The 72089-nt window shown below is 41.2% G+C and overlaps 1 long non-coding RNA gene across 1 annotated transcript; it reads right to left on the bottom strand.

Moving 5' to 3' along the window:
- Positions 1-37962: 37962 nt before the first annotated feature.
- LOC117509118 lies at positions 37963-51464 on the bottom strand. The gene is made up of 2 exons (XR_004560251.1): positions 51338-51464; positions 37963-38047 (listed from the first exon to the last, which is right to left on the bottom strand). It is a non-coding gene; the product is annotated as an uncharacterized LOC117509118 (long non-coding RNA).
- Between the last annotated feature and the right edge of the window lie 20625 nt (positions 51465-72089).

Raw genomic sequence — 72089 nt, 5'->3', positions numbered from 1 at the left:
TTCAGTTTTATCTGAGTTTAAAAGCAGGAAATTAGAGGTCATCCATGTCTTTATGTCTGTAAGACGATCCTGCAGTTTAGCTAATTGGTTGGTTTCCTCTGGCTTCATGGATAGAAAAGCTGGTATCATCTGCGTAACAATGAAAATTTAAGCAATACCGTCTAATAATACTGCCTAAGGGAAGCATGTATAAAGTGAATAAAATTGGTCCTAGCACAGAACCTTGTGGAACTCCATAATTAACCTTAGTCTGTGAAGAAGATTCCCCATTTACATGAACAAATTGTAATCTATTAGATAATATGATTCAAACCACTGCAGCGCAGTGCCTTTAATACCTATGGCATGCTCTAATCTCTGTAATAAAATTTTATGGTCAACAGTATCAAAAGCAGCACTGAGGTCTAACAGAACAAGCACAGAGATGAGTCCACTGTCTGAGGCCATAAGAAGATCATTTGTAACCTTCACTAATGCTGTTTCTGTACTATGATGAATTCTAAAACCTGACTGAAACTCTTCAAATAGACCATTCCTCTGCAGATGATCAGTTAGCTGTTTTACAACTACCCTTTCACAAGAATTTTTGATCTTGGCAGTGACATTCATGTCTCTGGGTCCTACTCAGCCTTTGAGGTTAAGAGGCACCTGGTAAGATCTTATAGAGTCATGAGGTTGCTGGATAGAGGTGTTTGGTGATACCAATATGTCTGTAGGAGAATGAAGGTTCACATCTTTAAGGGTCCGGGCCTACCCGTTTAACTGTATGGTTATGAGACTTGGACACTAACCACTGACCTAAGATGATCCTCTTCAGAGGATCCTTGAGCACCACTGGAATGACTGTGTGTCAAACAAGCAGTTATGTAGACTAAGATGAGGAGTATCTGTTGCATTGTGAGTGAGCATGAGCTTATGGATCCAGCATGCAGGTGCCTGAGTGTTGAGGACCCCAGAGGCTGGAGAAGGCCAAGTGAACACCTGGCTGGAAGATAAATAATGATTATTTTAAAGATGTGGGGATGGACCAGTTGTCAGGCTGGGTAGTTGCCATCCAGTTCCACGGTGTCATAGGTGTGGCAAAAACATTATTACGAAATTTTACTTCATGATAGAGTGTGTTACAAAAATGGAGGATCTCAATTGTCTACATCATTGAAAGCACTGTAAGAGCATCGACTGATTCCACAAAGATCAGAGAATCATCTGTTAAGTCAGCATCAGTAAGTCTTTCTTCACCAGTTCTGATCACAGTCCATGCAGGCCTTGGACAATGTATGAGCCAAGGCTAGGGTGACCAGATGTCCCACTTTGTGCCCCAAATTGAGATGGTTTCTAGTTTTATTGACAGTTAGGCTTCAATTTTGAAATGCGTACTTCAAAACTGAAGCCTGATTGTCAAGATTACCAGTTTTCACTGGGTTTAAGTCAGAGAGCCTGCCCCCACTCTGCACAGCACTCACGGTACCTGTGTATAGACTGGCTATAGGCCTAAGGAAGTAAATTGAGGGAAAAGCCATTATTAACAGATTAGATAGTGCAAATCTAATGTTATCTTCAACATCAGGGATTCCTAATATGTGTTCCTAGTGAGATTAAAATAATCCACAGGTGCTTATGAAGCTATTCCACAGGCAGAAATGGAAGTAAATCAATTATTTTCAAATACTGACAAAGAAGACATCCTGGAGGGGAAGACGTGACTCATTATCATTTCCCAATTTCTCAACTTCCCAGCGAAAGCAATTCCTACTGCTTTAAAGCTAGTATTGTTTTTCCGAAAAAATATACAAATAAATAAAACTGTCACGCTGTTCTTTTTCTACTTTTTAAAATTTCACCAGTTTTATCATAATGAAACTAGTCAGTGGGTTGTCTGGTGGATCCTCCTAAACCCCCCAACTGAGTCTCATTTGCCTTCACAGATTTAGAATAATGGAAACGCTTGTTCTCCAGAGAGGGAACATAACCAAAGACTGGTAAGAAAAAAAGTGAAAAACAAGCAGAAGCAAAACAGAAAAACATCATCAGGAATTGTCTGTGTTGTTTTGCAATTGGAGAGTTCAAAATTCTCATCAGTCCTCCTCAGTCAGCTCCAGGGTTTGGATGACTTACACAAAGATCATGGTAACAGCAACTCAAAGCAAAAGTGGGCTTCTTAGCTGTCAGATAAAAGACAATATAAAAACACATGGGATCAAAATGTGAATTCTTGTGTCGAGTGGGTGTGCATATGTGCATGAATGCCATGATGCACTTACACCACAATCAAAAACATGCTTATTTAGGGTCTGCTCCTTCCTCTGCCCCAACCAAGGCAGCATCTCTACATCTGGAGTTGGTCCCCGGGTGCCAGACTATGGCTGCCCACTGCTCCTAGTGGTTGGATAGTGTCTAACTGTAATGAGGATGGGTTAAATGTATGTATATTATATAACGGTTGAGTGGATCCTTGTCATTTGATTGGGGGTTTATATGTCACCTGACATGGATGCACTGCATTTAGCGTGCAAATTTGGTTCCATTTACCATGCAAATTGGTTCCATATATTTTGTACCATTGCACGCTGTAAACTCCGCCCATGCACACACTAGTGAGGGCGGTGTTTAGCTAAACATGGCGGAGTTTGTTTTGCTGACGAACAACGATTTGACCAAGCTCATTGATGGTACTAATTCTTCTAACACACACACACACACACACACACAACAAATTCACAATGATGTAAGCCATCTGGAGGCATGAAGAGCTGTTAGGATGGATAGGATGAAAAGCTGGACAAATTTCTGATGTGATTTTTTTTGCTGGAGTGAGGAAGTTTTTTTGTGTGGTTTTTTTTTTTGGAAGTACACAAAGTCAGTGCACGGCATCACGGACTACACTGTCAGAATTATTTTTGGACTCCTATTTAAAGTTTGTGTTGGACTGTTGATGTTGTGATGCACGTCAAAATGTAAGTCCCTTTTCTGTTGTTTATAAATTAATGTAATATGAAATGACAAGGATCTATTTTAGCTGTAATATAAAACAAATAATGAATGTTTTTACATTCTTTCAATGAAACAAATATTTAATTCAGTGAAAGATGGAACATTCCATCATGCAAACTCCACACAGAAAGGCCACAAGTGGGAATTGAACCCATGACCTTCTTGTTGTGAGGCAACAGTGCTAACGACTAAGCCACTGTGCTGCCCCCATAAACATTTATTATTTGTATAATGTACAATGACAATAAAAGCTCTAATTCCTCTTCATGACATCTAATGTGGAGAGTGCTGCTGAGGAATATGTATGACCTGGAAAATGAAAAATGTTCTTCAAGCTGAGTGTGCCGATGTGCTGCAAATGATGATCCATCTGGCAAAGATTTAATCAGCTCTCTGACTGATGTTCTAACAGTGAAATCTACGTTATTGCCATCAAGCTGAATGAAAACACTTAACAGGTTTGTTTTTGCTCTGCAGCAGTGTGAAAACATAGACTGTGTGTTTATATATATATATATAATATATATATATATATATATATATATATGTGTGTGGTGTGTGTGAGTATATAGTATGTATGTATGTATATGGTCAAAAGAAAGTTATTTTCCTAGATGTAATGACAACTGTTGGCACAAGTAGCCATTTTCATAAATCCTGAGATGAAACCCACTGTGAAGACGGTCTAGTCGCCCTCATGTAATAATATCATTTGTGAGCTGGAAAATACTGCAATGCATACTTGTGCTAGAGGAAATTAGTGGTTTAAAGATTATTAATAATGGGTATATAGGTAAAAAGTATTTGGTCATTGACAATATTTGTAATTTTGTCTCTGTGCACCACCGCAATGGAGATGAAAAACAATTACGCCATGCTGACTTTCAGCTTTAATTCAAGGAGTTTAACAACAACTCCATTTTTTCAGAGCTCATAACTGACTGGACAGAATTGTTAACACAAATGATCATGTTCTCCTTTAGACAAGTCAGGGCATGGACACATGAACATTTCCAAGTCACTGAATATGTCTTACACTTCATTTACATCGATGTTTAAGAAATGCAAACAGTATGGTAGCTGACCAATGTAAACCCTACGTACCACCCCCGGATCTGCATTCTCAGGATGTAGGACTACTTTTGTCCCTAGGGTGAATGAAAAGTCTATGAGCCACAGAGCCTTCTCTTATCGTGCACCTGTTTTGTGGAATGATCTCCCTGTGGAGATAAAACAGTCTGATTCTGTGGAGACTTTCAAAGCTAGACTTAAGACACAGTTAGGTGAATTGGAAACTTTTAATTGCCCAGGTCTCCCTTGCAAAAGAGGTCTTGATCTCAATGGGACTAACCTGGTTAAATAAAGGATAAATCTATTCTCCCTCTCGTATGGCTATCATACTGGCATAGTATAGGACTATGCTTCGTATCCTTTTAAATTAATTTTATTCACACAGGTCACAGTGTCAGCTTTATCTAAATTTTGGATCTGTGAGTGAAGTTTAGGGTTAGCGGCTGGAGATCACCTTAGTAATTTCTGTTGATGAATTATACCTTAGGTGTTTTTTACGGCCAACTGATTCTGCTCTTTTTCTCTCTGTCTGAGGTATGAACAACAGACGGATCTGAACTGAAGAGCCTAGACAGACTGTGAGGTGGAAGACCTGAGGTGGGTGCTGCATGCTGCGGTCTTCATGTGAAAGTGACCCTGTTGAGGGGACAGGCCCACAGACGGCGTGGATGACCCCTGCCTGTGTGGACTTCTCATCGTCTTTATATTATTATGTTATTTGTTTTTCTATTTTCTGTTTCTTCAGTTTTGTAAAAACTTTGTAATTGTTAGAATGGCCTAAGCAGAGGGTCACCCCTTTGAGTCTAGTCTGCTTGAGGTTTCTTCCTCAGATCATCAGAGGGAGTTTTTCTTTACCACTGACACCTGTCTGCTCGCTCTAGTAAGGTTAGACCTTACTTGTGTGAAGCATTTTGAGAAAGATTTGTTGTGATTTGGCGATGTATAAATTTAATTTAACCTTTATTTAACCAGGTTAGTCCCATTGAGATTGAGACCTCTTTTGCAAGGGAGACCTGGACAATTATAAAGTTTCCAATTCACCTAACCTGCATGTCTTTAAATATGAGAGGAAACCAAAGCCCCCAGAGAGAACCCACGCAAACACGGGGAGAACATGCAAACTCCACACAGAAAGGCCACAGGTAGGAATTGAACCCATGAGCTTCTTGCTGTGAGGCATTTTTTGTACACTGTCAGCTCTGGACAGGTTTACCACACAGTACTGTTCCTGTTTCTTAATGATTGATGTAAACGAAATCCAGAATATTTTCAGTAGCTTGGAAACGGGGAAGCCGGGACACAGTGGATCAGAAATGTTGTTTTGTGGCAGCATAAACACATTATGCACAGGTTTAGGTCATTCTACTGTGGATTTAATACAACAATTGTTTATAAGGCTGCATTATTTCTCCCCAAGTGTAATTTACAGGTGTGTAAAATTTTAAAATTATTGATTCACTGTGCCCCGGACACTAATTCACGGGGCACAGCGAATCAACTTAGAATATAATGAAAAAACACGATTATAAAGATTTCTTCAAAATTATTAAATATATGCGGATGCATATACAAACTATAATCCAGCAAACCAGCTATGTAATGTGTGAGTGTCTTATATAGTGATATACGTCCTTTAGAAACTATTATAAATACAACTGTCATCATTTCTGTTCAAACGTGAAAACAGTTCGTTTGCACCCAGCAACCTGTACGGCAGGGAAGCTACCTCCACCTCTCGTTGGGGAAAAAGTCTGCAATCACTCACAAAAATCACAAAGGTTACTGTCAAGCAGTCAGCTGAGATTATTACCTTCCAGGTAGAACGATATCTCGGCGATGAGGGAGATGCCGTCCTGCTGATATACCCCAGTGATAATTGCCGTCAGCTGTCTCAGGTGATGGTGAGCTGTTACCGAGGCTGCTCCTGTGGGGCGCGGCGCCCTCTGGTGGTGGGGGCCAGCAGTACCTCCTCTTCAGCGGCCCACACAACATAACCATGGACTTGATCAGCTGGTCTCTGAACGCTATTGACACCATTTTTTTTCTACAAGATCAGGGCCGGGGGACCCTGCGTGCTCAGATGGAATCTACCCTGCGGCTATGTTCTCGATGCCTGGGAGACCTGGCAAATCGCATGCTTTGCGGCATTCTCTGTGAAGGATGTTGAGGGTTTATTTATATTTGGTTTCATAGTAGGAGGGCTGGTACTTATTGGCTTATGTGCTGCCCTGACCTACCTGAAAATTGGCAAGATGGCTGCCGCCAAAACCACGACCCCTCACTTGTCCGTCATGATTAATTTGGGCAAGGCGATGCATTCTTAGACTGTGTTAACCCTTGAACTCAGACCCAAATTGAATAACATCTCGGAGTAAATGCGCACCTTGCAGTGGAAGACTTCAGAGACTGGGGAATATTCATAATTGGGATCTGGATTGTTCATGTGAGACTGTAAAAGTGTTTTTCACTGCTCAACACAAACACGGCAGGCTTATCAGCCTCTGAAGGACAAAATTCCCCATTGATTTCCTCCAGAAGAATCTCTACGGCCTGACTCAGGACAGAAACTGACTCACACATGGACAGAGACTGAAAGCATGCCCCCCCCCCCCCCCGCCCCTATCACACACCCCATCCTGGCCACTGCTCACACCACCCCTTTTCCCCTCCAGGGGCTGCGCAGTTTTAGCTGCGGCAGGTCCCCATTCCCGCCAAGCTGGAGGCGGCGCGACATGTTGCTGCGGCTACCACACACCACATCGCCTCAATTCAGAAAACAGACTGTTTCAAGTTTAGTGCACATAAACAATGTCAAATGTAGATGTGTTGTCTTAATTCTGATGTGTGCCATTATTATTGTAAACAAGTAATAATTGTGGATTAATTGATGTATCTTGTCTGTGGCAATTTGAGTGTGGACGTAATCTCGTTCTTATTGCACTTGTAATGACAATGACAATAAATCTCATCCATCCATCCAAATTGTGGAAGCATTAGGATTTCGGCAATGCATTCAAGACTCGACGCACATTAGTGGAAATACCAAATTTGGTTCTTGCACGTGGTATTGCTGTCATGTCTCTTACATCAGTGGTCTCTGATTACTCACTTATTAAGTTTACAGTTTTGCTGCCGTGTTTAGTGGAACAACAACTTATACGTGTATCACTACGGCGATGCATCACTCCTCAACTAAGACTGAACTTAGACTGCCTGATGTCTCAGCTTCATATTTAGCAAATATCCAGTCAGTAGACAGTCTTGTGGATAGTTTAAACTCAGTGATCAAAACTGCACTTGACATGATTGCACCACCTGTGTTAAAACCGCGTTCCCCCAAAACAGTCACCTTGTTTCAATGATTACCTGCGTGACCTCAAGCATAAGGCTAGAGGTTTAGAATGGAAATGGCGTAGTTCAAAATTAGAAGTATTCCACCTTGCGTGGCATGATGCTGTCTTAGACTACGAGGTCTGTTAGAAAAGTATCCAACCTTTTTATTTTTTGCAAAAACCATATGGATTTGAATCACGTGTGATTGCATCAGCCAAGCTTGAACCTTCGTGCGCATGCGTGAGTTTTTTCACGCCTGTCGGTTGCGTCATTCAACTGTGAGCAGGCTTTGTGTGAGCAGTGGTCCACTCCTCTCGTCGGATTTTTATTGCGAATAAATGTCTGAACAATTTGGAGCTTTGCTGCATCAAATGTTTCCAGAAACTGTGAGAGACCTCCAGGTGGACACCATTTGGAAAATTCAGATGGCTTTCAGGGATGATTTTATGGGGATTACACAGATTAAGGAGTGCTCCAGCCAGTTTAAAGACCGCCCACAGCGTCTGAAGCGAGGCGCACTCCAAGCGCCGATTGACAGGCTGACACCCCGCTGAAACAACCAGATCATTTCCAACGTGAAGGCTTTGTTGATCCGGGACGTCGTCTGACTTCCACAAAAATGGCAGAAGACGTGGACATCAAGACTTTTTTGGCACATTCCACTATTACAGGAGTTTTTTTCATGAAAAGAAGCGGAGGGATGCCACCGTGCCGCTCATGGCGCGGGACAAAAGCACCTCCATGTTGGTCTCACAGGACAGCTTTCAGATGGCTTTCAGACGGCTTTCGGTGGCTTTTCAGTCGTGTGACTATCCGAGAAATTGTGCATGAGCTGGACATGCCAGAACATATCCTGTGAGGCTTCATCACGGCGTTGCTTTGCACCATGCGGCTCCACCGCGACACGCGGAATTCCTCCGCACGTCTGTCTCAATGTGCCAAAAAAGTGCAGATGTCCATGTCTTCCGCAATTCCTGTGGAAGTCAGACGACGTCCCGGATCAACACAGCGTCCAGTGTGGAAATGAACGGCACATTTCACTGTTACAGGAGTTTTTGTCATGGAAAGAGGAGCTACAGAGCGGACCTACTACTTTGATTTGATCAACACAAACAAGCATAACTCAAAGTTCTTATTCGACGCAGTGGCAACACTTATGCATGGACAACCACCTGTAGTTCGCTCTCCTTTTACAGCACAAGATTTCCTGGATTACTTTGAGAAGAAAATAGAAGATATTAGGTTAAACATATCCCAGCATGCCTCAACCCAGCCACGACACCCTGCTATTGAGGTGGGCGCCATTTCTGAGGCATTACCTAGATTTGAGAATTTGAGAGTATCTCTCTCGGCATGCTGACAAAACTCGTAATGTCAACAAAAAGCACACCCTGTTTATTTGCTCCTATACCAACAAACTGTTTAAGGACCTGTGGTCCTCTTGGGCCGACTTTGCAGAAAATTATTAATCTTTCTTTAACTTCTGGATCTGTTCCTAAATGTTTCAAATCTGCAATGAATAACCATTACTTAAGAAACATAATCTTTACCCTAGTGACTATCGGCCATATTTAAATCAGACAATCCTACATGCATTTCAAATTACAGACCAATAACTATACTTTCAAGATATCAAAATTACTAGAAAAACTTTGTATAATCAACTTAGCTTCCTGGAGAAAAACCACCTGCTTAGTGGCTTTCAGTATGGTTTTCGGTCCAAACGTTCCACTACGTCTGCTCTTCTATTGTTCACTGAACACATACATTCTGCTTTAAACAAAGGACAGGTTACAGGTGCAGTTTTTAGATTTCCGTAAAGCATTTGATACAGTAAATCTCATTTTATTAAGTAAACTTCAATCCTTTAAGTTGTCCCAAAGTGTGCTTGACATGATTACATCCTATTTGAGTGGCAGGTCTCAAATAGTCAAAATCGGTCAAAGTAAATCTTATCCTCTTAATTACAATATCGGAGTGCCACAAGGGAGTACTGCTGCTTCTATATTAATGATCTTCCACTTATATGCAACTATTCTAATGTTTTATTGTATGCAGATGACACTGTACTCTTTTACTCCATTCAAACCCCAATCTTGTAAATACTAAATTGTCATCTGATCTTAAAATACTCCAAAATTGGCTAATGGATCATCATCTTAGTACATGAAAACTGAATGTATGTATTTTCATTCCCCCAGGAAGCAACTTCAAATGTGCAACACAATCATGTTATCTGAATACAAACTGCACGTAACAACCTATAAATATCTTGGTGTACTCTTGGATTCACATCTTAATTATAAAGAGCATGTCAACTCTTTGACCAAGAAACTGCAACAAAAACTGTATGTCTACAATAAAATCAGACCATATTTGACAACCACTGTTTCTCACATGTACCTCATGCCGTAGTCCTCTCCTCTCTCTCTTACTGTCTGCCTATATGGTCTCTCACCACAAATGATGTTCTTGATCCTGTGGCTCGACTGTACAACAGAACTTTCAAAATACACTGTCAACTTCCAGGCTGGACCCACCATTGTATAGCCCTGTCCAGATCAAATGCTCTGACTTTCAACAACTATATAAGCAGTACTGCTATTAGATTTTATTTTCAGTTAAAAAACTTCAGCCTCCCACCAACTCTGTTGGCTCCAGTACCGACTACAAACTCTCAAAGGAGCACCAGATCAACATCGGCAGAACAGCTCCAAGTCCCTTCTTTTAAAAACACTTATGGACAAAGATCATTCTTCTACATCTACACTAAGGTGTGGAATGATATCCCTCTGGGCACTAGCTCTATCAGCTCAGAGATACTATTTAAAAAAACAGAGACGATTTAATGAATAGTTACTTGTGTAACCACTGATCTACCTCTCTTACTTGACTGATCATTTTATGATTGTATGCTGTACATGTTAGGTGACCAAATGATTGAATGAAATGTTGTGTTTCAGTTTGTGCGTAAAACAGGAACCTGCTGTAAAACAGTGTTACTGAGTCAGGCCTGGGGTAATGTGCAATTGTGCTTTTAACCTTTTCCTGTATAAATAAATGAAATGATATCAGCTTTATCATTCTGCTCTAAAATTCTGGAAAAAGTGGTGTCACGGCAGCTCGTGGACTACCTTACTGAGAATAATCTCTTTGAGCCACTACAGTCTGCTAGTGAGGGTTTTTATGTGCTGCGAGGTGGGGTATATAGCATCCGGGTTGTCCGTCCGTTTGTCCTTCCGTCTGTTCATCTGTCCGTCCGTCTGTCTGGCCACAATTCCACTGGTGACCTACTTTTCAAGGTCACCAGTGGTCACAACTGTCAAATCCTTCACCGCAACATAGCTTCGCACCTATTGCTCGCAGAAAGTTCATATTTGGTGGGTACATGCCTTGGGGGAGTCCTTTGCATGGGTTTGAAGGCCAGTGACCTTGACCTACTTTTGAAGGTCACCATTGGTCACAACTCTCATATCCTTTGCCGCAACATAGCTCAGCACCTACTGCTCACAGAAACTTCATATTTGATGGCTACATGCCTTGGAGAAGTACTTTGCATGGGTTTGAAGGTTGCTGCCTTGACCTACTTTTCAAGGTCACCAATGGTCACGACTGTCAAATCCTTCACCTGAAATTTTTTCGCTGCAATGTACCTCGGCACCTATTGCTTGCAAAAACTTCATATTTGGTGGGTACATGCCTTGGAGGAGTACTTCGCATGGGTTTGAAGGCCGGTGACTTTGACCTACTTTTAAAAAATTACCAATAGTTAGTTGCATTTGTTCGAAGGCTACTGACTTTTTAGGGTCACTGTTGGCCACATCCTCTAAATAAATATAATGTCAATCTCCAATTTTTCCACTGTGTAGCCCAGTTTACATCAAACACATGAGGGTTCAACCAAATACCTACTCCACACATGTACATATTACTGCACTTTACATGGAAAATAGTACTGCACGCAAGGTATTTCGTGACGAATGTCTCTAGTTTCTGCTGTTTTTCAACTTGAACCTTCCAGATCCAGAGTGTATGTTTTATTAAGCCTCTGCATCTCTTTAATAGTGTCTAGTCCAACCTCACCCCGATCATTTTTGGAATCACGTTTTCTGGAATTAGGCTACAGAGAGCTGAATGATCCTTTGTTTTCAATTTATATACGAGGTCTATTAGAAAAGAAACCGACCTTTTTATTTTTTTCAAAAACTATATGGATTTGAATCACGTGTGATTACATCAGACAAGCTTGAACCCTCGTGGGCATGTGTGAGTTTTTCATGCCTGTCGGTTGCGTCATTCGCCTGTGGGCAGGCTTTGAGTGAGCACTGGTCCACCCCTCCCGTCAGAATTCCTTTGTCTGAGAACTTCCTGAGAAACTGGCGCTTTGCTTGATCAAAATTTTTTCAGAAACTGTAAGGCACATCCAAGTGGACACCATTCGAGAAATTCAGACGGTTTTCGGTGAAAGTTTTAACGGCTGATGAGAGATTAAGGAGTGTTACTATCGCTTTAAGGACAGCCACCATCATCAGCCTGTTTTGAGCTGAAAACTTCCAAATTTAAGCCTCTGTTGACCCAGGATGTCGTGAGAGCGCAGAGAAGTTTCAGAAGAGGTCGGGATCAGCAGTTTATCTGGACATTCCACTGTTAAAGGAAATTTTGTAATGAAAGATGTGTGGACGGATTCGCGCGTCGGCACCCAGCCGCTCATCGCGCGGAGCCACAGCAAAACACCTCCGGACAGGACAAGTTTGAACATGCCCAGCTGTTAAACAATTTCTCGGATACTCACTCGACTGAAAGCCATCGAAAACCACCTGAATCTTACTAATGGTTATCAACACGGAGCCAACAGACAGGCGTGAAAAAACTCACACATGCGCACGAGGGTTCAAGCTTGTCTGATGCAATCACACTGATTCAAATCCATATAGTTTTTGAAAAAATAATAAGGTCGGATACTTTTCTAATAGACCTCGTGTATATATATACATATACATACATATACATACATATATACATATACACACACACACATACATATATACATATACACACACATACATACACACACACACATATACACACACACACACACACATATATATGTACATATATATTATAGGCGGAACTCCTCCGCACGTCTGTCTCAATGTGCCGAAAAGTGCTGATATCCACGCCTTCTGCCTTTTGTGAAAGTCAGACGACTTCCCGGATCAACATAGCCTTCACGTTGGAAATGATCTGGTTGTTTCAGCGGGGTTTGAGCCTGTCAAACGGCGCTCGGAGCGCGGCGTGCTCAGCAGTTGTGGGCGGTCTTTAAACCGTCTGGATCACTCCTTAATCTGTGTAATCTCCATAAAATCGTCCCTGAAAGCCATATTCATTTTCCGAACGGTGTCCACCTGGAGGTCTCTCACAGTTTCTGGAAAAAAATTGATGCAGCAAAGCTCCAAATCATTCAGACATTTATTCACAATAAAAAAACGACGAGAGGGGTGGACCAGTGCTCACACAAAGCCTGCTCACAGGCGAATGAAGCAACCGAGAGGCGTGAAAAAACTCACGCATGCGCACGAAGGTCGGATACCTTTCTAAAAGACCTCATATATATATATATATATATATATAATATAATGCTATACTTTCGCTCTCCTGAAATGTTAAAGAGGAGAACTGCAGGGTTTTCTTTAAAAAAAAAAAAAACTGGCAACATTTCGATGTGGCAACGATTCCTGTGCACAGTCCTGATCGTTACCTGCACGATCAATCAGTCCGTGCGCACAGTTCATCCAGGCTGGGAAAAGACAAGAGGAGAGCTGTCTGGAACATAGCACCAAGACGTGCAGGCCATGGCTTTTTTCGCGGGCCTCCTTCGTCAGTGGAAAACTGTCTGCTGTGACGCAGGTGGTGACACGCACAGAGGCTGCCCACACCGCTTCCTGCCTGCGTGCCTCCTCCTCCGATTACTTTTGCTTATACCTATTAACATGCTTTACACAAATTTCAGATATATCATTACTAGTAGTCTATTAGGATGATTTTTCACAAGCTTGGCTTTTGTGGTGCCCCCAGGCAGCATGGTGCCCTACGCGCAGTGCATAATTTGTGTGTGCGGATCGATGGCACTTCATGAGCTGAATGAACCTTTAATGTTTTCAACATTTTTTTAAATCATTTAACCTCATACAGCAACACATCCAGGTACAGGTGCTATCACAATAAATAAAATAGTTAATCTATCAAATTTACATAAATGTACAATTTATGATGATTTTTTAATTAATTTAAAGCCTGATTTATGGAGCTGCACAGCTGTAGTAACACTTTTAATGTTCTCCGTCTCTGGATTATGCTTTACTGGACTAATCTGATCCTCAACAAGCTTTTCTTTCTACAATCATCACCTCCAAATCAAAGGTAAGATGAACAATTTCCTCTTTTATTGACTTCATGCTGTAAGGTTGCAGACTTTCTGATCCATTTGTAATCGCACTGTAAAAACTGTTATAATATGATGGCAGATGAAGGATTGAAAGCAGAAATGTGTGTCTGATTTAACAGGTGCACATCAGGCTTCAGGTCCCAGTCTGAACATGGTTTGAAAAAACTAAACGGTTGGACTTTTAATCACAGAAATGACTCCGGTCCTACTTTCCTCACATCGGCGAGTGTCAGAGCTGAACTTTAATTTGTACCTCTGCACATCTAGACTGCTCTGGGTTTTTAATGGAAATCATTGCAATTGGATGGGACATTTATCCAATGTGAGTGAGATGTATGTAACGGATTAGTTACAGTCAGGAGGCGCCGAACATCTACGGGAATCCTGAATTGGGAAGTGCGCCTCATTTAATGACCGGGTCAAAATTTCCACAAAATTTTTTTTCTGCCAGATGTATTTGATCCATTATCAAAATGTAAACAGCGTGCCGTAGCCTGACATGCGCCTCAGGCTGCAGGCTGCAGGTCCAAGTCTGAGCAGGGTGTGAAAAAATAAACAGTCGGTCTTTTAATCACGGAAATGACTCCGGTCCCACATGCAAGGGGTTTAATGGAAATACATTGTGATCGGACGGGACATGTTATCCAATGTGAGTGAAAAATCTGTTATACAAAATCCTTTATATACAGTGTTCATTACATGGAAAACAATTAAAAAAAAACTTTGGGACTTTTTTTCCGGTGGCTGCAAATATCTGGTTTATATAACACTATTTTAGGTGAGTTTTATTGTACATGGAACTGAACAATAAATTTACCTCTCAAAGCTTTGATGATAATGCCACCTTCCATCACACACACAGCTGACTTTATTTTCCCAAATTCTTCTTCTGTTCAGTCCTGAGGGGAATCTGTACATCTTGAAGCCCTTGTTGTGTCTATTTGTGCCTCCAAATGCACAACAACTCAGCATTTTCAGCGAATTAATTTAGGATTTAGGATTTACATGCAGACAGATTAACAGTGAACGCTACTTTGAACCCAAGATGGCACCATGAGTCATGTGACTGATTTTTTTTGACTCGTCATGTCACCACTCTCTCAATTAAGGCACACTAACATACACCACACTCAGAATGATACAATGCAGTTCCCTAGGTAAATAGAATGGTCTGCACTTTAAAGTCAAATATTCCTCATCTTCAAAACAGAACTGTGAAATAACTTGGCAGTCAGTGCAGCAGGATTGCTTTACCATAATACGAGCTCGTAGCTGTTTCCCCTTTCTTCATTGCATCACAGTCAACAACCCTGAACATGGTGTAGCCTGCCGGTGTTATGGGCTCATTTGGTGTATTCTCACCAAGCCGTGTTTCACATTTATTTGAAACGATGGTAATTGCTTAATACAGTTATTTATTTCGGTCTTGAAACGATTTCTGTTGACAGTGACCCGGAGAGGATGCCAGACTCCATTAATGCTCTACACCCAAACAGTTGGTGGCATAATACACCGTGTCATTTGCAAGCCACCAATAAACTCAACATAAGAAGAACAAAACCTGGTAGGCTCACTTCCAGCACCACGTCCTGTGTTCGTCCTGTGTTGCCTCTGCAATGCATCTCATTGGATTTATTTCTTTCAAACGGCTTACAGTCATTTGACACAGGTGATCCAACTTTAACTTTGTGTTCATCCTTATTGTCTGGCAAAATCGCTCTTTGCACGCTTGTTTTCTGCATTACTGGACAGTCGCCTCTGCGCTTCTTCGGCATACTGCATAATGCTCATCTTAGTGCAAATGATTGCACCAGTGCATACACAGTTCATCTGATCCATTATAACAAGATGTTAAATCTATCATAAACATACTTTTAGAGCTGCTTATCAAATCAAATCAATTTTATTTATATAGCACCAAATCACAACAAACAGTTGCCCCAAGGCGCTTAATATTGTAAGGCAAAGCCATACAATAATTACGGAAAAACCCCAACGGTCAAAACGACCCCCTGTGAGCAAGCACTTGGCGACAGTGGGAAGAAAAACTCCCTTTAACAGGAAGAAACCTCCAGCAGAACCAGGCTCAGGGAGGGGCAGTCTTCTGCTGGGACTGGTTGGGGCTGAGTGAGAGACCAGGAAAAAGACATGCTTGGAGGGGAGCAGAGATCAATCACTAATGATTAATGCAGAGTGGTGCATACAGAGCAAAAAGAGAAGAAGCACTCAGTGCATCAGGGACCCCCAGCAGTCTACGTTTATAGCAGCGTAACTAAGGGATGGTTCAGGGTCCACCTGATCCAGCCCTAACTATAAGCTTAGCAAAAAGGAAAGTTTTAAAGCCTAATCTTAAAAGTAGAGAGGGTGTCTGTCTCCCTGATCCGAATTGGGAGCTGGTTCCAGAGGAGAGGAGCCTGAAAGCTGAAGGCTCTGCCTCCCATTCTACTCTTACAAACCCTAGAACTACAAGTAAGCCTGCAGTCTGAGAGTGAAGCGCTCTATTGAGTGATGTGGTACTATGAGGTCCTAAGATAAGATGGGATCTGATTATTCAAAACCTTGTAAGTAAGAAGAAGATTTTAATTCTATTTTAGAATTAACAGGAAGCCAATGAAGAGAGGGCAATATGGTGAGATATGCTCTCTCCTTCTAGAGCTCTCCTAGCTTATAAAGAAGGAATGAACATGCAACTGTTTTACCAAACCATTGCAAGATAAACATTACAAATAATTACATTTTAGGATGTTCCAAATACCTTCTCCACCTCATTGAGCACATGAGATACAGGAAAAATGTCCCAGTGTAACAGTCCTCTGTTAGTCCACAGGGTACTCTCTGTTACAAGTTGTCCATGACTATCACCGCTCTTTTCCCCTCCACAGACTTGAACTCACCTGTCCCATCTGCCTTGGCACAAATCATGCGTTGCCAGAGGACCTGGGTGCGGGCGCGGTGGACTCTGCATAAGACCTCATCTGCTTATAAGACTGCGGCCGAACGTGACCGTACCCCGGGCCCACCGTATACACCAGGTCAGAGATTGTGGCTTTTGGTGCCGGATCTCCCTCTCCGTGGAACCATTCGCAAGCTGGCTCCCAAGTTTGTTGGTCCATTTCCTGTCTCCAAGGTCATCAATCCGGCGGCAGTTCATCTGCAGCTGCCTTGATCTCTTTGTGTACATCCATCCTTACATGTCAGTCGTATTAAGCCAGCCAGGTCCAGTCCTCTTTGCCCTCCGGTCAAGCTCCCACCCGCCCGACTTGTGGAGGGAGGTCTTGTCGCTGATCCAGGACTTTCATGCTTCCCATTCCGGGGTGCCTGAGCCATCAGATCGGCATTTATTCTTCTGAACATTTCTGTCCTGTTTTCGACTACCCGTGTTTTTGACATGCCTGCCTGTTTTCGACATTGTCTCTGCCTAATGCTTCGGATCCTGCTGCTTATCTTGGTCTGCCTACCTGTGTACCGAATGCTGCCTGAACTTTCATTAAACCCTGTTTTACTGATATCTGAATCCTGCATTTGTGTCCACCCACATCGTTTCAGTAGGCCTGACAAAATCCTCCTGCTCACAAACAAGCCTTATATTGTATATTATACTGTATATATCATCATCATCATCTTCAACCGCTATTTCGGTCGCGGGGGCAACAGCTCCAGCAGGGGACCCAGACTTCCCTTTCCCATACCACATTGACCACCTCTGACTGGGGGATCCCGAGGCGTTCCCAGGCCAGTGAGGAGATATAATCTCTCCACCTAGTCCTGGGTCTTCCCCGGGGTCTCCTCCCAGATGGACGTGCCTGCAACACCTCCCATGGGAGGCGGCCAAGGGGCATCCTTACCAGATGCCCGAACCACCTCAGCTGGCTCCTTTCAGTGCGAAGGAGCAGTGACTCTAGTCCGAGCTCACCACAGATGACAGAACTTCTCACCTTATCTCTAAGGGAGCCACCAGCCACCATCCTGAGGAAGCCCATTTCGGCCGCTTGTACCCGCAGTCTAGTTCTTTCGTCATGACCCAACACTCATGACCATAGGTGAGAGTATATATATTCTATCTTATTTTTAGATAAATAGAAGCTCCATATGATAATACTGAAATGCAATAAATGTGTTATTTGGTGGGTTTAACATAAACTTTGTGAGCAAAATATATTGAAGCAATTGTTTTTGCTGGATTTCACTACATCTTGAAGTGTATTAAAAAATCCACTGCCATAAAAGTAAAAAAAGTATGAGTCACATTGACAGAGACAATTTTAAAAATAATAATAATAAAATAATGAAAAACTACTCTGCAAACACTGAGGGTTATTAAATTTTCTTTGCACCATTTTCTTATTGCTATTTGCTGCCATTTATCTTTGAATCCTGCAGTTAATATTTGCAGGAGTCTTTTCTGCAGGCTTTCTACACTAGCAACATGCACTTGTCTACATCAGTTTTCTTTCAGTCCTCACCAATTGAGTTTTTGCAGTGTTTGGTGCTGACAAATCTTATGTTACTCATTTTGGGAGCATCGTGTCCTATAATGAGTGGTACATCTATTGAATTGCTAGCACCATAGTTTAAAATGGTCAAAACCTGTAGGGCCGTTCAAGTGTCAGCTCAACATCACACATATCACAACAGTAGCTTTTAAGAGCGATGGAGCCATAACTGGTAGGATAAAGGCAGTCTGAACATGATTTGATGGGGCTACTGAGGTGTCCGTGTGGTTCTTCTGAGGGCGGCTTTCCTGTGAAGATGTTTCCTTTGACACCTCACACATTTGGTTATGTGCCAGTGTGTAAAAGCTGTCCTTTTCTTATTTACTGAATTGAGCAGTAACAATGATTTTGCACCATTTTCACAGTTTTCCACCTCTCTCTACAACTGTAGAAGCTAAACAAATCAAAATAATGCTGCCCTTGTTTCCTTGAGGGGAAAATAAATAGGTTTCAAGACAGCTTGAGTGCTGTTCTGGGTGCAAGTAAAGGTGTGTTTGTGTGAGCTCCTGTGAATGTGTGTCAATGTAGAAGAGCTAAAGGATAAGAATGTGGGAGGGGGCGCTGGTTATGAGGATTTGAGGGAGAGAGGTTATGTGGGTCCCTTTATTTCTCCCTCTTTTGTCACTCTCACTCACTGCTAAATGAGAGAACACCGTCTCTCTGAGTCAGTATCACTGTAGGCTACGATACATGCTGCTGCAATGCATTCCTCTAACTGCAAATACATGGTGTGAAGGAAAAGATGACAGAAGCCAACCAAACTGCATTTGATCAACTGAAGAGTCGTTGCACAGGAATGCTCCCAGTATTTCATATTTTATAAGAAGCACAGGTAAGTCTGCATGGAATTACTTTTTGCATTTGCATGTATAACAAATGTACAGTCCATCTAAGTATTATGTTTTTGCATCTTATTACCTTTTCAGTGTTAGAGATACCACCTGTTGAAAATAATGTTGCATCTGTGAAAAATAAACTTAACATAACCACAATTACAAAACTAAGAGAAATGTGCATGAAATTAGGCTGAATTCCACTTGGCAGTATTTGTCTGATCTAATAGGTGTGTGGAAAGTCACACCTTGAAATGTAAGTTTTCACATCAGAAGTAGCATCAGAAAGAAGTGTTCAGTGGTAAATGCCCAGTTGTTTGTGATTTGTGCCATATGCAACATGTTATGGCTCTTTAACAGTTAATGTTTTTAGATTTGCACAAAGCTGCAAGCTGTACATGTACTGTGCATTTGAGAAACACACAACACTGTTGTAGCAGATAAGACATGCATATAAGCAGCTGCAATGGTGCAGCACAAACTGCAATAAAAGCAAAGTCCATTGAATATATTATCAATTTATAATAAAATTTTGCAATCTTGGCAACATGAATGAATTTGCATAGACCTGAGAATATTCTTGTTTGCATTTTCTTCTTTCAAAAAAAAAAAAAAGTCACCTTTATCACAGCCATTTCCCTGGCTCTCCTCTTGTCTGTCAATCACTCTGACATTTAAAGAAAGCGGGGTGGTGGGGGTGGGGGGTGGGGTCCAGAATTGGCATTTTCTTTACAAAAAAGAAAAAAACAACCTTTTTTAACAAGGATTTTTCATGTCTTACCGAAGGACTGTAATGATTTTGGCACAAAATGATGTTCTCTGATTGCACCTGTCAGAGACACATTTGTGTGCATGCTCCCAGTATGAAACGAGGTGACAATGCGCCATGCCAAACCCCAACAATTAATAGTCCTGCACCACTGCATTTACAGGGCATCAAGTTAGAAATTCAAACGCTGAAGTCATACAAAAAGGAAAGCCTGTCATCAAGGACAAAAGAAAATCACAGCTTGTCACTGTTTGCTGGGATTTATACATAGCACACCACTGCCCTTCTACATCAACTCCCCTCCCCCCCAAAAAAACCCACGTTTGGCAGGCTGGTATGCAGCCCACCACCCTAAAGCCACTCACCTAAAAAAAAAAAACCCTCGAAAGACTGAATGTTCAACACCTTGAATTAGAAAATGAGCTGGCATGTGGCTGCACAAGGGACGAGATAGAGAGCAGCTCTGACCCGACTTTAATGAAAAACCCACCAGGAGATAACAACATTCAGTCAGTATTCAACCAATCACACGAAGGATCGGGATCAAACATTATCACTGCAGAGAGAAATTGTCAGTGTTAATGTCACCGTACATCAGCATCGGTTTCACACACCAATCTCAACATGTTCTACATAATCATGAATTATGGGTTTTGTTTAAAGCTACAGCATGTAGAAAGTAAAGACATTTATTAAGAGAAATGGAAAACAGTATTTATAGCCATCTGTTCATTAGTGTTTAATTACCTGCAAAAACAACTCAATGTCTTTTCGTAAGCTTAGAATGAGTCCTTTACATATGGGGGGTGCAATCATGGAGGCCGCCATGTTGCACTGCTATGTTGATACTGTAGCCCAAAAGGGACATACTTACTACGTCTTCTGCAATGTGCAGCACAACCAGAATAACAGCAAACAGTAGTTGCTCCCCTGTACATTGTCTACTGGTGCAGGCTAATAACTTTGAGAACCCCACCCCCCCTTTTGTGAATTGTAGGCTGACTAGAGATGGCAACGTAATCTGCAACATCACCACTAGATGACATTAAATCGTACACACTGTAGCTTGTAACCATACTGTACACACAGTGCAGTGCAACTACACCTGGAATGGCACTGGGAGTTTTGCTTGTAATCATTGGATTTTTTAAATTATTATTAATTAATTCATTTATTTATTTTTACAAGCGTTGGACTCTGTTGGACTTAAAATTCCTGTAAACAAATTGGTGCCCTTGATTTAGATGCTTTTGTTTGTGAGGAAACATTTACTGACCTTGGCTTCGCAGATGATGCTGTGATCTTTGTGGAATCGATGGATATCCTGATTCCAGCAGTCAGGGAGCTGAGTGAGGAATTAGAGTGTCTGGGTTTGTGACGGTGATGAATCAAGACTAAGATCCATGACTTCCTGGACTCAGCCATAAGAAGTGTATCCATATGAAAGTGTTGAACTTGTACAGACATTCAATGATCTTCAGTCAATCAATCAATTTTATTTATATAGCGCCAAATTACAACAAACAGTTGCCTCAAGGCGCTTTATATTGTAAGGCAAGGCCATACAATAATTACGTAAAACCCCAACGGTCAAAACGACCCCCTGTGAGCAAGCACTTGGCTACAGTGGGAAGGAAAAACTCCCTTTTAACAGGAAGAAACCTCCAGCAGAACCAGGCTCAGGGAGGGGCAGTCTTCTGCTGGGACTGGTTGGGGCTGAGGGAGAGAACCAGGAAAAAGACATGCTGTGGAGGGGAGCAGAGATCAATCACTAATGATTAAATGCAGAGTGGTGCATACAGAGCAAAAAGAGAAAGAAACACTCAGTGCATCATGGGAACCCCCCAGCAGTCTAAGTCTATAGCAGCATAACTAAGGGATGGCTCAGGGTCACCTGATCCAGCCCAAGCTTTAGCAAAAAGGAAAGTTTTAAGCCTAATCTTAAAAGTAGAGAGGGCGTCTGTCTCCCTGATCTGAATTGGGAGCTGGTTCCACAGGAGAGGAGCCTGAAAGCTGAAGGCTCTGCCTCCCATTCTACTCTTACAAACCCTAGGAACTACAAGTAAGCCTGCAGTCTGAGAGCGAAGTGCTCTATTGGGGTGATATGGTACTATGAGGTCCCTAAGATAAGATGGGACCTGATTATTCAAAACCTTATAAGTAAGAAGAAGAATTTTAAATTCTATTCTAGAATTAACAGGAAGCCAATGAAGAGAGGCCAATATGGGGGAGATATGCTCTCTCCTTCTAGTCCCTGCTACCACTCTAGCTGCAGCATTTTGAATTAACTGAAGACTTTTCAGGGAACTTTTAGGACAACCTGATAATAATGAATTACAATAGTCCAGCCTAGAGGAAATAAATGCATGAATTAGTTTTCAGCATCACTCTGAGACAAGACCTTTCTAATTTTAGAGATATTGTGCAAATGCAAAAAACCAGTCCTACATATTTGTTTAATATGTGCATTGAATGACATATCCTGATCAAAAATGACTCCAAGATTTCTCACAGTATTACTAGAGGTCAGGGTAATGCCATCCAGAGTAAGGATCTGGTTAGACACCATGTTTCTAAGATTTGTGGGGCCAAGTACAATAACTTCAGTTTTATCTGAGTTTAAAAGCAGGAAATTAGAGGTCATCCATGTCTTTATGTCTGTAAGACAATCCTGCAGTTTAGCTAATTGGTGTGTGTCCTCTGGCTTCATGGATAGATAAAGCTGGGTATCATCTGCGTAACAATGAAAATTTAAGCAATACCGTCTAATAATACTGCCTAAGGGAAGCATGTATAAAGTGAATAAAATTGGTCCTAGCACAGAACCTTGTGGAACTCCATAATTAACCTTAGTCTGTGAAGAAGATTCCCCATTTACATGAACAAATTGTAATCTATTAGATAAATATGATTCAAACCACTGCAGCGCAGTGCCTTTAATACCTATGGCATGCTCTAATCTCTGTAATAAAATTTTATGGTCAACAGTATCAAAAGCAGCACTGAGGTCTAACAGAACAAGCACAGAGATGAGTCCACTGTCTGAGGCCATAAGAAGATCATTTGTAACCTTCACTAATGCTGTTTCTGTACTATGATGAATTCTAAAACCTGACTGAAACTCTTCAAATAGACCATTCCTCTGCAGATGATCAGTTAGCTGTTTTACAACTACCCTTTCAAGAATTTTTGATCTTGGCAGTGACATTCATGTCTCTGGGTCCTACTCAGCCTTTGAGGTTAAGAGGCACCTGGTAAGATCTTATAGAGTCATGAGGTTGCTGGATAGAGGTGTTTGGTGATACCAATATGTCTGTAGGAGAATGAAGGTTCACATCTTTAAGGGTCCGGGCCTACCCGTTTAACTGTATGGTTATGAGACTTGGACACTAACCACTGACCTAAGATGATCCTCTTCAGAGGATCCTTGAGCACCACTGGAATGACTGTGTGTCAAACAAGCAGTTATGTAGACTAAGATGAGGAGTATCTGTTGCATTGTGAGTGAGCATGAGCTTATGGATCCAGCATGCAGGTGCCTGAGTGTTGAGGACCCCAGAGGCTGGAGAAGGCCAAGTGAACACCTGGCTGCAGAAGATAAATAATGATTATTTTAAAGATGTGGGGATGGACCAGTTGTCAGGCTGGGTAGTTGCCATCCAGTTCCACGGTGTCATAGGTGTGGCAAAAACATTATTACGAAATTTTACTTCATGATAGAGTGTGTTACAAAAATGGAGGATCTCAATTGTCTACATCATTGAAAGCACTGTAAGAGCATCGACTGATTCCACAAAGATCAGAGAATCATCTGTTAAGTCAGCATCAGTAAGTCTTTCTTCACCAGTTCTGATCACAGTCCATGCAGGCCTTGGACAATGTATGAGCCAAGGCTAGGGTGACCAGATGTCCCACTTTGTGCCCCAAATTGAGATGGTTTCTAGTTTTATTGACAGTTAGGCTTCAATTTTGAAATGCGTACTTCAAAACTGAAGCCTGATTGTCAAGATTACCAGTTTTCACTGGGTTTAAGTCAGAGAGCCTGCCCCCACTCTGCACAGCACTCACGGTACCTGTGTATAGACTGGCTATAGGCCTAAGGAAGTAAATTGAGGGAAAAGCCATTATTAACAGATTAGATAGTGCAAATCTAATGTTATCTTCAACATCAGGGATTCCTAATATGTGTTCCTAGTGAGATTAAAATAATCCACAGGTGCTTATGAAGCTATTCCACAGGCAGAAATGGAAGTAAATCAATTATTTTCAAATACTGACAAAGAAGACATCCTGGAGGGGAAGACGTGACTCATTATCATTTCCCAATTTCTCAACTTCCCAGCGAAAGCAATTCCTACTGCTTTAAAGCTAGTATTGTTTTTCCGAAAAAATATACAAATAAATAAAACTGTCACGCTGTTCTTTTTCTACTTTTTAAAATTTCACCAGTTTTATCATAATTATGAAACTAGTCAGTCGGGTTGTCTGGTGGATCCTCCTAAACCCCCCAACTGAGTCTCATTTGCCTTCACAGATTTAGAATAATGGAAACGCTTGTTCTCCAGAGAGGGAACATAACCAAAGACTGGTAAGAAAAAAAGTGAAAAACAAGCAGAAGCAAAACAGAAAAACATCATCAGGAATTGTCTGTGTTGTTTTGCAATTGGAGAGTTCAAAATTCTCATCAGTCCTCCTCAGTCAGCTCCAGGGTTTGGATGACTTACACAAAGATCATGGTAACAGCAACTCAAAGCAAAAGTGGGCTTCTTAGCTGTCAGATAAAAGACAATATAAAAACACATGGGATCAAAATGTGAATTTCTTGTGTCGAGTGGGTGTGCATATGTGCATGAATGCCATGATGCACTTACACCACAATCAAAAACATGCTTATTTAGGGTCTGCTCCTTCCTCTGCCCCAACCAAGGCAGCATCTCTACATCTGGAGTTGGTCCCCGGGTGCCAGACTATGGCTGCCCACTGCTCCTAGTGGTTGGATAGTGTCTAACTGTAATGAGGATGGGTTAAATGTATGTATATTTATATAACGGTTGAGTGGATCCTTGTCATTTGATTGGGGGTTTATATGTCACCTGACATGGATGCACTGCATTTAGCGTGCAAATTTGGTTCCATTTACCATGCAAATTGGTTCCATATATTTTGTACCATTGCACGCTGTAAACTCCGCCCATGCACACACTAGTGAGGGCGGTGTTTAGCTAAACATGGCGGAGTTTGTTTTGCTGACGAACAACGATTTGACCAAGCTCATTGATGGTACTAATTCTTCTAACACACACACACACACACACACACAACAAATTCACAATGATGTAAGCCATCTGGAGGCATGAAGAGCTGTTAGGATGGATAGGATGAAAAGCTGGACAAATTTCTGATGTGATTTTTTTTGCTGGAGTGAGGAAGTTTTTTTGTGTGGTATTTTTTTTTTTGGAAGTACACAAAGTCAGTGCACGGCATCACGGACTACACTGTCAGAATTATTTTTGGACTCCTATTTAAAGTTTGTGTTGGACTGTTGATGTTGTGATGCACGTCAAAATGTAAGTCCCTTTTCTGTTGTTTATAAATTAATGTAATATGAAATGACAAGGATCTATTTTAGCTGTAATATAAAACAAATAATGAATGTTTTTACATTCTTTCAATGAAACAAATATTTAATTCAGTGAAAGATGGAACATTCCATCATGCAAACTCCACACAGAAAGGCCACAAGTGGGAATTGAACCCATGACCTTCTTGTTGTGAGGCAACAGTGCTAACGACTAAGCCACTGTGCTGCCCCCATAAACATTTATTATTTGTATAATGTACAATGACAATAAAAGCTCTAATTCCTCTTCATGACATCTAATGTGGAGAGTGCTGCTGAGGAATATGTATGACCTGGAAAATGAAAAATGTTCTTCAAGCTGAGTGTGCCGATGTGCTGCAAATGATGATCCATCTGGCAAAGATTTAATCAGCTCTCTGACTGATGTTCTAACAGTGAAATCTACGTTATTGCCATCAAGCTGAATGAAAACACTTAACAGGTTTGTTTTTGCTCTGCAGCAGTGTGAAAACATAGACTGTGTGTATATATATATATATATATATATATATATATATATATATATATATGTGTGTGTGTGTGTGAGTATATATGTATGTATGTATGTATATGGTCAAAAGAAAGTTATTTTCCTAGATGTAATGACAACTGTTGGCACAAGTAGCCATTTTCATAAATCCTGAGATGAAACCCACTGTGAAGACGGTCTAGTCGCCCTCATGTAATAATATCATTTGTGAGCTGGAAAATACTGCAATGCATACTTGTGCTAGAGGAAATTAGTGGTTTAAAGATTATTAATAATGGGTATATAGGTAAAAAGTATTTGGTCATTGACAATATTTGTAATTTTGTCTCTGTGCACCACCGCAATGGAGATGAAAAACAATTACGCCATGCTGACTTTCATCTTTAATTCAAGGAGTTTAACAACAACTCCATTTTTTCAGAGCTCATAACTGACTGGACAGAATTGTTAACACAAATGATCATGTTCTCCTTTAGACAAGTCAGGGCATGGACACATGAACATTTCCAAGTCACTGAATATGTCTTACACTTCATTTACATCGATGTTTAAGAAATGCAAACAGTATGGTAGCTGACCAATGTAAACCCTACGTACCACCCCCGGATCTGCATTCTCAGGATGTAGGACTACTTTTGTCCCTAGGGTGAATGAAAAGTCTATGAGCCACAGAGCCTTCTCTTATCGTGCACCTGTTTTGTGGAATGATCTCCCTGTGGAGATAAAACAGTCTGATTCTGTGGAGACTTTCAAAGCTAGACTTAAGACACAGTTAGGTGAATTGGAAACTTTATAATTGCCCAGGTCTCCCTTGCAAAAGAGGTCTTGATCTCAATGGGACTAACCTGGTTAAATAAAGGATAAATCTATTCTCCCTCTCGTATGGCTATCATACTGGCATAGTATAGGACTATGCTTCGTATCCTTTTAAATTAATTTTATTCACACAGGTCACAGTGTCAGCTTTATCTAAATTTTGGATCTGTGAGTGAAGTTTAGGGTTAGCGGCTGGAGATCACCTTAGTAATTTCTGTTGATGAATTATACCTTAGGTGTAGTTTTTACGGCCAACTGATTCTGCTCTTTTTCTCTCTGTCTGAGGTATGAACAACAGACGGATCTGAACTGAAGAGCCTAGACAGACTGTGAGGTGGAAGACCTGAGGTGGGTGCTGCATGCTGCGGTCTTCATGTGAAAGTGACCCTGTTGAGGGGACAGGCCCACAGACGGCGTGGATGACCCCTGCCTGTGTGGACTTCTCATCGTCTTTATATTATTATGTTATTTGTTTTTCTATTTTCTGTTTCTTCAGTTTTGTAAAAACTTTGTAATTGTTAGAATGGCCTAAGCAGAGGGTCACCCCTTTGAGTCTAGTCTGCTTGAGGTTTCTTCCTCAGATCATCAGAGGGAGTTTTTCTTTACCACTGACACCTGTCTGCTCGCTCTAGTAAGGTTAGACCTTACTTGTGTGAAGCATTTTGAGAAAGATTTGTTGTGATTTGGCGATGTATAAATTTAATTTAACCTTTATTTAACCAGGTTAGTCCCATTGAGATTGAGACCTCTTTTGCAAGGGAGACCTGGACAATTATAAAGTTTCCAATTCACCTAACCTGCATGTCTTTAAATATGAGAGGAAACCAAAGCCCCCAGAGAGAACCCACGCAAACACGGGGAGAACATGCAAACTCCACACAGAAAGGCCACAGGTAGGAATTGAACCCATGAGCTTCTTGCTGTGAGGCATTTTTTGTACACTGTCAGCTCTGGACAGGTTTACCACACAGTACTGTTCCTGTTTCTTAATGATTGATGTAAACGAAATCCAGAATATTTTCAGTAGCTTGGAAACGGGGAAGCCGGGACACAGTGGATCAGAAATGTTGTTTTGTGGCAGCATAAACACATTATGCACAGGTTTAGGTCATTCTACTGTGGATTTAATACAACAATTGTTTATAAGGCTGCATTATTTATTTCTCCCCAAGTGTAATTTACAGGTGTGTAAAATTTTAAAATTATTGATTCACTGTGCCCCGGACACTAATTCACGGGGCACAGCGAATCAACTTAGAATATAATGAAAAAACACGATTATAAAGATTTCTTCAAAATTATTAAATATATGCGGATGCATATACAAACTATAATCCAGCAAACCAGCTATGTAATGTGTGAGTGTCTTATATAGTGATATACGTCCTTTAGAAACTATTATAAATACAACTGTCATCATTTCTGTTCAAACGTGAAAACAGTTTATATACACAAATTATAGAAATAATTCAAGGAAAAATACATGTATAAGCTTTAACAAGTAATATTTGTCATCCACTTGATACTGGGGCTTAGTAAATCACTTTCTAGACTGATTCACTGTACCCCAGGTGCATGTGACACACCAGCCCTGTCTCACGTTTTTTTTTTTGTTGTTGTTGTTGTTTTGTGCTCCCGTCACGAAATGAGACAAATTTTGAAAATCATCATCTATTTTGGCATTCCCGCTCCTGCCCGCTCCCGTTCATTTTTATTCCCGTCCCATCCCAGTCATGGGATTGATAAAATTTGGGAATCCCGCAGGAATCACGTGACCCACGGGAATTCCCAAAAAATGTCATCCTCTATATTTGCTCATTTTGAAATGGATGCCTGCAACACGTTTCAAAAAAGTTGGGGTGGGACAACAAAAGACTGGGAAAGTTGATGAATGTTCAAAGAACACCTAATTGGAAACAGGTGAGTATCATGATTCAGCCATTCACAAGCAAAGACAGGGCGAGAATAACCACTTTGTAAACAACTGCATGAAAAAATAGTCCAACAGTTTAAGAAAAATGTTTCTCAATGATCAGTTGCAAGGAATTTAGGGATTCCATCATCTACAGTCAATAATATAATCAGAAGATTCAGAGAATCTGGAGAACTTTCTACACGTAAGCGGCAAGGCCGAAAACCAACAGTGAATGCCCGGGATCTTCGATCCCTCAGGTGGCACTGCATTAAAAACCGAGATCATTATGTAAAGGATCTTACCGCGTGGGCTCAGCAACACTTCAGAAAACCATTGTCAGTTAACACAGTTCGTTGCTACATCTACAAGTGCAAGTTAAAACTCTACCATGCAAAGTGAAAGCCATACATCAACAACATCCAGAAACGCCGCCACCTGCTCTGGGCCCGAGTTCATTTGAAATGGACAGATGCAAAGTGGAAAAGTGTGCTGTGGTCTGATGAGTCCACATTTCAAATTGTTTTTGGAAATCATGGATGTTGTGTCCTCCAGACAAAAGAGGAAAAAGACCATTCAGATTGTTACCAGTGCAAAGTTCAAAAGCCAGCATCTGTGATAGTATGGGGGTGTGTTCAATCAATCAATCAATCAACTTTTTTCTTGTATAGCGCCAAATCACAACAAACAGTTGCCCCAAGGCGCTCCACATTGCAAGGCAAGGCCATACAATAATTATGAAACACAGTCTATGTCTAAAGCAACATAACCAAGGGATGGTCCAGGGTCACCCGATCCAGCCCTAACTATAAGCCTTAGCGAAAAGGAAAGTTTTAAGCCTAATCTTAAAAGTAGAGAGGGTATCTGTCTCCCTGATCTGAATTGGGAGCTGGTTCCACAGGAGAGGAGCCTGAAAGCTGAAGGCTCTGCCTCCCATTCTACTCTTACAAACCCTAGGAACTACAAGTAAGCCCGCAGTCTGAGAGCGAAGCGCTCTAATGGGGTAATATGGTACTATGAGGTCCCTAAGATAAGATGGGACCTGATTATTCAAAACCTTATAAGTAAGAAGAAGAATTTTAAATTCTATTCTAGCATTAACAGGAAGCCAATGAAGGGAGGCCAACACGGGTGAGATATGCTCTCTCCTGCTAGTCCCCGTCAGTACTCTAGCTGCAGCATTCTGAACCAACTGAAGGCTTTTTAGGGAACTTTTAGGACAACCTGATAATAATGAATTACAATAGTCCAGCCTAGAGGAAACAAATGCATGAATTAGTTTTTCAGCATCACTCTGAGACAAGACCTTTCTGATTTTAGAGATATTGCGTAAATGCAAAAAGGCAGTCCTACATATTTGTTTAATATGCGCTTTGAATGACATATCCTGATCAAAAATAACTCCAAGATTTCTCACAGTATTACTAGAGATCAGGGAAATGCCATCCAGAGTAACGATCTGGTTAGACACCATGCTTCTAAGATTTGTGGGGCCAAGTACAATAACTTCAGTTTTATCTGAGTTTAAAAGCAGGAAATTAGAGGTCATCCATGTCTTTATGTCTGTAAGACAATCCTGCAGTTTAGCTAATTGGTGCGTATCCTCTGGCTTCATGGATAGATAAAGCTGGGTATCATCTGCGTAACAATGAAAATTTAAGCAATACCGTCTAATAATACTGCCCAAGGGAAGCATGTATAAAGTGAATAAAATTGGTCCTAGCACAGAACCTTGTGGAACTCCATAATTAACTTTAGTCTGTGAAGAAGATTCCCCATTTACATGAACAAACTGTAATCTATTAGACAAATATGATTCAAACCACCGCAGCGCAATGCCTTTAATACCTATGACATGCTCTAATCTCTGTAATAAAATTTTATGGTCAACAGTATCAAAAGCAGCACTGAGGTCCAACAGAACAAGCACAGAGATAAGTCCACTGTCCGAAGCCATAAGAAGATCATTTGTAACCTTCACTAATGCTGTTTCTGTACTATGATGAATTCTAAAACCTGACTGAAACTCTTCAAATAGACCATTCCTCTGCAGGTGATCAGTTAGCTGTTTTACAACTACCCTCTCAAGAATCTTTGAGAGAAAAGGAAGGTTGGAGATTGGCCTATAATTAGCTAAGATAGCTGGGTCAAGTGATGGCTTTTTAAGTAATGGTTTAATTACTGCCACCTTAAAGGCCTGTGGTACATAACCAACTAACAAAGATAGATTGATCATATTTAAGATTGAAGCATTAAATAATGGTAGGACTTCCTTGAGCAGCCTGGCAGGAATGGGGTCTAATAAGCATGTTGATGGTTTGGATGAAGTAACTAATGAAAATAACTCAGACAGAACAATCGGAGAGAAAGAGTCTAACCAAATACCGGCATCACTGAAAGCAGCCAAAGATAACGATACATCTTTGGGATGGTTATGAGTATTTTTTTCTCTAATAGTCAAAATTTTGTTAGCAAAGAAAGTCATGAAGTCATTACTAGTTAAAGTTAATGGAATACTCAGCTCAATAGAGCTCTGACTCTTTGTCAGCCTGGCTACAGTGCTGAAAAGAAACCTGGGGTTGTTCTTATTTTCTTCAATTAGTGATGAGTAGAAAGATGTCCTAGCTTCACGAAGGGCTTTCTTATAGAGCAACAAACTCTTTTTCCAGGCTAAGTGAAGATCTTCTAAATTAGTGAGACGCCATTTCCTCTCCAACTTACGGGTTATCTGCTTTAAGCTACGAGTTTGTGAGTTATACCACGGAGTCAGACACTTCTGATTTAAAGCTCTCTTTTTCAGAGGAGCTACAGCATCCAAAGTTGTCTTCAATGAGGATGTAAAACTATTGACAAGATACTCTAACTCCCTTACAGAGTTTAGGTAGCTACTCTGCTCTGTGTTGGTATATGACATTAGAGAACATAAAGAAGGAATCATATCCTTAAACCTAGTTACAGCGCTTTCTGAAAGACTTCTAGTGTAATGAAACTTATTCCCCACTGCAGGGTAGTCCATCAGGGTAAATGTAAATGTTATTAAAAAATGATCAGACAAAAGGGAGTTTTCAGGGAATACTGTTAAGTCTTCTATTTCCATACCATAAGTCAGAACAAGATCTAAAATATGATTAAAGTGGTGGGTGGACTCATTTACTTTTTGAGCAAAGCCGATAGAGTCTAATAATAGATTAAATGAAGTGTTGAGGCTGTCATTCTCAGCATCTGTGTGGATGTTAAAATCGCCCACTATAATTATCTTATCTGAGCTAAGCACTAAGTCAGACAAAAGGTCTGAAAATTCACAGAGAAACTCACAGTAACGACCAGGTGGACGATAGATAATAACAAATAAAACTGGTTTTTGGGACTTCCAATTTGGATGGACAAGACTAAGATACAAGCTTTCAAATGAATTAAAGCTCTGTCTAGGTTTTTGATTAATTAATAAGCTGGAATGGAAGATTGCTGCTAATCCTCCGCCCCGGCCCGTGCTACGAGCATTCTGACAGTTAGTGTGACTCGGGGGTGTTGAATCATTTAAACTAACATATTCATCCTGCTGTAACCAAGTTTCTGTTAGGCAGAATAAATCAATACGTTGATCAATTATTATATCATTTACCAACAGGGACTTAGAAGAAAGAGACCTAATGTTAGTGCCCATGTCATGGGCAACTTACACATCTGTGATGGCACCATCAATGCTGAAAGGTACATCCAGGTTTTGGAGCAACAAATGCTGCCATCCAAGCAACGTCTTTTTCAGGGACGTCCCTGCTTATTTCAGTAAGACAACGCCAAGCCACATTCTGCACGTGTTACAACAGCGTGGCTTCGTAGAAAAAGAGTGCGAGTGCTAGACTGGCCGGACTGTTGAACAACTGAAGTCGTACATCAAGCAAGAATGGGAAAGAATTCCACCTACAAAGCTTCAACAATTAGTGTCCTGAGTTTGCAAACACTTACCGAGTGTTGTTAGAAGGAAAGGTGATGTAACAGTGATAAACATACCACTGTCCCAGCTTTTTTGAATTGTGTTGCAGGCATCTATTTCAAAATAAGCAAATATTTGCACAAAACAATAAAGTTTATCAGTTTGAACATTAAATATCTTGTCTTTGTGGTGTATTCAATTGAATATAGGTTGAAGAGAATTTGCAAATCATTGTATTCTGTCTTTATTTACATTTTACACAACGTCCCAACTTCATTGGAATTGGGGTTGTAAGTTGCAGATCTTTCGACTTCCCCATTTTCACTCACGGTTGCCACAGCAAATCAGATATGAACTTGCATGTTGAAATAAATAAAGTACACTACCTTGTAATCAGAAATGACAAGGTAATGAACTTTTTTTTGAGTGGTAAATGGTAAATGGACTGCATTTATATAGCGCTTTTCCATCTGCGTCAGATGCTCAAAGCGCTTTACAAATAATGTGTCACATTCACCCCGCTGTGAGGCTGCTGCCATGCAAGGCGCTCACTACACACCGGGAGCAACTAGTGGATTAGAGACCTTGTCCAAGGGCCCTTGGTGATTTTCCAGTCAGGCTGGGGGTAAAAACAAATTAACCTGTTTGTGTTATGGATGAACCACAACCTTACAACTGTTAATCAAAATGCATGCTGCATGACATAATTCCACATATGAATTTAAAAAAAAAAAAAAAAATCATTTGAGGAGCAATTTAATTGAATAACTACAATACAAACTAGCTCTGACAATTTATTTTGACAAAATATAAAAAGACAATTCAGTTCATGTTTGTCACACAGCATTGTAATTATCTACCACATGGACCATCAAATCATAAATTATTTCCTTCACTGAATAGCAATAATATTAATAATGTGTATGACTCAGTAGTCATGCCACTGCAGTGAAGAAAAGAATATTGAGCAATTCATGCTGTGCACCAGCAATTCCCAATGTGTGGGCCCTGAAGGTTCAGATGGGCTGTCATAGGTCATTAAGAATAAATAAACACAAATATCTTAAATTAAACTTACTAAAACAAACAAACAAACAAAAAAAAAAAACTAGAGCACTGCGCTCCTAGAGCATAAATCTCTGCCAACACTAATTTCCAATTACATAGATTTTTCCATGGAAAAAACTTTCAAGGCCAAAGTCCTGTTAGAAGTGGCTTTTCATAAGTTAAAATATAATACAAAGTATAGATCAAAATTCCATCCATCCATCCATTTTCTTCCGCTTTATCAGGAGTCGGGTCGCGGGGGCAGCAGCTCAAGCAAAGCCACCCAGACCTCCCGATCCACACACACCTCCCCCAGCTCCTCCGGGGGAACCAAATATCTGCTAAATCTGCAATATGGATAAAATGCGGATCAAACTTAGTCTCTTCATTGAGTGTGCCAGTTTGCACCTCATTGTCACACGAGTGATTGAGGCACATTTTTTGAGATATAATGCAAAATGTACATCAAATGGGTTTTTCAATACTAAATTCAAATGTCCACAAAATCCACAATCCAGATCAGATCTGAATCAAACTTTGTCAGGTGATACTGAGTGCCAGGCTGAACCTCAATGTCAAGTATGAGAGTGATTGGGGCACGTTTCATTTTAATATAATGTAAAATATACATTAAATTGTGTTTTCAATGTTAAATTTAAATGGCCACAAAATCTGTAGACCGGATCAGAACCAGATCAAACTTTCAGTCGATAAAGGATCCCATCATACATAATGCTCTCAAATATGAAAGAAATTCAATTTTCTTTGACAGAGAATGAAGTTTTGAAAATTTGTTGAATGTTGAAGGATTGGGATTTTTCATGACTTTGACCTGTGACCTTGAAAACTGACCGCTCACAAACAAACAACTGTGAAAGCATAACCTCCACCCAACTTCATTGGCAGAGGAAAAAATTATATTTAAAACATTTTATCAAAACCTCCATTGTGTTATTCTTCAATATCAGAGCTAGTTTAACTATACAGTAGTGTTCAGAATAATAGTAGTGCTATGTGACTAAAATGATTAATCCAGGTTTTGAGTATATTTCTTATTGTTACATGGGAAACAAGGTACCAGTAGATTCAGTAGATTCTCACGAATCCAACAAGACCAAGCATTCATGATATGCACACTCTTAAGGCTATGAAATTGGGCTATTAGTAAAAAAAAGTAGAAAAGTGGTGTTCACAATAATAGTAGTTTGGCATTCAGTCAGTGACTGCGTCAATTTTGTGGAACAAACAGGTGTGAATCAGGTATCCCCTATTTAAGGATGAAGCCAGCACCTGTTGAACATGCTTTTCTCTTTGAAAGCCTGAGAAAAATGGGACGTTCAAGACATTGTTCAGAAGAACAGCGTAGTTTGATTAAAAAGTTGATTGGAGAGGGGAAAACGTATGCGCAGGTGCAAAACATTATAGGCTGTTCATCCACAATGATCTCCAGTGCTTTAAAATGGACAAAAAAAACAGAGATGCGTGGAAGAAAACGGAAAACAACCATCAAAATGGATAGAAGAATAACCAGAATGGCAAAGGCTCACCCACTGATCAGCTCCAGGATGATCAAAGACAGTCTGGAGTTACCTGTAAGTGCTGTGACAGTTATAAGATGCCTGTGTGAAGCTAATTTATTTGCAAGAATCCCCCACAAAGTCCCTCTGTTAAATAAAAGACGTGCAGAAGAGGTTACAATTTGCCAAAGAACACATCAACTGGCCTAAAGAGAAATGGAGGAATATTTTGTGGACTGATGAGAGTAAAACTGTTCTTTTTGGGTCCAAGGGCTGCAGACAGTTTGTGAGACGACCCCCCAAACTCTGAATTCAAGCTACAGTTCACAGTGAAGACAGTGAAGCATGGTGGTGCAAGCATCATGATATGGGCATGTTTCTCCTACTATGGTGTTGGGCCTATATATCACATACCAGGTATCATGGATCAGTTTGGATATGTCAAAATACTTGAAGAGGTCATGTTGCCTTATGCTGAAGAGGACATGCCCTTGAAATGGGTGTTTCAACAAGACAATGACCCCAAGCACACTAGTAAACGAGCAAAATCTTGGTTCCAAACCAACAAAAGTATTGCCTCACAGATGTGAAGAAATCATGAAAAACTGTGGTTATACAACTAAATACTAGTTTAGTGATTCACAGGATTGCTAAAAAAGCAGTTTGAACATAATAGTTTTGAGTTTGTAGCGTCAACAGCAGATGCTATTATTATTGTGAACACCCTCTTTTCTACTTCTTTTTTTTTTTTTACTAATAGCCCAATTTCATAGCCTTAAGAGTGTGCATATCATGAATGCTTGGTCTTGTTGGATTTGTGAGAATCTACTGAATCTACTGGTACCTTGTTTCCCATGTAACAATAAGAAATATACTCAAAACCTGGATTAATCTTTTTAGTCACATAGCACTACTATTATTCTAAACACTATTGTATGTAGAAAAACATTATTTCATTGATGTGTCAATCAAAACTTTGATTTCAATCAATCAATCAATTTTTTTTTATATAGCGCCAAATCACAACAAACAGTTGCCCCAAGGCGCTTTATATTGTAAGGCAAGGCCATACAATAATTATGTAAAACCCCAACGGTCAAAACGACCCCCTGTGAGCAAGCACTTGGCTACAGTGGGAAGGAAAATCCCCCTTTTAACAGGAAGAAACCTCCAGCAGAACCAGGCTCAGGGAGGGGCTGAATATCTTCAGGTTTCAAAGTGGGATGTTGTGTTTTTAAGTTTGGGAATGGCTGCTGCACATGACTAAATATTTCCCCAATGATGAATTCTGTTTTATGTGTTATACACTCAGAATGTTCTTCAGCCTGTGGATAGACCCCACAGGTGTTATTGATAAACTGAGATGAAACCACCATGTAGTCATACAGTGTGTAATCCATGGCTCAGGCCCCTCTAAGAACACAGCAAACATTACTGGTAGATCACTACATTTTGTAAATGTCTACATTGACTACAGATACAAAGTCACATTGAACTAGAGGCTTGAATAATAGAAATTAACGTTTGACACCATCTCTCCTGATGGAAAAACAAACAACAGGCGGACTCTTTAACCAGAAGGTTAAAACCCAGTGGCCTTTTAGGTGTTGGGGAGTGAGGTTTACTATTGCACAGTGACTCCTACTGGCCTCCTTCACACTTATTTAATATTGCACAATTCTGGTCATTCCAACATGTTTTAGTACTTTGTCATTCATTTTCAACTCAATTACTGTCCAGTGACTACTGATGGTTCTCACAACAAACAAATTCAAACTCTCTAAGGACAGACATCCACACAACTCCCAAAAATGCCGCACTATCTGCCCGACTGTCCAGGGGCAGATATGTTGTACACCAGAATCTATATATTAATAGCCAAGTGGCCTCTGTGTACGTATATGCGTGTGTATGGCTTGGATCATGGAGAAACTGGGGAGAGCTGACATATGACGTTTGGTATGTTTATGTATTTTGGATCATCGATGCTGATAATTTAATTCTGGACTTGCACGCAATTCCAGCAGGGGGCGGTAAAACATCTATATATTAAAAGCCCAGTGGCATCTGTGTACGTCTATGCATCTGTGCATCATTTTATTTACTTAGTTCAATGTAGTCAGTACATAATAGAATTGTAAATACATGGTTGACACTTATTTCCATTGTCGTCCATTTAAAAATCAAATGGCAAAATAGAAGTAATAATAATAATTATAATTATAGTATGTATATGATAAGAACTTAATTTATAAATATATTAAGACACTAAATTAACATTTAAAAAATTACATAATTAACAGGAAAAAAAGGGTTGAGTTCTTCTAAAAACTGTTAAGGTCTAATGTTCTAAAAACATTCTGGACTCACACACCATCCCAACTCATTATACAAGTTTTGCTGAATTTATTACCACCCTTGAAAAATGTCATCTACCTATTTTATAAACACTACCCAATTTAGAGCCCGCGGATTCTAATGGGCAACACGCCAGTTTAATTTATGTGCGTATTTCAAACAGGTAAACTCTCAATGGATTGAACATTTGAAGGGTACTCTTAGGGCCAAACAATAGTTTTAAAATCAAAATTCTGATTTGAAAGTCTAATTTTCCAGCTGAAAGAGCCTTAATTATTCAAACTAATTAAGGATCATTTTAATGTCATAAGCTGTGTACTTGTGTGATGTAAATCTGCTCCTGTGAGGATTCACCACAGCAGATGATGCATCGCCATCTCACATTGTCCTCTGCATCCTCCTCTGTCACACCGACCACCTGCATGTCCTCCCTCACCCACCCATAAACCTCCTGTTTGGCCTTTGTCTTCTGCTCCTGGCTGACAGCTCCATCCTCAGGATCCTTCTCCTTTGTACACGGCCAAACCATGTTGCCTCTATCACTTTCTCACCACACTGCCTTGTATGTGCTGTCTGTCTGATATGATCATTCCTAATTCTATCAATCCTCCTCGCTGCCAAGGAGCACTGCAGCACTGTTAGCTCCGCTGCCTCCAGCCCCATCTCCTGTCTGTTAATATGCTCCCCCACCTTGAAATTATACATCATAGCCAGTTTCCTACAATATATATTTTTAGACTGTAGCTGGGCTGACTTTTCACTTTCTAGGGGGGTCTGGGGTCTGCTGCCTCAAAATACATTATAATAATTATTATTAAGGCTGTTACTGCAAAATGCAACCTGAAAATTGCTATTATTAAGGCACCCATTGCTATTTAAATGTCACAATTCATGTGTCACCCTCAGTTTTGAACTCAAAATAAAAATAGCCTATATACAACCTCAATTCCAGTAAGTTGGAACATTGTGTAAAATGTAAATAAAAACAGAATACAATGATTTGCAAATCCTCTTCAACCTATATTCAATTGAATACACTACAAAGACAAGATATTTAATGCTCAGACTGATAAACTTTATAGTTTTATTCACTGGGGGACCCTGCATGCCCAGATGGAACCTATCCTGTGGGCTATGTTCTCAGCACTTGGGAGAAGTGGTGCATTGCATGCTTGGTACCACTCTCTGTGGAGGATGTCAAAGACTTATTTATATTTGGTTTTATAGTGGGAGGGCTGGTGCTTATTGGTTTATGTGCTGCCCTGTCCTACCGGAGAATTGGCAAGACGGCTGCTACCAGAAACACGGCCCCTCACCAGTCCATCATAGTTAATGATTTGAGCAAGGTGGTACAGTCTCAGACTGCGTTAACCCTTGAACTCAGATGTAAGTTGGAAAACATCTCGGAGCAAATGTACGCCTTGCAAAGGAAAATGTCGGAGACCGGGGAATACTTATAAATTAAACTTGGTCGGTCAGAGGAGCTGTAAATGGTGTTTCTCTGCTTAACCATAAACATGGCAGGCTTATCAGCCTCCGAAGGTCAAAACGCCCCATTGTTTTCCTCCAGAAGAATCTCAACGGGCTTGGTGAACCATTTGGCTGCCCCTCTTATCTTTCTGCCCTCCCCTACAGTCTGATGTTGTCAAGGCAACTCCAGACATTATGCAGTCACTGACAGAAACTGATACAAACTCATCTGACTAATATGAACTCATCTCATCTACATACACGACACATGCCCAATCCCCCACCCCTCCACTCCTCCCCCTTACCTCCACCCTGCCACTCCCCCCGAGCTCGTGGTTGCATAGGATACTGCTGCGGCCACACCACACTCACGTTACCTCAATTTGGATGACGGACTGTCTTAAAGTTTAACGTACATAAACAATCAAATGTATATGTATGGTTGTTTTAATTCTGATTTGTGTCAATATTGCATTCAACTAGTAATAATTGTGGATTAATTGCTATATTTTTGTCTGAGGTGATTGGGTGTAAACATATTTTGTTGCACTTGTTGTAATGACAATAAAATCTATCTATCTATCTGTCTATCTATCTATCTATAAGCCTATATAAAGTTTCACTTTATATAGGCTTTGAATGATTACTTTTAGCAGGATTACATCAAAACTACTTCACAGATTCTGACCAAATTTGTACCACAGATAGATAACAGGGCATGGAAGACTCCACTGAATTTTGAATGTGATCAAGATGCGGATCGGTGGACATCAGAATCTGCCACGTTTCAAAGGGGTCAGGCTCGCCAATAAAGTCAATTTAATATACAGTGGTTCATTTCAGGTCAGCTTGGTGTATAAATGTCATCAATGTTCCAGGCAGTGATAGCTATCAGCTGGCTGATAGAAGCAAGCTAGAGACAAAACAAAACCAGCTGATTTCCAAAGACAATCAATACAGCCTGAGCGTGTTTTCAGTGGGAAAGTATAAATTTTCGCCTTCGCATTTGCCACTTCTCCCGAAGTGACATGTACCCGTGCCCTTCTATTAACATGGTTATAACTAACTCTTGCCTCATAAAACTCTCTTGTTTAAAGTACAAATAGCGCACATTCCGTTTGTAAGGGAGGTGCGAAGTGCGAAACAATATAAAAAACAAACACCCCCCCCCAAAAAAACTCAAGAAATGTACCAAAACCAACAACAACAACAAAAAAAACCCAGAGAGAGCGTAAGCCTGCATTTGACACTAAAGGAGTACCTTGCCAGTGGTGTCAGTGGTGCTTGTGCCCCCAAGCAGGGCTTGACGCAACCACCCGAACTTGGCTCGACCACATAAACCAGGCTCCCTTCAGGCAAGCAATGTAATGTGGAAAAATTTTGCAGGATTTTATTTCACTTATTGCAAAGCATGGAATATGAAAATACCAACAGCATGTGTACTAACATGATGAAAAAGAACAAAAATACTACCCTAATTGTAAAATATACCAACCTCAGATATCAATCAATCAATCAATCAATTTTTTTATATAGCGCCAAATCACAACAAACAGTTGCCCCAAGGCGCTATATATTGTAAGGCAAGGCCATACAATAATTATGTAAAACCCCAACGGTCAAAACGACCCCCTGTGAGCAAGCACTTGGCTACAGTGGGAAGGAAAAACTCCCTTTTAACAGGAAGAAACCTCCAGCAGAACCAGGCTCAGGGAGGGGCTGTCTTCTGCTGGGACTGGTTGGGGCTGAGGGAGAGAACCAGGAAAAAGACATGCTGTGGAGGGGAGCAGAGATCGATCACTAATGATTAAATGCAGAGTGGTGCATACAGAGCAAAAAGAGAAAGAAACAGTGCATCATGGGAACCCCCCAGCAGTCTACGTCTATAGCAGCATAACTAAGGGATGGTTCAGGGTCACCTGATCCAGCCCTAACTATAAGCTTTAGCAAAAAGGAAAGTTTTAAGCCTAATATATTGGGCAGTATGTCTCATGGCCAATATGCTACTTTGTTAACTTCACAAAATGAGTTCTCAGTCTTGTTTAATGTATGAGTTTCGTAAAAATACAGTCACGGCTGAGGTATAAAAACAAAACACCCACTCATCTGGGGAGCAGTATGAGCGGAGGATCCAGTTCGTTTGGAATGGCGGAGGATCACCTTCGCCGGAGACAAGTGGGTGTTTTGTCATTATACCTCTTACTTCTGGTTTCTTGCCTTCGTCCTGCCCACCTTGAAGTCCAAGGCCGGTAGTTATTACGAACTGGCTAACAAACATGACTGGCATTTAGGTAACATATCAAAACAGTTGTGAAATATAAACATCTGAGCTGTTTTCAAAGTTTTCCTAAACTGCATTCCAGCATAAATACATGTTATTGTCCAAATAAGTGTTTCACAATTGATTATGATGTTAATTAAGCAACAAAAATGATTGTGATGATGGTAAATTTTATTGCTATTCACATAAAACTTTTTTATATACAGTCTATACTCACAAGTCACGGATCATATGTTTCGTTGATGTCGTTGATGGCTTATAAAGATTTTCTTCAGTCATCATTTATTCATTAATAGTTCTTTTGTATAGATTATTACAAAGACACTAGAGATGCACACTTGTGATTCCTTTGGTATCCTCCTGTGTAAGCAAGATATCTTAAGAACACCTCCTCTGAATTTGGACAAACTTGGCAGATACACTGAGCATATGGACAGGCTAAAGTAAGTTGATTTTGGTACGGGTTGGTCAACCATAAAGGTCAGAGGTTTGAACCCATGCACATACACTCAACAAAAATATAAACGCAACACTTTTGGTTTTGCTCCCATTTTGTATGAGATGAACTCAAAGATCTAAAACGTTTTCCACATACACAATATCACCATTTCCCTCAAATATTGTTCACAAACCAGTCTAAATCTGTGATAGTGAGCACTTCTCCTTTGCTGAGATAATCCATCCCACCTCACAGGTGTGCCATATCAAGATGCTGATTAGACACCATGATTAGTGCACAGGTGTACCTTAGACTGCCCACAATAAAAGGCCACTCTGAAAGGTGCAGTTTTGTTTTACTGGGGGGGGATACCAGTCAGTATCTGGTGTGACCACGATTTGCCTCATGCAGTGCAACACATCTCCTTCGCATAGAGTTGATCAGGTTGTCAATTGTGGCCTGTGGAATGTTGGTCCACTCCTCTTCAATGGCTGTGCGAAGTTGCTGGATATTGGCAGGAACTGGTACACACTGTCGTATACGCCGGTCCAGAGCATCCCAAACATGCTCAATGGGTGACATGTCCGGTGAGTATGCCGGCCATGCAAGAACTGGGACATTTTCAGCTTCCAAGAATTGTGTACAGATCCTTGCAACATGGGGCCGTGCATTATCCTGCTGCAACATGAGGTGATGTTCTTGGATGTAATGCACAACAATGGGCCTCAGGATCTCGTCACGGTATCTCTGTGCATTCAAAATGCCATCAATAAAATGCACCTGTGTTCTTCGTCCATAACAGACGCCTGCCCATACCATAACCCCACCGCCACCATGGGCCACTCGACCCACAACATTGACATCAGAAACCGCTCACCCACACGACGCCACACACGCTGTCTGCCATCTGCCCTGAACAGTGTGAACTGGGATTCATCCGTGAAGAGAACACCTCTCCAACGTGCCAAACGCCAGCGAATGTGAGCATTTGCCCACTCAAGTCGGTTACGACGATAAACTGGAGTCAGGTCGAGACTCCGATGAGGACGACGAGCATGCAGATGAGCTTCCCTGAGACAGTTTCTGACAGTTTGTGCAGACATTCTTTGGTTATGCAAACTGATTGTTTCAGCAGCTGTCCGAGTGGCTGGTCTCAGACGATCTTGGAGGTGAACATGCTGGATGTGGAGGTCCTGGGCTGGTGTGGTTACACGTGGTCTGCGGTTGTGAGGCTGGTTGGATGTACTGACAAATTCTCTGAAACGCCTTTGGAGACGGCTTATGGTAGAGAAATGAACATTCAATACACGAGCAACAACTCTGGTTGACATTCCTGCTGTCAGCATGCCAATTGCACGCTCCCTCAAATCTTGTGACATCTGTGGCATTGTGCTGTGTGATAAAACTGCACCTTTCAGAGTGGCCTTTTATTGTGGGCAGTCTAAGGCACACCTGTGCACTAATCATGGTGTCTAATCAGCATCTTGATATGGCACACCTGTGAGGTGGGATGGATTATCTCAGCAAAGGAGAAGTGCTCACTATCAGATTTAGACTGGTTTGTGAACAATATTTGAGGGAAATGGTGATATTGTGTATGTGGAAAAAGTTTTAGATCTTTCAGTTCATCTCATACAAAATGGGAGCAAAAACCAAAAGTGTTGCGTTTATATTTTTGTTGCATGTATATAATAAAATGGATCATTTGAATGTGATATTTCATTGTCAGTGAAGTTAACTGTTTAAAATCTCACATTACTGATACTTTGAAATGTGGCATTACTGTTTGATTGAGTTTGTCCTTCTGTTCATTGTCTTCCTGCCCTTTTGATTGGTTGTGTTCATTCTTCTCTTGTTGCACTGATTGCACGGCAGGGATCTGAGTGTTTGTTTCTCATTTAGTGCGACTGTCAAAAGTGCTGTGTGAATAAACAGGCACCAAATGAACAAATCTATGACACAAATTCACTCTTCTTGTCTACTTGAAGGATTCCTTAATTCTAAGATCATTTATTAATAACAAAGAAATTAAACATTGGATTTTCAGTTATAATTTTAATTGCGTAGATACTAATTATGCTTGATTTAATTCTATTTAAAAATTACATTCTTAATATTTGCAAATGTACTTAAAATAATTTGTTTTCTTTGTTTGTTCTTATCTCACGTTTTTAAGAAAAGTTTGTCGATACTGGAAATCACCAGCCCGTTTGTCAAAAAGAATTATGCACAAACATGATATAAATAACCTTTCAACACTGTCTAAAATATTAATGATTCTGTTATATTCCTATTTAGCCCAGTTTACAACAATATTCCAGTAAAAACAGATTCCAAACCTTGATTTCTTTTACTTGCTACATGATGAGGACACTTTTGTTTACACGTTTGTGGCCGAGTTACCACAACTGCCCAAATTTTCAAAACTAGGTCACTGCACCTGTGTGCATGAAGACGGTAAGAGCTGACATTTGACCTCAGTGATGTTGACTTTTACCCAAACATTTGTCCTCTGGCTGACCTTGCAGGTCCTTTCCAGAATCCATCCAAGTGTGTGTTACATTTTGTACAAACTGGATATAAATTTCCTTGACCTCGACTCATCAGACCACAGCACACTTTTCCACTTTGCGTCTGTCCATTTCAAATGAGCTTGGGCTCAGAGAAGGCGGCGACATTTCTGGATATTGTTGATGCATGGCTTTTGCTTTGCATGGTAGAGTTTTAACTTGCACTTGTAGATGTGGCGACAAACTGTGTTAACTGACAATGGTTTTCTGAAGTGTTCCTGAGCCCACGCGGTAAGATCCTTTATACAATGTCGGTTTTTAATGCAGTGCCGCCTGAGGGATCGAAGCTCAGGAGCATTCAGTGTTGGTTTTCGGCCTTGCTGCTTACGTGTAGAAAGATCTCCAGATTCTCTGAATCTTCTGATTATATTATGGACTGTAGATGATAGAATCCCTAAATTTCTTGCAATTGAACATTGAGAAACATTGTTCTTAAACTGTTGGACTATTTTTTCATGCAGTTGGTCACAAAGTGGTGATCCTCGCCCCGTCTTTGCTTGTGAGCGGATGAGTCTTTTGGGGATGATTCTTTCAAACCCAATCACGACACTCACCTGTTTCCAATTAACCTGTTCACCTGTGGAATGTTCCAAACAACTTTCCCAGATCAACTTTCCCAGTCTTTTGTTGCTCCGTCCCAGCTTTTTTGAAATGTGTTGCAGTCATCATTTTCAAAATGAGCAAATATTTGCACAAAAACAATAAAGTTTATCAGTTTGAACATTAAATATATTGTCTTTGTGGTGTATTCAATTGAATATAGGTTGAAGAGGATTTGCATATCATTGTATTGTTTTTATTTACATTACGTCCAAACTTCATTGGAACTGGGGTTGTAGTTGGCCAATTTAACCGTCATGGCAAATTCTGGAACCCACTTCCAAGTTTGGTTTTGGATTGTAAAAAATCCATTTTGATCGTTGGCCCCAACGACCATGTAGCCAGTGATTGGCCTTTAACAAATTTGACCTTGCTGAGCACTTATGAAATCAACTTCCATGTGTTCCACATTTGATACAAACTGGTGTGTGAACCATGGGCCTCATTCACGAATGATTTTAAAGAACAAATTTGTTCCTAAGGCCTGCTTACAAAGTTTTTACGAAGATTCTGGCATTCATGAATATTTTCCTGTCCTGGATTTGTTCTTAGATAAGAACACTCAGGAGTACTCTTACGCACATTTCAGTGCTGACATGTTGTCACACTGGTTGTCTTTGTCTGCTTATGTGAAGGTCATTAAAATATGTACAGTATTTGTTATATTAATTAAATGTACACTGTAAAAAATGATAGTCCCATTAACTTAAGTGAACTTATGTCTTCTCATTTACTCCATTTGTAATGGCAAGTTTAGGATATTGGATTCAAGTTTATATGTTTCCGAAATCTGAACTTGAAGCTATCCATTGTCCTCACTAATTTGGAGTTGAAATGAGGCTTATCTTTAAGGTGAGTTAACTGATATTCAGTTGAATTAATTCATTTTCAGGGCAGCTTGTGAACTTAAGTTTTTATAGTGTACCAGCACTTTAACAATAATCAAGTGGAGTAGTAGTCACACAGGCAGGGGATGTAAGCGTTGCCTCGGGGTCCAGGTCTGTATCCAGACACTCAGTCGATGGTACTCCAAAAAAGTAGGGTGGGGGAAAATTAAATCTAAAATGATTTAGATTTTTCCCATAGCCTACCTGACAGTGCAGTCTCCCTGATGATGGCTCCGATGCACTAGTCCAACTCAGAGAGCTTTTGTATGTCTGCTGTTCTCCCTCCAGTCTGCTGCATCTCCCATTGGGATTTTGAGATGATTTTCTTTGTGTCTGATTTTAAATCGAACCATTTCTTTTTCATTGCAGCATTATTTCCAACTCTAAAATGCCACAGTTCTTTTTTCTCTTTGCCTGCTGCACTGAAACTGATTTTCCTTTTGCTTTCGACATTTTGTTTTCTCTTTATGAAATCTGCATCTGGCCATGGCGATGCAATTCCATGCCCTTGGATGGACACTGATGGACTGTTACTTATGCTAAATCATATGTTGATTAGGCTCACCAGGCACGTGCTTTCAGTTTACGAGGAAATGGGATTCATCAACTTAAAAACACAGCTGCAAATAATTCTGTGGTTGAAGAACACATTGATGAATCTGACGTAAAGCTTTCTTAAGAACCTTCTTTGGGACAGCTTATGAAGGAATCTAAGAAGATTCTTAAGATGTAGGCCCAGTGTCCTTGACCTCAATTATTGCCCTTTAGCATCAAATTTGACCTTGGCTGGGAAATTCTAGAACCCACCTCCATGTGCCATGTTTGATAAAATCCTAAATGTTGACTCTTGACCCCAAGGATTGAGCTTTGGTATGTCATATCTTGCTGAGAATATTCCACAACCCACCTAGAGATGCGTGCCAAATTATTGGACATCAGCGTGAAAATGAAAATAAATCTAAATTTTGACCTTTGTCCCAAATGACCCTGACATTTGACAAAACAAACTCTTCAGGGGCAAGTCTATGGTTGACCATTATCCACATGTCAAGCTTCATGGAAATTAACCAAAGGACTAGGGAAGAGTAGGGGACAAAAAGACACTCAACTTATGGTATGATGTGACCCTTTGGGGGGGGGGGGTGTTCTATTTTGATTATTCATGCACATTACAGGATAATTTATTGAATGATTGTGTAGATGAAGGCAAACATAGCACAAGCATAGAGGGTCATAGAGCTTTCTCTTATCATGCCCATTCTGTGGAATGATCTCCTTGCGTCAATAAAAGTCAGATTCTGTGGACACTTTCAAGTCCAGACTTAAAGATGCACTTATTTTCCCTTTCGTATGACTAGCATAGTATAGTTCTGCGCGTTTTACTCTTTTAATTAATTTTATTAGGAAACGGAGCGGGCTGCGGCCTCAACTTTATCTAAATTCTGGGTCTTTTAATGAAGCTTAGGGCTAGTGGCCGGTGATCACCTTAGTGTTTCCTGTTTTTCTTGTTGTTTAATGCTGACAAATTATACTGTATTTGTTGTCTTTCTGATGCCTGATTCTGTTTTTTCTCTCTGTTTAAGGTGCAGCTCCATCCAGAGATGGGAGTTGTATTTGTGTTAGAGACCCTCCTGTCCTGTGTGTCAACAGCATTTCCTGTATATTCCTTTGGTGAATTGTTTTGTAATTTGTGTCTGTAGTATGGCCCAAGCAGAGGATCACCCCTTTGAGTCTGGTCTGCTCGAGGTTTCTTCGTCAGAGGGAGTTTTTCTTACCACTGCTGCTCTGGGGATTAGACCTTACTTGTGTGAAGCACCTTGAGGCAACTCTGTTGTGATTTGGTGCTACAACCCCTGGCCACAAATTATGGAATCACCGGCCTCGGAGGATGTTCATTCAGTGGTTTAATTTTGTAGAAAAAAAAGCAGATCACAGACATGACACAAAACTAAAGTCATTTCAAATGGCAACTTTCTGGCTTTAAGAAACACTATAAGAAATCAGGAAAAAAATTGTGGCAGTCAGTAACGGTTACTTTTTTAGACCAAGCAGAGGGAAAAAAATATGGAATCACTCAATTCTGAGGAAAAAATTATGGAATCATGAAAAACAAAAGAACGCTCCAACACATCACTAGTATTTTGTTGCACCACCTCTGGCTTTTATAACAGCTTGCAGTCTCTGAGGCATGGACTTAATGAGTGACAAACAGTACTCTTCATCAATCTGGCTCCAACTTTCTCTGATTGCTGTTGCCAGATGAGCTTTGCAGGTTGGAGCCTTGTCATGGACCATTTTCTTCAACTTCCACCAAAGATTTTCAATTGGATTAAGATCCGGACTATTTGCAGGCCATAACATTGACCCTATGTGTCTTTTTGCAAGATGCATTATCATCTTGAAAAATGATTTCATCATCCCCAAACATCCTTTCAATTGATGGGATAAGAAAAGTGTCCAAAATATCAACATAAACTTGTGCATTTATTGATGATGTAATGACAGCCATCTCCCCAGTGCCTTTACCTGACATGCAGCCCCATATCATCAATGACTGTGGAAATTTACATGTTCTCTTCAGGCAGTCATCTTTATAAATCTCATTGGAACGGCACCAAACAAAAGTTCCAGCATCATCACCTTGCCCAATGCAGATTCAAGATTCATCACTGAATATGACTTTCATCCAGTCATCCACAGTCCATGATTGCTTTTTCTTAGCCCATTGTAACCTTGTTTTTTTCTGTTTAGGTGTTAATGATGGCTTTCGTTTAGCTTTTCTGTATGTAAATCCCATTTCCTTTAGGCGGTTTCTTACATTTCGGTCACAGACGTTGACTCCAGTTTCCTCCCATTCATTCTTCATTTGTTTTGTTGTGCATTTTCGATTTTTGAGACATATTGCTTTAAGTTTTTTGTCTTGACGCTTTGATGTCTTCCTTGGTCTACCAGTATGTTTGCCTTTAACAACCTTCCCATGTTGTTTGTATTTGGTCCAGAGTTCAGACACAGCTGACTGTGAACAACCAACATCTTTTGCAACATTGCGTGATGATTTACCCTCTTTTAAGAGTTTGATAATCCTCTCCTTTGTTTCAATTAACATCTCTCATGTTGGAGCCATGATTCATGTCAGTCCACTTGGTGCAACAGCTCTCCAAGGTGTGATCACTCCTTTTTAGATGCAGACTAACGAGCAGATCTGATTTGATGCAGGTGTTAGTTTTGGGGATGAAAATTTACAGGGTGATTCCATAATTTATTCCTCAGAATTGAGTGAGTCCATATTTTTTTCCCTCTGCTTGGTCTAAAAAGTAACCGTTACTGACTGCCACAATTTTTTTTTCCTGATTTCTTATAGTGTTTCTTAAAGCCAGAAAGTTGCCATTTGAAATGACTTTAGTTTTGTGTCATGTCTGTGATCTGCTTTTTTTTCTACAAAATTAAACAACTGAATGAACATCCTCCAAGGTCAGTGATTCCATAATTATTGCCAGGGGTTGTATATAAATGAAAATAAATTGAAATTGAAAATTTAAATTTAAACACTCTGCAACTGGGAAAATTACGTTTGAAATTGTGATCAGACTTTAAACTCTAATGTATTGTGTGATCGTGGCTCAGCAATGTAAAGGCTCGTAATGTTCTCATACACTCTTAGAGCCTATGGTTTTTTTTTTTTCTTCTCAAGCTTGTATTTTATTACAAATGGTTTTAAAGAAGGAAATGACATGTTCTTCTTTCATCTTGATAATATACACTCTTTCATTACCAGACAGATCTCCAAAATTACAAAATGCTAATTCTTTCTGTGGAAACGTGTGACTAAAGTTCAAAAATTCTTCTGGAAGAAAAACAAAAAGATTCACAGACATGAGAAATTCCAATCCGTCTGCATGAACAGAAGCTCTGGTGCTAAGGCTGTGACAAAACTCAAATATTACTAGAACAGGAGGAGAAACTAAAGAAATAAAGTCTAAAACTAGAGCACCATGCTTGCAGAGCACAGACCTTCACCAACACTAGTTTCAAATTCCACAAATTTTTACCTTGGAAAAATTTTCCAGGTCAAAGTCCTGTTAGAAGTGGCTTTTCATAAGCTAAAATATTATACAAAATATAGATCAAAAGGGCTTTTCAATGTTAAAATCAAATATCCACTAAATCTGCAATACAGATGAGATGCAGATCAGACTTAGTCTGTTCATTGAGAGTGCCAGTAAGATATAAAGTAAAATTTACACCAAATGGGCTTTTCAATATTAAATTCAGTTGTCCACAAAATCCACAATCAAACTTTGTCAGGTGAAAGTGAGTGTCAGTCTGCACCTCACTTTCAAATATGAGTGACATTGGGGCACATTTGATTAAGATATAATGTAAAATATACAATGTAAAATATACATTAAATGAGGTTTTCAATGTTAAATTTAAATGGCCACAAAATCTGTAATGTGGATCAGCTCCAGATCAAACTTTGTCAGCCGATAAAGGATACCATCCTACATAATGCTCTCAAATTTGAAAGAAATTTGATCTTTTTTGACAGTTCTGACTTTCTGAAAACTCATTCAATGTTAAAGATAGGGATTTTTCCAATTTTCCAAGATTTTCCTGACTTTGCCCTATGACCTTGAAAATTGAATCAGTTCTTGCCTATCAGGATATAAATCTACAGTAAAAATGAAAGATTGTGGGCTCCAGGCTGTTCAGAAACAAGCAAATAGACAAACAAATGAACACTGGGAGAGTTAATGAGGTGGAACTGAATCTGACAAAATGCAATTTAGTTTTAATAATTTAATAAAGCTTATAGTTAGGGCTGGATCAGGTGACCCTGAACCATCCCTTAGTTATGCTGCTATAGACGTAGACTGCTGGGGGGTTCCCATGATGCACTGTTTCTTTCTCTTTTTGCTCTGTATGCACCACTCTGCATTTAATCATTAGTGATCGATCTCTGCTCCCCTCCACAGCATGTCTTTTTCCTGGTTCTCTCCCTCAGCCCCAACCAGTCCCAGCAGAAGACTGCCCCTCCCTGAGCCTGGTTCTGCTGGAGGTTTCTTCCTGTTAAAAGGGAGTTTTTCCTTCCCACTGTAGCCAAGTGCTTGCTCACAGGGGGTCGTTTTGACCGTTGGGGTTTTACATAATTATTGTATGGCCTTGCCTTACAATATAAAGCGCCTTGGGGCAACTGTTTGTTGTGACTTGGCGCTATATAAAAAAATTGATTGATTGATTGATTTTCCATTAAGGTAAAATCTGATACACTTGTTGATTACTACACTTAGACTGGATTAAGGCTCCACACTTTAAAGCAGTAGAAAATCTCCCAACGCCACCCCCCCAATACTAATATATCTTCTTTGTCTTTCGGCTGTTCCCGTTAGGGGTCGCCACAGCAGATCAATCGTTTCCATCTCACCCTGTCCTCTGTATCTTCCTCTGTCACACCAACCACCTGCATGTCCTCTCTCAGCACATCCATGAACCTCCTCGTTGGCCTCCCTCTTCTCCTCCTGCCTGGTGGATCCATCCTCAGCGTCCTTCTCCCTATATACCCTGGGTCCCTCCTCTGCACATGTCCAAACCATCTCAATCTCGCCTCTCTGACTTTGTCTCCAAGCCGTCCCACCTGAGCTGTCCCTCTGATATATTCATTCCTAATCTTGTCCATTCTTGTCACTCCCAAAGAGAATCTCAACATCTTCAGCTCTGCCACCTTCAGCTCTGCCTCCTGTCTTTTTGTTAGTGCCACCGTCTCTAAACCATACAACATAGCTGGTCTCACTACTGTTTTGTAAACTTTCCCCTTCACTCTTGCTGATATTCTTCGGTCACAAATCACTCCTGCCACCTTTCTCCACCCACTCCACCCTGCCTGCACTCTCTTCTTCACCTCTCTACCACACTCTCCATTACTTTGAACAGTTGACCCCAAATATTTAAACTCATCTACTTTCACCACTTCTACTCCTTGTAACTGCACTATTCCACTTGGCTCCCTCTCATTCACACACATGTACTCAGTCTTGCTTCTACTGACTTTCATTCCCCTTCTCTCCAAAGCATATCTCCACTTCTCCAGACTAGACTCAACTTGCTCTCTACTCTCACTACAGATCAATGTCATCTGCAAACATCATAGTCCATGGGGACTCCTGTCTGATCTCATCCGTCACCCTGTCCATCACCACTGCAAACAAGAAAGGACTCAGAGCTGATCCTTGGTGTAATCCCACCTCCACCTTGAATGAGTCTGTCATTCCGACTGCGCATTTCACCGCTGTAACACTATTCTTGTACATGTCCTGCACTACCCTAACATACTTCTCTGCCATTCCAGACTTCCTCATACAATACCACAACTCTTCTCTTGGCACCCTGTCATAAGCTTTTTCTAAGTCCACAAACACACAATGTAACTCTTTCTGTCCTTCTCTGTACTTTTCCAACAGTATTCTCAGAGCAAACATTGCATCTGTAGTGCTTTTTCTCAGCACGAAACCATATTGCTGCTCACAGATCTTAACCTGTTTTCTAAGCCTAGCTTCTACTACTCTTTCCCATAACTTCATGCTGTGGCTGATCAGCTTTATGCCTCTGTAGTTACTGCAGCTCTATACATCACCCTTGCTCTTGAAAATAGGAACCAGCACACTTCGTCTCCACTCCTCAGGCATCCTCTCACTTTCCAAGATTTTATTAAACAATCTGGTTAGAAACTCTACTGCCATCTCTCCTAGACATTTCCATGCCTCCACTGGAATGTCATCTGGACCAACTGCCTTTCCACTTTTCATCCTCTTCATAGCAGCCCTCACTTCTTCCTTGCTAATCTCTTGTACTTCCTGATTTACTCTCACCACATCATCCAGCCTTTTCTCTCGCTCATTTTCTTTATTCATCAGCTCTTCAAAATATTCCCTCCACCTTCTCAGCACACACTCCTCACTTGTCAGCACATTACTATGTGCATCTTTTACCACCCTAACCTGCTGCACATCTTTTCCAGCTCTGTCCCTTTGTCTGGCCAATCGGTACAAGTCCTTTTCTCCTTCCTTACTATTCAACTTCTTGTACAGCTTGCAATATGCCTTTTCCTTTGCTTTTGCCACTTCTCTTTTCGCCTTACGCCGCATCTCCTTGTACTCCTGTCTACTTTCTTCATCTCTCCGACTATCCTAAAACTTTTTCACCAACCTCTTTCTCCTTATGCTTTCCTGGACCTCTTCATTCCACCACCAAGTCTCCTTGTCTTCCTTCCACTGTCCCGATGTCATACCCAGTACTGCCCTAGCTGTGTCCCTCACCACATCTGCAGTACTTTTCCAGTTGTCCAAAATTGCTTCATTCCAACCAGTGCTTCTCTCACCTGCTCACTAAATTTCACACAACAGTCTTCCTCCTTCAGCTTCCACCATCTGATCTTTTGTTGAGCTCTCACTCTCTTCGTCTTCTTTACCTCTAAAGTCATCCTACAAACAACCATCCTATGCTGTCTAGTGACACTCTCTCCTGCTACCACCTTACAGTCTGTGATTTCTTTTAGCTTGCATCTCCTATAAAGAATGTAGTCCACCTGTGTGCACCTTCCTCCACTCTTATATGTTACCCTGTGCTCCTCCCTTTTCTTAACGTAGGTATTCACCACAGCCATTTCCATCCTTTTTGCAAAACCAACTACCATCTGTCCTTCCCCATTCCTATCCTTGATACCATATCTACCCATTACTTCCTCATCACCTCTGTTCCCTTCACCAACATGCCCATTGAAGTCCGCTCCTATCACCACTCTTTCATGCTTGGGCACACTCTCCACCACCTCATCTAACACACTCCAGAAATCTTCTTTCTCCTTCATCTCACAACCTACCTGTGGGGCATATGCACTGATGATATTCATCATCACCCCTTCAATTTCCAACTTCACACTCATCACCCTATCAGACACTCTTAACCTCCAACACACTTTTAAAATACTCTTCCTTTAAAATGACCCCAACACCATTTCTCTTCCTGTCCTCACTATGGTACAACAACTTGTACCCACCGTCGATGCTCCTGCTCTTACTTCCCTTCCACTTGGTCTCTTGCACACACAATATGTCTACCTTTATCCTCTCCATCATATCAGCCAGCTCTCTCCCTTTACCAGTCATACTACCAACATTCAAAGTCCCCACTCTCATTTCCACCCTTCGAGTTTTCTTCTTCTCCCTCTGTTCATGGCAACATTTTCCTCCTCTTCTTCGTCGTCGTCTTCGCCCAGCAGTAGCCCAATTTCCACAGGCACCCTGTTGGGCAATAGCACCGGTGGCGGACGTTGTTAACCCGGGCCGCGACCGATACGGTATGGGAATTCGATTCTGAGTCTGCATAGTTGGGTTGGCTTGTTTTATGCCGGATGCCCCTCATTTATCCGGGCTTGGGACCGGCACTCAGAATGTACTGGCTGCACACCCCATGTGGCTGAGTTGTATATATATATATATATATATATATATATATATATATATATATTTATATTTAATTTATAGTTCCTGGAGAATTTTATCCATGAGCTGTCTACTCCTACCCATAACCAGCAGACTGGGGGTGTCCGAGGTCTGGCCAGGGATCAAACCTAAGTGGGCATGTTGATGAAGAGAACAGAGGTGATGAGGAAGTAATGGGTAGATATGGTATCAAGGAGAGGAATGTGGAAAGGCAGATTGTGTAAAAAGGATGGAAATGACTGTCGACATAAGCATGGAGGAAGGTGCACAAAGGTTTATGATATTCTATATAAGAGATGCAACCTAAAAGAAACTGGAGAATGTAATGTGGCAGCATGGTAGAGTAGCTAGTGTGCAAATTATTCCAGCAAGGGCCGAGAGGGTGCAGGTTTTCTTTGCAGCCACTGACTCCAGCAGGTGATTTCACTGATGAACTCATCCCGCCTGTTCAAAGGGATGTTAATCAGTGAAATCACCTGCTCATGTCACTGGCTGCAAAGAAAACCTGCACCCTCGCGGCCCTTTCTGGAATAGTTTGCACACCACTGAGCTAGACAGTATCGTATGGTGGCTTGTAGGATGACGTTGGAGATGAAGAAGAAGGAGAGTGAGAGCTGGCCCAAGTATCAGATGTTGGAAGCTAAAGGAGAAAGACTGCCATGTGAAATTCAATAAGGTGGTGAGAAAAGGCACTGGATGGAGGTGAAGTGATTATGGACAACAACTACAGCTGTAGTGAAGGAGACAAATAGGAATGTGCTGGGTGTGACATCTGGACAGCGGATGAAGACCACTTTCTTGGTGGAATGAAGGTGTACAGGAAAGTATGAGGAGAAAGAGGTTGGTGAAAAATAATTGGGGAAAGTTGGAGAGATGATGAAAGTAGACAGGAGTACATGGAAATGTGGTGTAAAGTGAAAAGAATTGTGGCAAAGGCTAAGGAAAGGTCATATAATGAGATATATATGAAGTTGAACACTAACCTAACCTGTTCAGCAGGTTAGGATGATAAAGGTGGGAGATGGAAATGTGCTGACAAGTGCAGAAAGTGTTGAAGGTGGAAGGTGTATTTTGAGGAGCTGATGAATGAAGCAATTGAGAGCGAGAGAGAAGGGTGGTTGATGTGGAGTGAGTAAATCAAGAAATGCAATATATTTTAAAGCCAGTATCTCATGGAGAGGTGAATGTTGACAAATGTAGTGAATTTTAGGTTCCATCAAGATTTGTAAAAGGCTGCAAAGAGTGTGCCAGCAGGTTAGGGTTGCAAACATTATTTCTTGTCGCAAATACATTTTGAACATGTTCAAAATTTCTTAGTGGATTTATTATTCGCAAACCATTGCAAACAGTTGTAAAACAGTTGTAAGTGTTTGCAAACTGTTGTAATGCAAAGTTCTTTTTGGTTCAAAACCACTCTCTGACCCAAACAGGGAATGTTGTTTTTGTTGTTGTTTTCTTCTTCCTTTCTTCTTTTTGTTCCTCTTTAATTCCTTCTCTTCTGCAGCTATCAAGTGATTAAATTCCAGCAGCACCCAGATAAAGCAATTCTTCCTCAAGGGCAGCAGTATGTTGGTCGTCTTCTTGACCAATTCATTTCCATATTCTGGAAATCCATCTTCTATATAACTTCTATAGGCAAGTCTTCTGAGGCAAGTCTTCTGAGCTCTATCTTCCACAGTAGTCAGGAGAAATCTGAATGCTGGGGAGGGTTGGATTTACCTGACATTCACCTGATATTTTACAAGGAGTTGGTAAAAGGTCCCCAACTTTGGCAAAAGAGTGGCAAATAGTTGCTAATCATCACAAACCGTCACTAACATATGTTAATAGTTGCAAATCTTCAGAAATTGTTTTTCGCAAATACTTTTGCACCATTGTTGCTTATGTTGCTAATTGTCACTAAATGTCACTAATGACAGAGAAGAACCCTGATTTTCACCAACAAAGTTGTCAAAGCCAAAAATCGCAACGTTCATCAGCAGTTGCAGTTCCCGGGGACACTAGCCTCAGGTTGAAGTGAGTACAGCTATAAAGAGGAAGAAGAGTGGAAAGGCATTCTGCCCAGATAACATTCCAGCAGAGGCATGTAAACCATTAGGAGAAATGGTAGTGGAGTCTTTAACCAGATTGCTTAATAAAATCTCAGAAAGCGAGAGAATGTTGGAGGAGTGGATAAGAAATGTGTTGGTTCCAAATATTAAGAATAAGCATGATGTACAGAGCTGTAGCAACTACAGAGACATAAAGTAGATCATGATTCATGAAGTCATGAAAAAGGGTAGTAGAACCTATGATTATAATAGGGATGAAGAAGCGTGAATACCAATATAGTTTTAAACCAAGAAAGAGCACTGTAGATGCAGCGTTTGCTTTGAAAGTGCCAATTGAGAAATATATAGAAGGCCAGAAGTTGCATTTTATGTTTATGGATTATGAGAACTATTATGACAGAGACCTGGCATTGTATGAGAAAGTCTGGAGTGACAGACAAGTATGTGAGGGTGGTGCAGGATACGTAAAAGGACAATGTGACAGCAGGGAGATGCACAGTTGGAACAACAGATGCATACAAGGTGGAGATGGGATTACACCAAGGGTCAGCTCTGAGTCCTTTGTTTGCAGTGGTGATGGACAGGATGATGGACGACAGAGATGGGTTTCCATGGACTATGATGTTTGCAGATGACATTGTGATTTGTAGTGACAGTAGAGAGTAGGTTGAGACAAGCCTGGAGAATGAAAGCCAATCAGAGCAAGATGGAGTACATGTGTGATTGAAAGAGAACCTGTTGGAATAATGTGGTTGCAAGGAGTAAAGGTGGTTAAGGGAGAGGAGTTCAAACACTTGGGGTCAACTATCCAAAGTAATGAAGAGTGTGGTAGAGAGGAACATAAGAGGCAGGCAGGGAGGAGTGGGTGGAGACAGTTTGCAGGAGTGATGTGCCACAGAAGGATATCTGCAAGATTGAAAGGGAAAGTTTACAAAACAGAGGGGAGACTCTGTTGTACGGCTTCGAGGCAGTAGCACTGACAAAAAGATAGGGGGCAGAACTGGAGGTGGCAGAGTTGAAGATGCTGTGATTTTCTTTGGTAGTGACGAGAATGGACCGGATTTGGAATGAGCATATCAGAGGGACAAAGCAGGTTGGACAATTTGAACAGAAAACCAGTGAGACAGGACTGAGGTGATCTGGATATTTACAGAGGAGGGACCTAGGATATATAGGGAGACAGATGTTGTGGATGGAGCCAACAGGCAGGATACGTATCTCTCTTCTTCACTTTCAATTGCCTTATAGTGGTTGTGGCTGTTATGGATGTCCCTGGGGGAGGACATGCAGATGGTTGGTATGACATAAAATACTGCAGAGGACAGGATGAGATGGAGATGGATGATCTAACGGGAGCAGCCGAAAGAAGAAGAAGAAAAGGGGAGAGGAAATCACTATTGCATTGTTAAAATGAGCCAGCTGTGACTCATACTAGTGTGGTATGTGCAGACAAGTGGAGAGGAGAAAAAACAGGAGTAAATCATTTCCTGTCTTCACGGTATTTTTATAGTAGCAAAGATTTGTCACTGATGGGCGATAGTGGTTAAAAAAGTATTAACATCTTTTTGAACAAAAACACAACACTATGGGAGGCACATCACAACTAAATAAATTTTTAAAAAAAACTGTTGATGTCCTGGACAACCCAGGAAAACTTTAAAATATCGTTCTTTAGTCTGAACTCTTAAATGCACCCTAAGTGGCCATTTTGTTTGATCCAGTGATACACATGTTTAATAATGAATATATATTAACATTTGAACACCTAATTAGCCAATCATGCAGCAGTAAATCAGCATATAACAGCAAACATGGCTGCAAGGTTGACCTGCTTGCCTTTTTGCAGAAAAAGTAACAAGTGTATTTTTTAAACAAATTTGCTGCCAGAATGTGTAACTCCAAAGCTACTGCACACGACTTCAGACAAACAGAGCAATAATCCTGAGGTGAGAGATGTTCACTTTCAAGTTCTGAGCCTTCAATTTCCATAATTGGAAGTTATCTCTCAATACAATAAAGTTAAGATGACTTGGGATTTGATTTGAACTTTCAGTGCTCAGACTGGAAAGTGACATGGTCCAAATTCCTAATTTAACATCAATAAAGGCCCCTTCACACATAACGTGATTGAAGCTGACTGGCGCACGAAGCAGGAATCACATGTCATTCATGAAAAATAGGAGCCGCCTCATACAACTGTTGCCACAACCGTTCGCACACAGCACATGCACTCTACATTCACATGCCGCTCGCACTGGAAACCTATTCGAATGGCGAGCAAGATGAGGTTGCATTTTCAGCTGATCGCGTTCACAGCATTCGCAGAGTATGTCGTACGCAGGTCGGACGTGCTGCATGAAATGGGGCAATCGAGGCAGCCTTCACACCAGCGGCCGAAAGTCAGCAAGTGCCATGCGAGTGCCCATTCGACTCACTTGTAGGTGCCACCTACAAACATCCAGCACCACTTGTGGGGCAATTAGAAAAGGCGGGGCTATTTGCACAGCCGGCACAAGAGTAGAGGGCAGGCTTTCACATTCGAGCTGGCTGTGCGAATGGCGCCACAATGTCTAAGTGCCCCACAAGTGTGCCGTTATCAAGCAACACATATGTCATGCAAGTGTGCTCCCCCCACACAACACATGGGGCATGCGAGTATGCCCCCCCCCGCATCGTGAACCAACACTGTCAGCTGCGGATAAGGTCGGAACAGCTGACCCCTGTGTGCTCACAACTCAGCTGGAGAACACATTGTGCCATGAACAACACTCTACGCAATGCACATGTGTGGGCGGGCTCTCATGGGGAAAGGTGTGAACTCATTCATTTGTGATCTCTTTGCACATAGAGCTGTGGACACATGGTGCCTCTCAGCTGATCGTTAGCCAGCGAGCTGGAAATGACAGCTGCTCAGTGCACACAACATGATAAATTAAAGACATAGAGAACAAGGCCAGGCTAAATATATAAATAAATACCACAATAACTGCATACATAATTACATAAATACATAAAATAATCACAAAACACAGGAACAGAGAGAGACTTTGTTCTGTGAGCTGATCGCAAAGGTGGGCATGCCTATGACAGCAGCAGCTGTTGAGATCTGTGGACTCACGTCACAGCTGGAGAACACATATTGTGTTATGCAGGATATGACCTTATAACACTGTACCTTGAGCCACATGCATGGGCTTGCTGTCCTCACATGGAAATACATAAAAACACATATTGCTTTTGCAATGGGCAGTGGCGACCACGTCAGCGTGCACAACATCAGGCAGGCTGCCCCATGTGAAAGGCCCTGTGTGATCATGTGAACACTCAGCTGGCAATCGGACTGGCACATCCACCATGAGTTATGGGCCATATGATGTGGTGTCCTTTAGTGCGCCGTTTGCTGGACACATGGACACACGGCACTGGGTGATGTGTTCATCCGTGTGTCAGTCCATCAGCTTGTTCACATCCATGACCATGGGTCATGTACAGAGGAACAGAAGGATGATACTTGTATTGTTCGCTCTTCATAACAGGAATTAATTATTAGAAACTGCTGTGTTTTCTTTTTCTTTTTTTTATAGTGACAACAGATTCATGACGAGTAACATGAGTGTGTTACATTTAAACAGTACATTCATTGTTCCTATAATGTTCTGAATCTGTGCTTTGCATTATTGTGGGCTTGCATATATTCATTGCTTTATGTACATATGTCCAGCATCTAATTGCTCCACTGCTGTGGGAGCAATGTGGTGTCACACGTTCCACATGCTCACACTGTGATCGTGCGTGCGCATGAGCGTGCGCAAAATGTGGCGACTGTTTCGTGCACGCCTGTTCGACCATGTGTCTCTCCCGACAGCAGGTGGACTTTTTCGCGGTTGCCCAATTCATTTTTTGTCGCAGTTGTTCAGCGGGTTCCTGCTTTTTTTGCCCAACTTCGTGTTATGTGTGAAGGGGCCCTAAAAGAGGGGCGGTGCCCGGCAAAATGTGTTGATCCACCAGAATGAGAATTTTACAGCTTCACTGGACTCCAGAGTCCAGAGTCTTGTTACGTCTTGATTTTCTCATGTTCCTTCTTTCTGATGTTGCTGTCAGCTGCCACGTCGATGACAACTGTGGTCTTCTTTCCTTGTCAACCACCACTATGTTTGCTTGGTTGGCCAGCAGCTGCTTGTCTGTCCGGAATTTGAAGTCCCACAAGACCTTAGCTCTGTCTTTGTCAACCACGTTTGACAGTGTCTCCCACCATGACTTGTGGACTTCTAATCTGTTTGTGGCACAGATGTTTCTGGACACTATTCCAGCCAATGGGTTGTATCTCTCAGTGTACGTTGTCCCAGCTTGCATCCTGCTACTTGGACTGTCTCTGGGGCACATTTGCACAGCCTGCGACTTGGGTCCTGTCAGATGTGGTGGACTCTTGCCTCTATGGATCTGGTGCTTAGGGCCTGTTTTTGTGCTGGCATGATCAGGTCATCTGTGCTGACCTTTTGGCTGGCCTTTTCTAGCCACTACAAGGGCTTTATGTCAGCCACTCTCTATCTGTCAATAGTACATTCCATTGATTGTCTTTATCTTCCATGATATCTCCTTCTCCCGCTCCTTATCACTGTCTGGCTTTAACTGTCTGAGACGTTCTTGTAGCAGCTGATCTCAGGAAGCCATCTTTCTAATGTATTTGTGGCTCTGACACTCATTAATTCTCGCCCTCCCTCCTCATGTTGCTGATAGAGCCTCAGGGTACTAGACTGTGGGTGGAAACCTCTGTGCATTATGAGGTGTTTTCATGTCTTTGCATCAGTGGCATCTATCTCCTCCTGTGGCCAATGTATTATCCCAGCTGGGTATCTGACGACTGGTAGACTGTATGTATTGATGGCTCGGGTCTTATTCCTAACTCAGTGCTTCCCAGCACGTCTTACCTCTTGGAGGTATTTGGCTGTGGCTGACTTTCTTGCATCTTCATCATTGTTCCTGCTGGCTTGTGGGATTCCTAGGTACTTGTAGCTGTCCTGTATGTCTGTTATTTTGCCTTCTGGAAACTCCACCTCCACTCCCAGGAGCCAGCACAGACAGACAGACAGACAGACGCTCTCTCCTATTGTTCTCTTTTGCATAGGGAGTTTTCTCATGTCAGTCAACATATGTTTAAGACTGAACAATTTCAGTCTCTTTTCCTGCAATATCGTTCAGTCTACCACTTCATATACAACACCAAAAGCTGATGTATGAGCTGTGACAAGATCTACTTGTTCTTCACACGATTTGTCATTGTAATTCTGCCACTTCTAAGGATGTTGAAGATAATCAATGACGTATTTGTTGTGACATTTCACTTCACAAGAGAATACGTCATACCCTCTAATGTGTGGCAAGAGTTCATCCTGTTTTCTTTCAGCCTGTTTTCCATCAAGTTTCACACTGGTGCTCAATTAAAAGCATCAGACACATAGTTGGGTGACGTAAACTAGTAATATCAGTTCAGATTTAAATTCTGCAGAGATTTATCTTTAATTTGGAGTATAATCTGTCTATATTAAGCAACATTAACGTTTAAAACAGAAGCAACAAAGATGAAGAACAATTTGTACGTAAATCAAAGAGAAAACACGATTCAGACAGCGGTGTTAGAAATTACTTGAAAAGTAGTGCAAATGAGTTTATGCACATTATTTTTCCATTTCACATTGTGGACATATCCAGGCTTCAGAAAAAAAAAAAAACATGTTTTGCTTTACTGCCTGAGCATATAAAATGGTAAATGGACTGCATTTGTATAGCAATCAATCAATCAATTTTATTTATATAGCGCCAAATCACAACAAACAGTTGCCCCAAGGCGCTTTATATTGTAAGGCAAGGCCATACAATAATTACGTAAAAACCCCAACGGTCAAAACGACCCCCTGTGAGCAAGCACTTGGCGACAGTGGGAAGGAAAAATTCCCTTTTAACAGGAAGAAACCTCCAGCAGAACCAGGCTCAGGGAGGGGCAGTCTTCTGCTGGGACTGGTTGGGGCTGCTTTTACATCTGCATGAGACACTCCAATGCCTCACATTCACCCCAATGTCAAGCTGTTGCCATACAAGGCACCCACTACACACCGGGAGCAACTACGGGATTAAGGATCTTGCCCAAGGGCCATTAGTGGTTTTACGGTCAGGCTGGGATTTGAACCGAGGATCCTCTGGTCTCAAGCCCAACGCTTTAACCACTAGACACCTCCCCAATAGTGTTGGGGGGGTGCACTATTCTGACACTCAAGGTATACGAGGTCTGTGATGAAAAAAGCGGTCCTTTTTATTTTTTTCAAAAAATAAATGGATTTGATTCATATGTTTTTGTCAGACATGCTTGAACCCTCGCGCGCATGCGTGAGTTTTTTCACGCGTCGTTGACGTCATTCGCCTGTGGGCAGGCCTTGAGTGAGGAGTGCTCCACCCCGCCCGTCGGAATCTCTTTGAATAGCCGCTGCGGACGGCGCACGTTGCTTTATCAACATTTTTTCTGGACTTGTGAGGGATATCCGAGTGGACACTATTGGAGAAATTAAGGTGGTTTTCGGTGAAAAGTTTAACAGCTGATGAGAGATTATGGGGTGTTTCTGTCGCTGTAAGGACTTCCCACGGAGCGGGATGTCGCGCAGCGTTTCCAGGCGCCGTCGTCGGCCTGTTTCGACCTGAAAACATTCTAATTTAAGGCGTAATTCACCCAGGACGTTGTGAGAGAACAGAGAAGATTCAGAAGAGGCCGGCATGAGGACTTTATGCGGACATTCCACTGTTTAAGGACATTTTGTAATGAAAGACGTGCGCGCAAATTCGCCGAGTCGTTTCCGTGACAACTCGGCGAATCTGTGTGCGCCGCGACAGGAGAAACACCTCCGTGTTGAAAACCATTTGTAAAATTCAGGCAGCTTTTGATGGCTTTCAACAAGTGAGTAACTGAGAAATTGTTTAACAGCTTGGGCATGTTCCAACTTGCCCGTTAAGGTTTCCAACTGAGGTGTTTTTCCCGACATGCGACTCTGCCCGCACGTTCTTTCATTACAAAATGTCCGTTAACAATGGAATGTCCGAATAAACTCCTCATGCTGACTTCTTCTGCAAGTTCTCTGTTCTCTGACGACTTCCTGGGTCAACAGAGCCTGAAATGTGGATGTTTTCAACTTAAAAGGGCGAGACGCTGCCGCCTCGAAGCGCAGATCACCGTCAGGCGCCGTGGGCCGTCCTTAAAGCGACAGTTACAGACCAAAATCTCTCAGCCGTTAAAATTTTTACCGAAAACCAGCTGAATTTATCGAATGGTGTCCACTCAGTTGTGCCTTACAGTTTTGAAAAAATTTTGATCAAACAAAGCAGCAGTCTCTGAGCCATTCCTAAACAATGAAAAAACGACGAGAGGGTGGGCGACTCCTCACTCAAAGACTGCCCACAGGCGAATGACGTAACCGACAGGCGTGAAAAAACTCTCGCATGCCCACGAGGGTTCAAGCATGTCTGATGTAATCACACGTGATTCAAATCCATATGGTTTTTGAAAAAAAATAATAAGGTCGGATACTTTTATCACAGACCTCGTATATATATCTAGTACTATAAGCAACAGGTTGGTTGCCATGTCCCACAGCAGCCTGTACTCAAGGTTCTTGAAATTAAGCAATATCTCCACCTGGTGGACATTTACCATCAATACAGGTACAATAGAGTTTTGCCAAGTGCTCTAATACATAAAGGACAAGTATTTGTTGGTTGGTGGGTGAGTTAGAACATTTATAAGATGGGAACTACTGGGTGAAGAATTCAATTCTGTTCAGCTCAATTCAATGTATTTACATAGCACCAAAGTTGCCTCAAGGCGTTTCACATTTGTGAGGTCTAACCTTACCAACCCAAGAAAAAATTAAGCACATTACTGGAAACAGCACATCATCGTGGTGGTTTTAGGCTATAAATAAACTGCAACACTCACAGAATGCATAACGCTGCCATGGAAAAACACTTACAAATTACTAACTACAGGGCTAAGAAACAAAAAATCTAAGCATATGGTGGCTATAAAGGAGCACTCTGAGCACTGTAGTTTATTTCTAACCTAAATTGATCGAGCTGCGGAAGTATGCACTTTAAAATCTTCATGTATTATGCAGTGACGGAAATGATTGCAACTTAATGGGAGTACATTCTGATTTGGAACACAGAAGCAATATTTTCTTTTTCTTACAGGAACAAGTAAAAGTACATCCTGTTACAAATTGTTTTGCAGATTATAGACGCGATCAGTAAGTAGGGCAAATCCAAAAAAAGATACTCCATCTTGCATTCTAGAATCTGCAGTGCATCCCGAAAGCATTCACAGGGCTTCACTTTTTCCACATTTTGTTATGTTACAGCCTGATTCCAAAATGGAGTAAATATTTTTTCTTCTCAAAATGCTACTCACAACACCCCATAATGACAACATCAAAAGTTTTTTTTTTTTTTTATTCTTGCATATTTATTAAAACTAAGAAATCATATGTACACCCTCAATAGTTTGTTGATGCACATTAGGCAGCAATTACTGCTTTAGGTCTTCTTGAATATGATACCAACAACCTTGGTGCACCTATCTTTGGGCAGTTTTGCCCATTCATCTCTGCAGTATTTCTCAAGCTCCATCAGGTTGGATGGGGAGCGTCGGTGGACAGCAATTTTCCAATCTCTCCAGAGATGTTCAATCAGATTCAGGTCTGGGCTCTGGCTGGGCAACTCAAGGACATTCACAGAGTTGCCCTGAAGCCACTCCTTTGATATCTTGGCTGTGTGTTTAGGGTCATTGTCCTACTGAAAGATGAACCATCACCCCAGTCTGAGGTCAAGAGCGCGCTGGAGCAGGTTTTCATCCAGGATGTATCTATACATTGCTGCATTCATCTTTCCCTCAATCCTGACTAGTCTCCCAGTTCCTGCTGCTGAAAAACATCCCCACAGCATGATGCTGCCACCACCATGCTTCACTGTAGGGATGGTGCCTGGTTTCCTCCAAATATGATGCCTGGCATTCACACCAAACAGTTCAATCTTTGTCTCATCAGACCAGAGAATTTTGTTTCTCATGGTCTGAGAGTCCTTCAGGTGCCTTTTGCCAAACTCCAGGTGGGCTGCCATGTGCCTTTTACTAAGGAGTGGCTTCCGTCTGGCCTCTCTACCATACAGGTCTGATTGGTGGATTGCTGCAGAATGGTTGTCCTTCTGGAAGGTTCTCCTCTCTCCACAGAGGAATGCTGGAGTTCTGACAGAGTGACCATTGAGTTCTTGGTCACCTCCCTGACTAAGGCCCTTCTCCCCGAAAGCTCAGTTTTGACGGGTCGCCAGCTCTTAAGAGTTCTGATGGATCCGAACTTCTTCCATTTACAGATGATGGAGGCCACCGTGCTCAATGGGACCTTCAAAGCAGCAGAAATGTTTCTGTACCCTTCCCCAGATTTGTGCTGTGAGACAATCCTGTCTGAGAGGTCTACAGACAATTCCTTTGACTTCATACTTGGTTTGTGCTCTGACATCTACTGTCAACTGTGGGACCTTATATGTAGATAGGTGTGTGCTTTTTCAAATCATGTCCAATCAACTGAATTTACCCCAGGTGGACTCAAATTATACTGTACAAACATCTCAAGGATGATCAGTGTTAATAGGATGCATCTGAGCTCAATTTTGAGCTTCATGGCAAAGGCTGTGAATACCTATGTACATGTTTTGTTTTTTTTAATAAATTTGCAAAAATCTAACTTTTTTTACATTCTCATTGTGGGGTATTGTGTGTAGAATTGCGAGGGGAAAAAAATTATTTCATCCATTTTGGAATTAGGCTGTAACATAAAATGTGGAATAAGTGAAGTGCTATGAATACTTTCTGGATGCATTATATAGCCTTAAATTATACCAGATTATGTCATCTGTGAATGTTCAAAAAACATTTTTCAAAATTCTCCACTCAGTAATATCCCTGTTGCTGTCTCACAGTCCCTTCTACATATTTTCATGCTGACTGCTTTCTGGCTAATAAGTGTCTGGTACAAGGCTGATATCGCTACCTGGTCAGACATCCATTATCATCTCAAGTTCATGGTGTCTTGACAGGGCTCCAAAAGTAGATATGCGAGACTTTGTGAAATTTCAAATCTGCAAATATCGATAAAAGTGAGAGGCTGGGAGGCATATTTGTTCTTCAGTTGGTCAAAGAATATAAAGTAATCTTATCCCCCCCCCCCACAAAACCTGGTAACAATCTTTCAAACACACCAGCCCCTTTTCTTTCCAGTAAGTAAATGGACTGCATTCCTTCTGCGTTTTCCATCAGCATCAGAAGCTCAAAGCGCTTTACAATTATGCCTCGCATTCACCCATTCATACAGACACACACACACACACCGATGTCAGAAGTAAACACAGAGTCCACAATGGAAGGCTTGAAGGCATGACTGTTGCAAATTGGGCAATCTGTATATACATTCAGAGCTTCCAAGTATGTTTTAGTCTGTTTCCATATGTTTAATGAACTGTGTATCAGAAATTTCCCTCCATATGAAGATTTGTTTGCCTTAACAGGGCTATTCGGTAGAGCTGGAAGCAATGTTCCACAACAAGCTGCCTGATCCATGGAGAACTGCGTTAGAATGACGTCCTACAGACTGACTTCTGCGCAATCACAAACATTCATGTTACCCTGGCGAAGGAATGCTTAGGTTATCACAAGGCTGTTTCAGAAGATTTTTGCACATTTCTACTTGTGGACATAGTGTAGCATGTGTCTATGTGTATGTGTAGTACTGTTGTGACTACAAAACAATGCACTTAAGCATTGCATGCATAGACTGTAATATGCATAAATTACCGTGATGGGCGCTTTTTTGTTTGGTGGGAAGTAAACGTGTGAAAAATAGGTAAAAATCAACAGCCTCAGCTTATATTAGTCTTCAAGGCCGGACAATGCCAAGACAGAGTTATTCCATAGGGAGGCCGAGGCCAAGATCTCCAACACGGGTAGACATGCATTAATTCACTTTCATCCCAGTTAATCTGAAACCCTGCAAAAAGCAAAATGTCATCTGCATATAAAGTTAGGTAATGTTTGTAACCTTTATTGGAGACAGGTGATATTTTGGGATGTTGCCATATAGCAATGGCAAGTGGCTCTATAATTAAAGCAAACAAAAAAGGTGAGAGGGGATCCACTTGTCTAGTGTGGCAGTGTAAAGGGATGTTCAAGTTCAAGTTTATTTGCCATTTGCAGTATTAAAACCACATTGGAAAAATGGTGAAAGGAGCTCAAAAGTGCACTAGCAAGACATACAAACAATAAAAAGACATAAAAGAACATAAAAATGCCATAAAAATGACAAAGCCACAAAATAATTTAAGATACATTTAAAACTAATCAAAGAGTGTTGATCATTGCTACGGCTTGTGGGAAGAAACTTTTCTATAACATGATGTCCCACATTTAATAGACCGATAGCACCTACCCGAAGGGAGACGCTCAAACAGGTCCCTGGCAGGATGCAGGAGATCTTTAGTAATAGCCAAACACCGGGACTTAAGCCTTTTTTTGTAAATGTCCTCCAGGACAGACAGTTCCACACAAATAGTTCTACTGGCTGAACGAACCACTCTATTCAAAGCCTTCCTTTCTTTAGCAGTGGCATTTCCAAACCATGCAGTTATAGCGTAAGTGAAGAGAGATCCTGATTTGTAATGACACTCTGTAGGCTGAGGACCTTCCCAAAACAAAATGCTTCCTCCATATATTTCTCCTACATATATGGCCACTCGACCTGCTCAAACACCTTTTGAAGTTCTACTGAAATCAGTTGCCTCTGCATTGTGTTTAGTATCTACTAGTATAAGTAACAGGTTGGTCATTGTTGTGTCCCAAGGTTCTTGAAATGGAGCAATATCTCCAGCTGGTGGACATTTGCTGTTAATGCAGGTACAACAGGGTTAATGCTGGTACAGTAGAATTTCCCCCAGAGCTCTTGTACAGTATATTAAACAAGTGACATAGTTTGCAATAGATACCTCTATTACTTTTGAGTGGATATAAATTTTCAAGTGGTTGGTGAAACTTTTACATGTAATATGTAAAAAAAGGTGGAGAATTCTCTTCTTTGAAAATTCCAAGCTATTTCAACCCTGTTTTAAAAATTAACTATTTGCCTGATAAAGCATCTGAGGCAGTATTTTTATACATACACAACAGGAGTGGAGCTAGTTCCTGAGAGAAACACTTGTACAATTCCAGAGTAAATCTGTTTTATTATTATTATTTTTCTGAAAAGAATTCCACAAAATCTGCATTTATTTCTTCTGGATTCTGTAAGGACAGTGCGCAGGTCTTAATGCTGAATTTTACGCAGGAAGCTTATGCCTGTCTCTGAGGTTTCCCGTGTTTGATTTTGTTCATCTGCTTACTATCATGAACAGACAGAATTGTCCACTGCTCGTCTCCATTGGAGACTATAGAATTCAATATTGCAAGGTCTGCCCAGGCCTTGTATGATCACTGATTCATTTAACTCCACTAGCCTTTTTCTCTGTCTGACACATAGGACATCATGCTGCTTCTAATCATTGCATTCATAGATTCCCACAGTACTGAATCATTCACATGTCCTGTATCATGTGTATTTAATCTCCAGCAGTTTGACTGGCATACAGTACATCCACAATGTATTTGCAGCATTTCACTTTATCCACATTTTGTTATGTTACAACCTTATTGCAAAATGGATGAAATTAATTTTTCCCCTAAAATTCCACACACCATAACCCATAATGACCATGTGAAAAAAGTTTTTTTTTTTTTTTTTTTGGACTTTTACAATTTTAAAAAAAAATAAAAAACCTAAGAAATCACATGTACCTAAGTATTCACAGCATTTGCCATGAAGCTCAAAATTGAGCTCAGGTACATCCTGTTTCCACTGATCATCCTTGAGATGTTTGTACACCTTAACTAGAGTCCACCTGGGGTAAATTCACTTCATTGGACATGATTTAGAAAGACACACGCCTGTCTACATCTAAGGTCCCACAGCTGACAGTCACGTCAGAGCACAAACCAAGCATGAAGTCAAAGGAATTGTGTGTAGACCTCCGAGACAGCATTGTCTCGAGGCACAAATCTGGGGAAGGGTACAGAAACATTTCTGCTGCTTTGAAGGTCCCAATGAGCACAGTGGCCTCCATCAGCCATGAATGGAAGAAGTTCAGATCCATCAGGACTAGGGTTGGGTATCAAGAACCGGTTCTTTTCGGGTATCGTTAAGAAATTATTCGATCCACCGACATCAATAGCCGTTTGCTTAACGATTCCCTTATCGGTCCTTCAGAGCAGCCGTTGCTTTTGGGGGTGTTTGTTGGGAAAATAATCATGTCTCTACGTCAATTACAGAACCCCTGCAGGGTCTGTAATCAAACGTTTCTGCAGCGTGACTCTTCTTTGAAGCTTGAAGTGATGAGGGATTGATCTGACCCACTGCTTTGTGGTTCTTTGTTTTATTTCACTATCTTAATTTTTCCATACTAAAACCCAAAGATCATATGTCTGAGAGTAATACGAGGTCTATTAGATAAAAAACCGACACTTTTATTTTTTTTTTAACTATATGGATTTGAATGACGTGCGATTACACCAATCATGCTTGAACGCTCGTGCGCATGCATGAGTTTTTTCACGCGTGTCGGTGACATCATTTCCCTGTGGGCAGGCCTTGAGTGAGATGTGGTACCGCCCTCTTGGCTGAATTCCTTTGTTTCACACGCTGCTCGAGACGGCGCGCATTGCTTTATCAAAATTTTCTTCCAGGCGCCGTCGTCGGCCTGTTTCGAGCTGACAACATCCTAATTTAAGGCTTAATTCACCCAGAACGTCGTAAGAGAACAGAGAAGATTCAGAAGAGGCCGGCATGAGGACTTTATGCGGACATTCCACTGTTTAAGGACATTTTTTAATGTCTAGTGGATTTTTATTTTATTTTAGCACTGTTGTCGTGCGTTGCCTGTGCTGCTCCACAGCCTGTCCAGTGGATTTTGATTTTTATTTTATTTTTTTTGGCACTGTTGTCGTGTGTTACCTGTGCTGCTCCACAGCCTGTCTAGTGGATTTTTATTTATTTTTTACCACTGTTGTCGTGTGTTACCTGTGCTGCTCCGCAGCCTGTCCAGTGGATTTTTATTTTATTTTTTAGCACTGTTGTCGTGCGTTACCTGTGCTGCTCCACAGCCTGTCCAGTGGATTTTTATTTTATTTTTTACCACTGTTGTCGTGCGTTACCTGTGCTGCTCCACAGCCTGTCCAGTGGATTTTGATTTTTATTTTATTTTTTTGGGCGCTGTTGTCGTGCGTTACCTGTGCTGCTCCACAGCCTGTCCAGTGGATTTTTATTTTTATTTTATTTTTTTGGGCGCTGTTGTCGTGCGTTACCTGTGCTGCTCCGCAGCCTGTCCAGTGGATTTTTATTTTATTATTTTATTTTATTTATTTATTTATTTTTATTTTTTTAGCGCTGTTGTCGTGCGTTACCTGTGCTGCTCCACAGCCTGTCCAGTGGATTTTTATTTTATTTTTTAGCACTGTTGTCGTGCATTACCTGTGCTGCTCCACAGCCTGTCCAGTGGATTTTTATTTTATTTTTTACCACTGTTGTCGTGCGTTACCTGTGCTGCTCCACAGCCTGTCCAGTGGATTTTGATTTTTATTTTATTTTTTTGGGCGCTGTTGTCGTGCGTTACCTGTGCTGCTCCACAGCCTGTCCAGTGGATTTTTATTTAGCGCTGTTGTCGTGCGTTACCTGTGCTGCTCCACAGCCTGTCTAGTGTCGGATTCCCTGTTTGGGAATCCGCTAGCTTAGCGTAGCTACTAGCTCTTAGCCGTTTTAGCATGGCGGCTTCTCCTGTCTCTCCCGTACTTTTCTGCTCTGGGTGTGAAATGTTTAGTTATTCCTCGGCCTCTTTTAGCAGTAACGGTACATGTAATAAGTGCAGCTTATTCGTAGCTTTGGAGGCCAGGCTGGGCGAATTGGAGGCTCGGCTCCGCACCGTGGAAAATTCTACAGCTAGCCAGGCCCCTGTAGTCGGTGCGGACCAAGGTAGCTTAGCCGCCGTTAGTTCCCCCCTGGCAGACCCCGTGCAGTCGGGAAGGCAGGCTGACTGGGTGACTGTGAGGAGGAAGCGTAGCCCTAAACAGAAGCCCCGTGTACACCGTCAACCCGTTCACATCTCTAACCGTTTTTCCCCACTCGACGATACACTCGCCGAGGATCAAGCTCTGGTTATTGGCGACTCTGTTTTGAGAAATGTGAAGTTAGCGACACCAGCAACCATTGTCAATTGTCTTCCGGGGGCCAGAGCAGGCGACATCGAAGGACATTTGAAATTGCTGGCTAAGGCTAAGCGTAAATTTGGTAAGATTGTAATTCACGTCGGCAGTAATGACACTCGGTTACGCCAATCGGAGGTCACTAAAATTAACATTGAATCGGTGTGTAACTTTGCAAAAACAATGTCGGACTCTGTTGTTTTCTCTGGGCCCCTCCCCAATCAGACCGGGAGTGACATGTTTAGCCGCATGTTCTCCTTGAATTGCTGGCTGTCTGAGTGGTGTCCAAAAAATGAG

This window comes from Thalassophryne amazonica, chromosome 4, assembly GCF_902500255.1.
Source record: "Thalassophryne amazonica chromosome 4, fThaAma1.1, whole genome shotgun sequence".
Taxonomy (NCBI): Eukaryota; Metazoa; Chordata; class Actinopteri; order Batrachoidiformes; family Batrachoididae; genus Thalassophryne; species Thalassophryne amazonica.
The sequence above is the reverse complement of the archived record's forward strand: the minus strand, read 5'-3'. Positions and strand labels throughout refer to the sequence as shown.